Below are 72,089 nucleotides of genomic sequence, written 5' to 3'. Positions count from 1 at the left end.
CCAAGAAATGGATCTAATGAACTTAACAGCAGTTTTCAAAAATGAAACTTGAAATTCACAACTTAAGTTACAAATAGGAATATGTTGATATTTGAAGACATTGGTGGCTCATTTTCCACAATAAATACAATTTTAAAAGGCCAGGAAAATGAAAGACTTGAAACCTACTAATTATAACATATTGATGGGACACTCTAATCAGTAATAATATGTCACAGTATTCTCCAAGTTCACAGAAGGAAAAAATTCTCCATGTGGTAAGAGGCCATGAACAGCAATGCATATGTTCTTTGACTACAGTGGAATAACTTATAATAGTCTGGGAATTCACAACTATGCCACAAACAAAATACTCTGAAATACAAGTGATTCAAAAATAAATGAGGCAAATTATAAAATAATTTGAAGTAAGTGAACCACCCACTAAAACTCATGAGATTCAGTTACAGCATGGTTGGAGGGAGTTATGGTTATAATGCTTATTACATAAAGATCTCATATTAATAACTCATACATGCACCTTGCTAAACTAACAAAAGAGGAATGAACCAAAAATCAGATGAGCTGAAAGAAGAACTAAGGAGGATTAGGGCAAAAAATGAAACACAGAATATAATGTTAATAGCAAGGATTTGTAAAGCCAAGAGTTAATTTTTTTTGAAAAACCTAGGTAAAATTGATGAACTGTTACTTGGACTAAGAATGATATGTTGGATAGTTTATATAAGACATCCCAAAAAATCTACCAAGGAACTTCTAAAACTCATAAACACTTACAGTAATGTAGCAGGATACAAGATTAACTAAAAAATAAAAATCAGTAGCCCTCCTTTACAGAGATGATAAATGGACTGAGAAAGAAATTAGAGAAACATCACCCTTCACAATAGCTACAAATAGCATAAAACATGTCGGAGTAACTCTAACTAAACAAATGGAAGACCTGTATGACTTTAAATCTTTGAAGAAAGAAATTGAAGAGGACACCAGAAAATGGAAAGATCTCCCATGCTCTTGAGTAGGTAGAATTAACATCGTAAAAATGGCAATCTTACCAAAAGCAATCTATAGATTCAATGTAATGCCCATCAAAATTCCAACAAAACTCTTCACAGACCTTGAAAGAACAGTACTCAACTTCATACAGAAAAGCACAAAACCCAAGATAACCAAAAAAATCCTGTACAGTAAAGGAACTTCTGGAGGCATCACAATCCCCAACTTCAAACTCTACTACAGAGCTACAGTACTGAAAACAGCCTGGTATTTGCATGAAACAGACAGGAAAACCAATGGAACAGAATCAAAGACCCAGATATCAATCCACACACCTACAAGCACCTGATTTTTAACAAAGAAGCAAAAAATATAAAATGGAAAAAAAGAAAGCATATTTAACAAGTGGTGCTGGCATAACTAGGTATAAACATGTAGAAGAATAAAAATAGATCCATATCTATCACCAGGCACAAAACTCAAGTCCAAATGGATTAAAGACCTCAACATAAAGCCAGCCACATTAAACCTCATAGAAGAGGATGTAGGATTCAATGCATTGGCACAGGAGAACACTTCCTAAATATAACCTCAGTAGTACAGACACTGAGAGAAACAATTAATAAATGGGACCTCCTGAAACTGAGACACTTCTGTAAAGCAAAGGACATTGTCAACAAGACAAAACAGCAGCCTACAGAATTGGAAAAGATCTTCATCAACCCCACATTGGACGGCTGATCTCCAAAATATACAAAGAACTCAAGAATTTGGGCATCAAAAGAATAAATAATCCACTACAAAAACTGGCGTACAGACATAAACAGTGAACTCACAACAGAGGAATCTAAAATGGCTGAAAGACACTTAAGAAAATTCTCAGCATCCTTAGCCATCAGAGAAATGCAAATCAAAACAACTCTGAGATTCCATCTTACACCTGTTATATTGTAGGGAGGGCCACTTGTTCATTTCCCTGTACCCCAGTCTCCCAAAATAATCACACAGAACTATATTATTTAAAACACTGCTTGGCCTATTAGTTCTAGCTTTTTATTGGCTAACTCTTACATATTAATTTTACTTATCTCCATTAATCTGTGTATCGTCACGTGGCAGTGGCTTACCGGCAAATTTTTGTCATGTCTGTCTCTGGCAGCTCCATGATTTCTCTTTGACTCTGCCTCCTTTCTCCCAGCATTCAGTTTAGTTTTCCCCATCTATCTAAGTTCTGCCCTATCAACAGGCCGTGGCAGTTTCTTTATTCACAGCATACAGAGGGGAATCTCACATCACTGTTAGAATGGACAAGATAAAAAAAAAACACTGATGACAACTTATACTGGAGAGGTTGGGGGTAAAAAGAATACTCCTGTATTGCTGATGGGAGTACAAAGTGATTCAGCACCTTGGATATTAGTATGGCTATTTCTCAGAAAATTAGGAAATAACCTTCTTCAAGACCCAGTAATAGCACTTTTGGGTATATATCCAAAGGATGCTCAATCGTGCCACAAGGACATGTGCACAACTATGTCCATATCAGCACTGTTTGTCATAGCCAGAACCTGGAAACAACTTAAATGCCCCTCGACCAAAGAATGGAAAATGTGGTACATTTACACAATGGAGTACTACAAAGCAGAAAAAAATAATGACATCTTGAAATTTGCAGGCAAATGGATAGATCTAGAAAATATCATATTGAGTGAGGTAACCCAGATCCAGAAATACAAATATCATATGTACTCACTCATAAGTGACTTTTAAACATAAAGCAAATAAAGCCAACCTAAAACTCACAATCCCAGAGAAGTTAGACAACAGTGAGGACCCTAAGAAAGAGACATACATGGATCTAATCTACATGGAAAGTAGAAAAAGACAAGATCTCCTGAGTAAATTGGGAGCATGGAGACCATGAGAGGGGGTAAAAAGGGAGGAGAGGAAGGAAGGGGAGCAGAGACAAACGTATAACTCAACAAAATCAATAAAACGTTAAAAAAGAAAGAAATGAAGATAACCAAAAGGAAATGTTTACAAATATGCAGCTTCATATTTCCTCTGTGATAGAAGAATTCTAGATTATCAATAAACCTGATAAAAGTGAAAAAAATGATGTGTTGGCCAGTTTTTATGTCAACTTGACATAAGAGATGATGGTTGGAAGGGGAAATTTTAAATGAGAAAATGACTCTATAGGCTTGACTTATAGGCAAGTCTATGGAACACTTTCTTGATTGATGATTGAAATTGGTCCTACCCGACTGTGGGCAATGCCACCCTGTATAGATAGTACTGAGATATATAAGAGAATAAATCAGAGCAAGATAATATGCAATATCCCTCCATGGTCTCTGTTTTAGTTCTTGCTTCCAGGTTCCTGCCTTAAATTCCTGCCCTGACGTCTCCCAGTGATAACCATGACCTGTAAATTTTAAGATGAAATAAACCCTTTCTTACTTAAGGTGCTTTTGGTCATGGTGTTTTAACCACAGAAATAGAAGCCCTAACTAAAACACACCTGAGATGGAGTAAGGGAGAGAGGAAAGAATGCGAAGATTGTAAGAAAAAGAAGAAAGGGATGAAGAGAGAAAGAAAAAGAAAGAAAGAGCACTAGAATTATTAAAATACAGACAGTTAAAAAGAGGGACCTCAATACTAGCCTCCTGGAAATTAAATGCATCGTTAAAGAATACTATTCATAATATGTCAGGCAGTAGATAACCCAGATGAAATGTGTTAATTTCCAGATAAATCTAAGCAACTACAATGGAAAGGTAAATGCACAAATCATAGACCAATAATAAAGTAAAGCAATTTAAAAGATTTTGCTGGGTACAGCCCTATCCTAGATGGCTTAACTGTTGATTCTTACCACAAACATGAAGAATTGTTATTAATATTTCACACATTCTTATAAAGAGATAAAGTACAAAAGGAAGGAACACTTCTTAATTTTGAGGAGAGTATTATTTACACTAATGCCAGTCAGACAGAAACATCGTGAGAAACCCCTGCAATTTATTGTCCTTATGAGTGTACACTCACGTTGTCTGTAATGATATTTCACACATCTGTGGACCTTGTGCCTGACAGTGATCTCATAAGACTGCATCACAGAGCAACGCTGCGAATGTCTTCAATTTGTGTAAGTATATGCTTTGATGTTTACACAACTACAGGGTTGCCTAATGACACAACCACTTAACAATGCCTTTATCCAAAGAACTCCTATAACAAGGTACAATCATCCTCCACAAAATATTACCAGTTTAGAACTAATGACATATCAAAAAATCATGCATGATGGCCAAATGGGATTCATCTAAGGAAGGCAAGGATGGTTTCAAATCTGAAAAAAGCAGTGATAACTTGTAAAGGCATTACGTAGTAGTATATTTTTTATATAAGGTTAACAAAGCATATCATTACATTTAAAATGCTGGTGCTAGAAAATTTCACATTACACATGTAGTTTACCTTGTGGTTTATGTTATGTATCTATTGGACTATGATGGTCTAGATGTATCTTACTTTGAGGATCCTCGTTCTTCCTGCATGAAGCAGTTTTCATACTTCTTTTCCACTGTTACTATGGAAAGACTAATCATGATGAACCTGCCCAGGTGAACTGACAGCACCCTGTAGGTGACAATATCATCACTGAAAAGCATGTGTCTTTATAGGTAAATTTTCCCTACTTACAACATGTATCTTCCTTACATGAATCAAGCACTCTCTGGATGTATTTAACTTTCAGAATTGTTTTTCTTCATTTTTGAATGCTGGAGGAATTTAGCGTTCTTTTGAATCCTTCATTTGGATTTATTCTTCTACCTCTTGCAGTTAGGCACATAGGCAACCTGCGACCAAGGCTGTCACCCATTTGCTTATTGTTTAGTGATTTTTATTTTCATTCTTCAGTTCCCTACCGCTGTTTTCATCCAGTTGGCTACCAAGTCCATACTTTTCCATACACTGCACGGCAGTTTAACGCCTGAGTTGTTTTCACTGGTTTGCCTATGTGAACATTTAGACTATGTCAAACACGATAGCCCATTCTCTACTTAAATGTTCATAATCATCCCCAGTTCAAAGTTGAGATTGTCACTCCCCTCACTGACGACAACCCTGAGGTTCTCAGTTTACTGCCAAAGAACAAGTAATCAAGGGTGCTGCACTAGAGAAGTAACCCCGGCCCCATCTCCTACTGGGCCTACCGCAGAACTGCCAAGTGTGCACCGCAGAAACATCGCAGTGCTCCTAGATATACTTTATGCCATTGAAAAAATATTTCACATATTTTGATATGTAAGTTTGCTGTTATCCTTCTATATTGAAAGCAAGTCATTTCCTATTGCTATGGGTTGGAGTCTTCAAATTTAGAATGACTCAGACATCTAAATGAAGCTTGGTGTCACAGAGAAACCTTCATAAATTTCTGACGGTCCTACTAGAATTTCACAAGAGAAGAGACAGTAAAATGGAGCTGGCAGCAGCGAGGATGCCCACTCTCCAGGACAAGGTCCAACATCACTGCTCTTTGCTCAGAATATTTTCTCCCCACGAGTCTAATCAATCTTTGTACAAATGCCAGGTAGAGGCACCCTGCTAAACACACTCGATGGTTTTCTTTTTAACTGAGCATTCACAGATTCCAAACTGAAGTTAAATTTCCACATTCTAGGTTCCCTCAAATATTAAAATCAAGTCTGATAGATGCGATACTTTTCATCCACACAGAGTCTAAATATTGAGCATTTAGTAAAAATGAACCCTCGTTTTTCTTTGCATAGAATAATTTAACAATTGATGGAGAGTGCTTTTGCAGAATGTAGGGAGAAACAGGAACTACGTGAAGTTTATCTCATGCATGCTACCAGGGTTCATTCTTCGAATCAGACAAGAGAGAAATAGAAAAGCACATTTGATGAACATCTCTGAGTTGTTGCACGATGCACATTTCAAAATAAAATGCCTTATCTTAAAAGTCACCAGTACCAGCTATTCTGAAGTCACTGTGACGTCTTGAAGGATTATTCTTTCTACCTTTATTTTATAGTAGAAATAACTGTTATTTTATTTTCTTTCAAGATTTTGAAAGCATTTGCTATTTTACAATTATAATCGCCTAGTATTTATGGGTACATAGTGATGTCATTGTGTTAGTTAATCATTGTCACATTGATTGGATTTAGAGTTATCTAGGAGAGAGGGCACACCTTTGTTTTGTGTATATCTGTGAGGTCATTTCCAGAAAAGATTTATCGAGGGGGAAAAACCCACCCAATATGGATGATGCCCTCCTGCAAGCTGGGGGCCCAGAATAAAAAGAGAAAGACAGCTGAATGGCAGCATTCCCTCCCTTCATTTCTTATCCACTGTGAACTGAAAGGAACCTCCTTGCCACACACTCATGCCATCATGATACTCTGCCCAAGCACATGAGCCAAATGACCATGGGCTAACCTGTCTGAACACACGAACCAAATTAAGTCCTTCCTGCCTTCAGTTGATTATAGCAGGTGTTTCCATCACACCGAGGAGACTAACAAACACAGTAATACGTACCTAGTGGGATGAGTCAACCAGGATTATTAACACCACAGTCCCCTTGCTCATCATTTCAGGTTTAACTACAACTCTTACACTCGACCATCAGCTCTTCCCTAGCAGCCAGCCTCTTACAACCACCATTCTATTCTCTCCTTTCGTGAGTTCAAGCGGCTTCAATTCCACGTACGATTGAGAACATGTGGTGTCTGATTTTTACTTGCCTTGCTTATCTCACCTAGAATAATCTCTCTTAAAGGCTGGAGAGCATTCTCCTGTGTACATATAGCTATCCACTGTGGATATAGAGCTACATTTTTTCCCTCTTTATCCATTTGTCTTCTGATAAACGCTTGGCATGATTCCCTGACTTAACATTGTAAATAAAGCTACAGTGAATGTTAGGTGTGGCTGGCTCCTCGACATCCTGGGTTCAAGTAGGGTAGAGGGAAATACACTGCCATAGCTCAGTGGAACAGTGCTGCCATACTCTGCACAAGGCCCTAGGCTTGATCCCTAGCACCGCGCGCGCGCGCACACACACACACACACACACACACACACACACACAAAAAAAAAAAAAAAACCCGTCAAATATTGTCTTCAAGGCCAGACCTGTAACTATGGCTTCTTGGGAAAGCAATAACCTTTTTCTTTTCTCCCCCTGAGCTTTAGTTGAAGGACCACTGAAGTGTGCAGGGGACATTTGGGGTACACTAAGCCGAGTCTATGCAAACATCCACAAGCAACCTTCTTTGTTGCTGATCTCTGGTTTTTATGCTGTAGAACAGGAAGGTTATTTGCTTCATCTATTCAAAGGATGTTGCTGAAAGAAAAGGAAATAAAGATGAGGATAACTTTTACTTTAGGTTGGGATTGTGATATCTCTGGGTGTATTCAGCCTTCCTGACAACTTCTGCTTTACTCCGTATTCTGTATTCACCGTGGACTCCACCCCTGACCAGCCAAGCAGGATGGTGTTGCATCAAGCATATTCCAACTTATTAGGCTAGTTTCAGTCTAGAATCTCACTGCTTATGACTCTGTGTATATAATTATGGGTGTAAATTATCATAATTCTTATCAATGACAACATTCATATACAGCCTCTGTGACTGCAAACAAGAACAACGCGTGTTTTCAGTTCTATGCCTGAGTATGATTTCTGGGCCTAGACCACTTGCTATACAGTGGGTACTTGACTAAACTAAGATAATAGTTTCTGAGTACAAAATATGAACCAGAAAGAATGTGAAAACAAAGGAAAGCGTGAAATGTGGCACCCACCTAAACTGTTTACGACCCAATCCAGTTGACCAGGCCTTACTTAAAGAGAGACGCTAACAGCAAGCGACCTGCTAGCCATGAAAGAGAATGCAGTCAGGATCAGGAGGACTGTGCAGGGGTTCAAGGCGTGTTTCCTGGGTGTGAGAATCAGAGCTGAATGGTAAATCTCCTTTCAAAGATCTTGTACTGTTTGGGAGCTACACCTTCCCATCTGGGAAAGATGCTACACGCTTTCTTCTGTTGATGAGCTTACATTTGGATATTGCAAAAATTAGAACAAAACATTGGATCTGCAAGTAAACAATTTCTATTAATCTTTGATTATTTTCCTTGCTTGCATGGCCTGTCCTAGATTCTGTTTTCCTTCGTCAGACAAATGTTAGCCTCCACAATGGCACATCATGCTGCAAGTGTGCTTTGCCTTCCCTTCCCGCCTTCCCTTCTCATCTTGCTCTCTTCCTTTCATCCCTCCTTCATTAGCATTCATTAGGCAAGTTCTGGTCAGCAAGGACTTGTCATTCAGATACTGTGACGAGTGAGGGGAAATGCAGCCATCATCACTGTCCACGTGACAGACGTTAGAAAAAAGTAATTGGAATAGTACACTTCATCTTTGCCCAAAGCGGGGAGAAAAAGAATTGTTACATGATGTGAGAACATAGAAAAGGGATACAAGAAGTACCACTGAGATGCAAGAAGTACGAAGGCATCTGGGCCAGCCCAGGAAGGTAAGACAGTGATTGCTAGGTAACAGAAGCGAGAGGTGTTTCAGGAAGTACCAACATGTGCGGAAGTGGAGCTGTGGAAAGACACGTTGGACTCAAAGATGGACAATGACGGGGGACGGGGGGAATAAGAGTGAAGACACACATTACAAAGAAATTCTGAAGGCACCACTCCACAGATTTGAACCTGGTACTGGGGAGAATCACCAGGTCAAAGAAGTATATATTGTTTAGAGCCCTGGATAGGTGGTTGCCAAAGAGGACAATTTGGCAGGAATATGGTGATTTTTCTAGAGTACTAAAGAGAAATGATTAAGGAGAAGAAATGGCAGGAAAAGCTACCAGGACAGGATAGAGGAAAGACGTGAAGGCAAAGGGTAAAGGTGAACAGAGAGAGACCAGGTCTGAGAAACAGATCTGCAGCAGAACTGACCTTAGGGCAGGAGAGGAGGTGGGGGAGGAAGGGATGAGACACGTTGCCAACTTGTGAAATAGGTGGTGTGAAGATCACACCCAGTCCAGGAGCCAAAGAGGAGAAGCAAGTTTGAGGGAAGATGTTAGAGTAGGCATGGGCACACATTGCCTTGTTATGTCTCAGAACACATACGTCACAGTAAACTAAATTAAAATAGGAGGGTGAAAATGTGACTTTTTAATCTCAAGGTTAGGCAGATGTGGAAAGTATTAGCACGTGAGCAATACTTCAAAGCATGGGCATTGATGGGAGCACTTAGAAAGGAAGGAGTCAAGGAATTCCTACCTGAACAGATGCCCAGAGCAAAAGGCTGACACAGTTGAAATTAGAGCAAGGGTTAAAACGCAGGATGAGATGGGGAACTAAAGAAGGAGAGAGCAAGTTTGGAGACTGTATCAATCGAGCAGAAGTTGTCTGTGGTCGGTCTGAATCTTAATTGACACCCCAATGCTGAAATAATCAGCCCCACCTGAAGACTTGCCTTTGTCTCACTCTGGCGGGGCTGTTAGACACCCTTATAATGAAAGAGAAGCAGCTGGAAGGCAGGGTACTGAGTTGGCCTATGATATTCTTCCTCAACTGGCTTGCTGTTTCTGGCATCCAGTTTCAACTCCTCTGTTCAAGCGTCTCAATATTCCTAGTTCTGGAGACTGAATAAGAAATCTAATTTTTTCTTGAGCCTACTGATGCCTAGAACTAACTATCTAGGTCTGCTTTTGGTCCTGGGTTAGCATTAGTGTGGGAAGCTCCTGCTAGCGAATGAGCAGATATATATTCCACGGTCTACTTACTGCTGTTATTTCCTGCGTGGTCATTCATCAATACAAAAGACCCTTCATTCCGTGCATGTACTTGACAACTGTATATCAGGCCCTGTTTTATAAAATAAGAATGTTGTAAAAATACAACTGATAATGTATTTTCCCAGTGTGCTTCAGGTCTGATTGGAAGGTCAGAAATGTATGTTAGGAAGAAGTTGGTCAGGTGGGAAAAAAAAATCACACAGAACAGGGGCAACAGGGAGCCTGAAGAAGAGGAGTGGATATTTTACTGGGGGCAGGGGTGGGCAGCAAAGGTAGTGATGAGCAAATGAACTTGAGCAGTAGAAAGAATTCTCTAGATGGACAAAAAGGATTGAATAAATATAGATTACAAAGGGGCTGATTAAATCGCCTTGCGCAAATGGGATGGGTAGTTCAATAATGGTCATTTGCTTGCTGGAGATCGGAGAAAACTAGTAGCTAACTATCTGAAACACAGTATGAGATGCCCCAGTGCGTCTCAGCAGACCTAATCTGGTTGCTGAAGCTTTGGAAGATTCCTGGTGAGTTGTTAGTCTTCTGTGCTTGTGGAAAGGCCGAAAAATCTAGGTTCCAGAGTCAGTGAGAGAGACACAGCTGTGGCAGGAACAGAGCAGATGCACGCACAAGCAAGGCATCTAGGACGCTGCAAGAAGGTTCTGCCTACTGTGGGAAAGGGTCTTTCCCTTAAGTTACTCTTTCTAGGAAATACTTGCATAGGCCTGTCTAGAGGTCTGTCTCTTAGTTGATTCTAGGTCCAATCAAGTTGACAACCAAGATTAGTCACCAGGAGCAGAGACCTAAAGCAAGCAAGAGACACGGAACAATGTGATGGACCGAACCTATTGGTGTTCGGAGGACAGATTGCAGACAGTGGAGGCGGAAAAGGCAGTGAGCTGAGCTGGCTTGGCTGGAATGTTTAGAATAAATCACTCTATTCTGGGGCAAGAGGAGATAAAGGCAATCAGGAAGAACCTTTGGTTATTGAAACTGTTCCTTTATTCTGAAAAAGTATAGTTAATAAATGGGATTGCTATGTCTTCCATTTTGAAAAGGGCATTGTGACTATTATGTTTAGAATGGATTATAGAATTAGGAATATTACACGCTGGAGCTCTCTACATCGCATTCTTCTGACTGGAGACTTAGAAAATGTGAATAGCCATCCAGGGGAGAGAGAGTGTTGGCCTGGACCAGATTGTATGTGGTTGGGATGTTGAGAAGTGACTGGATTCTGACTATGACTTTAAAGTAGGAGAAGCAAATTGTTCTGACAGCTTGGAGATGCTACAAATATGGATGTCAAGGTTGACTTCAAGGCTTTTGACCTAAGCAAACGGGACAACAATTTGAGATGTCTTTCAGACATTCACTTAGATATTCAAATAGGTACTTGTTCTGGTCAGTTAAAGCAAAAGGGGAGCCGTAATTTAAAGAGAAAGAATCAAAAGTTAAGCAGCTTGGGATTTGTTTTTCAAAGATGGGAAGCGGTGATCGGTATATTTTTGTGCACCTGGAAGTAGTTCCAAGCAAGGAGAGAGAGATAATGAGAAAAGCAAGGGAGAATTATTGAACTAGGACATGAATAGGTGGGGAGAGATGAGCCAATACTGCCCTTAGGCTGGTAAACAGGCATGGTAGTAAGGGAGGAAAGTCGGGTGTTCCTCTGCTGACTGTCTTCCTTTCTCAGGGAAACAAGCCATCAGGCTAGCAGTGGAAGGTGAGACTAGGTGAGAAGGCGCGAGCAGAGGGTTTGAAGACAGAGCAGAAAGTCTGATGAGGTACTTCAGGACTCTGGCTTTTAGATTCTGTCTCGAGATATATGTATGGATCTTAAGATTTGTGATTTGAGATCATTTAGGTAAATTTAAGCTAAAAAGGGAGTTCTTCACACCTGCCAAGATTAAGAATTGCTTAATAAAATCTTTTCACTCCATGAACATATGTGGGTTTGAGTGCATATGAAGTGGAAGCAAAAATATACTTTTCAGCGCTTGCCCAGGATGGTGGGAGGGGATGAATGAACTGCTTATTTTGACTTACATACATTTGAGATACCAAGAAGTGAAAGTCACATTTAGCTAACAGAGAATGAAGTCATATACACCCATAAGACAATGGTCCCTTATAGCATCAAGTCTTTCTAGTCTGAATCTATCCCCTTAATTAATGATCATAAAGTAAACATATTTTCAGATGAAAACAAGAACATAATATATACTCATATTATCTGGGGTTGGACCCTGCCAGAAGACCACAGCCCCCCCACCTCGACCCCACCTTCCAACACCCATTCCAGCAAATCCTTCTAGATCACAACACAGACTCATGCAGTCTGAGTTTGGAACCTGCTGTAAGACCACAAGCCCTTCCCACCACCACCATCACCCACCTACACATTACAGGAAACCTTTCTCTCTGAACATTTTTACACATGAGAAGTTTAGCAACTTGAAAGCCTTAGATGTCAGAAGGGAACTTTCCCTGCTATGAAAAACGGGGCCTTTGCAACACTCTCCAAGGTGTCAATGAGTGGAGGACGTGGCCTATAGGATTTAGAATTTGTTGTCCTGAAAATGAAATTTGACCTCATGAATAATAACAAAGGTGATGGTCCTTGCCCATTCCGTGGACTTTTGCCCTTTAAAACACCACCCCCACCCCTCGCCCACACTTAGCACTGAGAAGCCTTGTGTTTGAACCCTGGTGTTGAGGGCACTGTGCAGAATTAGTAAGCACTCTCTCTGCTCTTAGAGGATCCATGATGTTTTCTTTGAAGACAAATACAGTTTTACTTTAGGGGAAAAAAATCTGCTTTTAAGACTTCTTTGGCTTTAGTTGTCTACTTTATCCCTGTAAAATATATTAATAATATCTAAAATCTTTCAACAGATGAGTTAGAAATAGACTGGGGGGGGGGGTCGACAGACTTGTCTGAGACTTACCTTGACCCCTCAGCAATCCTCCTGCCCCCTTCTTCTAAACGCTGGGATTACAAGGCACGAGCTTCACTGACATTTTATTAATATACTTTTAATTCTAATGTATGCCGGTTTTTTCATATTGTAATGCAAAGGAAGTACTTCTCCAGATTCATATTTGCCTTGGTTGTTAAATAGGGCCTTGAGATTAACCTCGAATAACTTTCTGTTTACCGGGTTAATTTCAGAAGCATTTGTGAATTCTACAAAATATGTTTTTAGAAAAGTTAATTTATTAGTATATCACACGTAAACATTATAAATAAAGTATCTTCTTCCTGCAATGTTGCTTGTCATCTGCTTATTTGATTTACATACATTTAAGACAAGATGAGGGAGCCAATTTAACTGACAGCGAATGAGGATTCAGAATTACGTTTCTCTGCACCCCTAAGAGGATGGTAAACTATAGCATTAGTCCCCTCTGAAGCAACATTCTGTATACTCTTGAGGTTAGACCGTGTTTCTGGAATTCATTCAGTAGTTTCACTTTCTAAACATCAAGAACACTTAAAATTGAAAACCAAGAACATACAACTCTTATTTTATTTCGTTGTGTGGATCCGTTATTACTGAACTACAGTTAAGTATGCTTTTCTCTATGTGAAAGGTTCCTGTGGGAAGGAATTACACAGGATTAAGTCCCCTTCAGCGCTACTCGGAGCTCTGCACGGAAAGCTCTTTTCAATTTTGCAAGCCTCAACAAGTCCGCTGCTGAGTCACAACCTCCTTTCCCCCCTGATGTGAGAAATCTTTCTCCCTTGGAAATTAATAAAGCTTCGGAAATGTTCTGATTCGAGTCTCCCGGGGGAAGGAGGGAGAGACGCCAGAATGAACTTGTAGAGGAGGAGTCCGGCACACCCGGATCACAGTGACAACGCACCCAAGGCGTGCTGCAGCAGGGCTGGGAACCTACTCAGCGCAGGCGTGTGCGAATAACCAAGCACAGCCAGGGCAGCGCCAGACTTTGTTCCCCTTTCTGCAGTGAATACGTTTGCTACACAGTGCGCTGGTGCTTCGAGGTTTACTCCCTGGAAAAAATTAAAAGCCTTTCCGCGGCGGCAGTGGTCAGTGACAGTCAGTGACACCTCGCGTGGGGGTGCACCAGAACACAGAGCGCGGGACCTTCCCAGCAGATTCCTGCAGCCCAGCGCCCTAGCTCTAGGAGCAGCTCCGCGAAAGCGGTCCCTCACGTGACCCCAGAGGCTGGGAGAGGGCGGGACCTGAGGTGGGGGGCGCGTGCAACCGGGGCAGGAGGGGCGGTTGCCCAGGAACCGTCCGCAACGCCCGCGCGTGCTCGCCTCCGTGCGCACGCTCGCGCGCGCCCGCCTCTTCCAACCTCCACCGGCCTCTTCTCCATTCCGCCCTTGGCAAGCTCCGGGCCCGAGAGACGCGCTGCGCGCGCCCGCCGCCTGACAGCCTTCGGGACGCATGCTAATGAGGGGCGGGGCGAGGCCGGCGGCGGCGCGCTCCCGCGTGACGGGGCGCGCGGCGGGTGGGCGGGGCGATTGTGAGGTGGCTGCTGACGCACGTTCCGGGGTTCTTAAGCGGCGAGGGCGGCGGCGGCCGAGGCAGCGGCGGTGCCGGAGCCGGTTCCGGGAGGTGGCGGTGGCCTCCGTGAGGGGCGGCGGGGCCCAAGTCGGTGTGCCCCGGCTCAGTCACAGTGTCCCTTTCCCACTGACCCCCCCCCCACTCCTTCCACCACGGCCGCGCCGCCACGGCTCCCGGGTCTTCCTAGGCGGGGCAGGGGACCGGGTGCGTCTCCTGCCGCGGCCGCCGGCCTGATAAATGCGGGACTTCGGGTTCGGGGTGCTGCACACTGCCCTGCTGCGCAGCGGCAGCCCCCGGTCCTCGCCCGGCGGCGGCTCGTACCGGCCCTTCGCCGCCGGGCCGTCCGCCACGCCCTTCGGCCCGCTGTCGCCACCGCCGTTGCCTGTCACCGGCTTCTCGGAGGCCGCCTCCCCCTTCGCCATCCCCTCGGGCGGCGGCGCGGCCAGCCCGGCCGCAGCTTCCTCTTCCTCCCCGCTCGTGGCGCATCAGCAGCAGGCCGTGCAGGATGAGCTGCTGCTCGGGCTGACCCAGCAGCCGGTGAGGCCGCTCTCGGGGGCGGCGGCGGCGGAGCAGCTCCCCAGCCACCACCCCGGCGGCGGCACGAACGCGGGTGTGACCCACCTCCTCCCCTCCCAGGACTTCAAACCGAGTCTGCACCACCCCTCCTCCTCCTCCGCCTCCTCCTGCTGCTGCTGCCGCACCTCCTCCCCGCAGGACTTCAGTAAGCGGCAGCAGCAGCAGCTGAGCAGCCAGAAGAGGAAAGAGTTGAGCCCGCCACACCGTCCCCACCCTCCGGACGCGAAGCCACCGCCGCCGCCGCTCCACTGCCCCGGTCGCTTCAGCTCGCCGCCGCCAACGCCGCCGCCGCCGCCCGGACCGCTCCTGCAGTCGGCGCCCCTCGCCCAGCGCCCGCAGCCGTTCAGCCTCCCGCACACGCAGCACCTCCCTCCGCAGGACTTCGCCCCGCGGCAGCGCCCGGCCGAGCTGCCCCCGCTCCCGCAGCTCCCACCCTCGCCGCCCGCAGCCCCGCGGCGCCGCCACGGAGGCGCGGGAAGCCCTCGCCAGACCCCGGGCGCGGGCGAGGGCAGCGCCACCGAGCCCCCCAATGCGGGCTTGCCCCCCTCGACGCCGCCGGTGAACCCCGCGCCGGGCTCCATGGAGTCGCCCAACCACCCACTGCTCAACAGTCCCAGCACCCTCCTGCCCGGCGCGGCGCTCGGCACCAGCGCCTTCAGCAGCCTGCAGAGCCCGGACCTGCCGCACCCGGGCGGCAGCGGCGGGGGCGGGGGACCCCCTGGAGGGGGAGGCGGCTCCGCGTCTCCGCCACCGCTGCCCGGTTTCGGCACCCCCTGGTCGGTGCAGACCGCATCACCGCCGCCGCCCCAGCCTCCGCCGGCGTCCCAGCAGCAGCCACCCCAGCAGCCGCCGCAGCCGTCCCAGCAGCCGCCGCAGCCACAGCCTCCGGGCTCCTCGGCCGCCACCCCGGGCGGCGGTGGCGGCGGCGGCGCGGGCGGCTCTCTGAGCGCCATGCCGCCGCCCAGCCCGGACTCGGAGAACGGCTTCTACCCCGGGCTGCCGTCGTCCATCAACCCGGCCTTCTTCCCGAGTTTCTCGCCGGTGTCGCCGCACGGCTGCGCGGGGCTCAGCGTGCCGGCCGGCGGCGGCGGCGGCGGTGGTGGCTTTGGCGGCCCGTTCTCGGCGCCCGCGGTGCCCGCGCCGCCCGCCATGAATTTACCTCAACAGCAGCCGCCGCCGGCGGGGCCGCAGCAGCCGCAGAGCCGGAGGTCGCCCGTCAGCCCGCAGCTGCAGCAGCAGCACCAGGCGGCCGCAGCCGCTTTCCTGCAGCAGAGGAACTCGTACAACCACCACCAGGTACGGTCCGGCGGGAGGCGGTGGGGCAGAAGCCCGCCGCCCCCTCGAGCGGCCAGCGCTGGGGCATGGCGGCGGACCCGGGGCCAGGACAGTGAGCTCGGGTGGGCAAACGGAGAGAGGTTGACTGGGGCAACTCCGTCCCAGGCATGCCCGGAGCGGACCGGAGCCGAGGCTGGTCCCTTCTGGAGTTTGTTCGGTGCAGCACTGGGAAAGCCCAGGCGGCACCTGCAGCCGCACCCCGGGACTGTCACCGGCAGGGAGGAACTGTCAGGCGGCGCGCGGCTCTCGGCCGCGGGGCTAGGGGTGCCCTAGGTGTCTGCTCTTTTTAGTATTTGTTTCTTCTTGTGGGTTTGAAGACCAAGGCACCCTTGGAACTAGGATTAACGTGTTTCCTCCTAGACGTCTCCACATGGGCTGGTGTACCGGGATCATGGGGGTTTGTGGCTTTAGGAAATGACACCCAGGCAGGCTCTTCGCGCTAGTCCGTGCTCTAGACTCAGGGTTTTTTCTGTTATTGCTCTCCCCCCGACCCCACCCAGGGCAGATTTTGGGTGGCCACTGAATTCGTTGATGTTGAGAGTTTTGTTGCTGTTTAATGGAATTAGCATTTATTATGGAGATCATTCGAAGTTCAATGTCAAGATAGAGGATTGTCATGGAACCAAAATTTGACTTTAACCGGTTCTTACTTCTCAAACTTCTGTTGACCAAAGTTTTCAAAAGTGAATGCTGTTTAAATTAACCAGAGTATCAGCTAACAGTTAATCGAAATTAACCCAAGTAGAAGTTAACAGTTTTGTCGAATCACTATTTTCTCCCCAAGAAGGGGGGATGTGACCTATAAGGAAGGAAAATACCGACTTTTGAAGTAATACTCCATTTCCCATGGCTTATATGATCTTGAGTAACTGTCTTTAGTGTGTCAGGCTCTTCATTTTTTTAACTGGAAGTTTGCCGCGGAAATTTATACACAATTTTAAATTTCCAAAGTCAAAATAGAACGTTATCAGGATGTGTGTCGTGATTCATATTTTAACTGCAATATGCGCCAATAAACAAAAAGAAATGGGTCTTACCTCGGAGTGTAAGAGGTCACATGGCTTTCACATGGAATTTTAGGTCATTGGAAAAGAACTTTGAACTGTGAGTCATTTGGTAGGCAAAACAAGGCTACTGCATGGGGTAGCTCTGCTGTGACTCCTTGGTTGTGCTTTGCAGCTGTGTGGAAGGAGACAGAGGCTTTCTATGTTCACGGTTTTCAGCGTTTCAAATCTTGCAGTAACACCCATAGGTACTGGATGTCAAGTTTTTAAATTTTTGTAAAAGAAAAACATTTAATTTTAGGATTACAATATTTACTGAGTTTTAGAAATGACGTGGTTTATGTTTTCACTGCCTAAATCTTAGCAGAAAAAATGTTAGTTTTGGCTTATTAATAGAAATACTAGCAATTCATAGTTTTCTTTTTGAAAAAAGGTGTTATGTCTTGTGAATTTTCCATTTTTTGATGACTTTTCTCGCCATAGGTTCTAGATGGGAATATATTTTGCTTTTGAATGTCAATGAACTTAAGAGACTTACATTAAGATTATCAAGAATAAGCAAAGCCTGTGGTTGTTTATTGTATATCTCAGTGGATCCACCTATAGGCCGCATCAGATAATTGCTTTAACAGTTCACGGATAATTTAACTTAATTAAAGAAATATTGAAAGAAAACAAGAATAAAATACCATAAACGTTGAAGTAACAGTTCAGGAAAATTAATTTCTTCCTGGACCCACCTGTCCTTGAAAGGCATGTTCATTCAGTTCCTGCTGAATGTTACCTCTGTTGGTTTGTTCAGAGGAGCCCAAGCTGTTTGGAAGCCTAAGATCTAAAAATTTTGCTCTCATAGCTGAAATAATTAAGACCATTTAACTAATACTAATTTAACTAGTATTCATAGAATATAGGTTGCTTTCAGGTTCTTCAAAGTTCACTTCAGCTTTGAAGAGTGTTTTAGTAATGTCATGAGACATCACTATTTATTGTAGATAGGGGTGAAAACTTCCCGAACACTAAGTAGATAGGATCTCAACTAGGAACACTTTTCTTGTAAACCCTTAGGAAATACTCTGGCTTAGGAGAAATGTTGGCTTTTGTGTTTCATTTTTTATGATTTTTTTGTTTTATTTCTTATTAAATTCTTAGCTTAGTTCTAAAATTTGAATTTGAATGCTAAGCTCTCCAAGGCCTGTCATTGAAATAGCTGTGTTTTCCTCAGCCTCTTCTGAAACAATCTCCTTGGAGCAACCATCAGAGCAGTGGCTGGGGCACCGCGAGCATGTCCTGGGGAGCACTGCATGGCAGAGATCACCGTAGAAGTGGAAACATGGGAATTCCAGGGACTATGAATCAGATATCTCCACTGAAGAAACCATTTTCTGGTAATGTTATAGCACCACCGAAATTTACTCGCTCTACACCATCACTGACTCCAAAGTCTTGGATTGAAGATAATGTGTTCAGGACAGACAACAATAGTAACACACTCTTACCCTTACAGGTAAGAATGGTATGTAAATGTCCTTATTCCTAATGCCTATCTTTCGAATAGGAAGTGGGGTGGTGGAGGCAGCAATGGCAGTATAGGAAGATTAACAGAATTAAAGATAAACAAAATTTAAGCATATCATTTAATTATTAAAGGGTAAAACACAGAGAAAACAGAGATACAAGAATTTCTCTGTAAACAAGCAATGAATGGAAATAAGCTTCCAAACATTTAAAAAAAAATGTTTCTTCCATTACAGTTTGAAGCCTTTAAGTGGCAATTCCTTAAAAATGTCTAAGTTAGTTGTTTCTTAATAGACAACCAACTTTTGCCTTTCTGAGAATATAAGCTAAAGCATTCTGTTACTAGTTGTACATAGGTTTGTCTGTGGTAAGCTGTTTACATATTAGAATGTTCTTCATACAACTGAGATCGAGCCACAGTAATATTAAGGCCCGTTGAATATAATTCAAATTGCCTTCACTGGGTTCAGTGACTATAAATATATACATATATATGTATGTATGTATAATTTTCCCCACTAACTGTGGCCTAACATTAATGGAGATGGTTTTTTTCCAGGCCTGTTTAATATTTTGTGACTGTAGTAAATGAAGTTTAATTTTCATCAAAACCTTTAAAAGATGAAACAGAAATTTAAGAAAGAAAGAACTTTGATTGTTTTTCGTTTCTATCTCTGTGTTTTGGTTTTTGGTTTTTCTTGGGTGGGATGGGGAAGAGAACTGCTCATTTCTGATGCAAACTTCTATGCTATTGAAGGTGAGATCTAGTTTGCAGTTGCCAGCTTGGGGCTCAGATTCACTCCAAGATAGTTGGTGCACTGCAGCCGGAACATCCAGAATAGACCAGGTAGGCTGCACAGTGTGTGCTTCTCAGGGTCCTGGCCAGGAGTGTAGTGTTTACATTATGAATGCGAGTGATCATTTGCTTTTCAATTATATTAGCATATGCCAAAGATTATTAAAAATAATTTAGTTTTTTAAATATCTCAATTTAAATTCTTAATCCATTTATTTTCAAATTTAAAAGATTTGTATTCATATTTTGAAATCATAAAAAAATTGGTTTTGATTACAATGAATTAATCATGTATCTAAGAGCACCTGACTTTAAACATCAGTCAAACTGAATAGGTACTGTCTTCCTTTCAGAATTATCCGCAATTAAAATACAAACTCATATGTGTGTTTACCATCCAGCTTTACATTTCATGGTTTAAGAAATCTTCCAGTAAATGTTTGTCATGAACTCTGTGCATTTGTTTTGAGATCTGCCTCTGAATAACTCCTGTTTTAATTTAGGGTTTTTTTTTACCTTTATAAAAATAAACTTTTGTGGTGTAGTATTTTTATTCTAAATTTTGTTCTAAAATATCTTCAAGATCTTTGTGATTTAAAAATGCTGTCTATCTTTCTGCAGACTGAATTTGAATGTATACTGGTACGAGGTCATGAGGATTATTATGTGAGGACATAAAAACCTCAGTCCTTTTATATGAGGAGATTTTTTTATAGATCTCAAGTTTGACCTTTGTTTTGAGATTTTGTAAGTTAAGTGAGTGGAGCTATATAATCTATAGCTAAGGCACTTCAAGTAATTTATCAGCTTGAACTGATTTTTTTAAAGATTGTATAGGCAGATTAATAACAGCACATTTTATAAATAACATCCTAATCTGGGGGACTAGCACTAACTTGAATAATCGGTCATTAGCTGTTGTTTTAGAAAAATCCTGAGTATTTATTTATCAAAGTTGTCCTGCCAGGATCTCAACATAGGAATGGTAGTTATCTTGTGTTTAGCTTCTTATCTTGTTAATGTAAGCTTCCCACTCATCCATTTGTATTCTCTTTCTCATTCTGTCCCAGTTCACCTGTATTCTGGTAGCAGTGTCATATTGTTCAGACTGAATCCATGATTGCTTAAAAATAGTTTGGTTGGGGAGAGATAGATGATTGCGGTTATTTTGAAGGTGAAAAGGAAAATATTTTCAGAGAGGAATGATCATAATTATTGAAAGTGTAAGCACAAAAACAGTGGCCCTGTATGACACAGCAGCCTTTGTGTTTGTGGGGTGGGTGGGGCCTAAAGTTGAGTTGAGCTGTAGCCACTAGAGTAGATAAAGGTGAAGGTAAAGGGGCCGTTAAGACGCAGTTCTGGGACTAACAGGACTACAGTGCTTTACTCTTCCTACTTCAACTTCAAAGCCACTCTACCTTTGCCCGTTTAATAACTTAGGATGTTAGGTAGAATTTTTTTTTCCAAAAAAATTTTATATATAAAACTTTTTATATGTTTATATATACTTTCTGGTAAACTGCTGAGTAATTAGTATCTGTGCAGAAGTGTGATGTGACAGTGGATAAAAATAGGTGATAGAAATTGGACTGGACTGGAATTCCAAAACTGGAATCATCATCCTCATTGCATTCTTTCCCACAGGATATGGGTTTTCATCTCTTGGTCATAGCCTCATCAATAAAGAAGGATCTTGATGAACAATGTCATGTAAAGCCTTTGCTGCCCAGGCCTTTTACATTCTCTGCTCTGTTTTGCCATTTCTTTTCCTCTCTGGTCTCACAGTCCTCCAGTCCCCAGGCTAAACTGAGAGACTTAGGACCCATGGGGGAGGGTAGAGTACATATGACCTCTTTGCTGCCTTTAAGTGATCAGATGATCTTTATTATACCTTCTGTTATGTTTCCATCTTTCCATAAAAGCTTGTGGCATTTGGAATCCTAAAAACACAAGGGCAGCCATGTAAACTGGTAGCATAAAATATAGACTATTTGGCAAAATTAAAATAGTTAAAATGCTTAATCATTTAAATAGTTTGAGATTTTATTTTGTGATTTTAGAAATTTTAATATTAGCAATTTTTGTTAACAAGTATATTATTTTAAACCATTTAACTTTAGTTTATGGTTTATATTAACTTCAGTCTAAAATGAAACAAGTCTACAATCTAATAAGTTACAGAACTAACATCTTCATTCAGGATACTTCAGACATGACCTACACCAAGATCTGGACTTGCAATTAAATTCAGCAAATGGGAAAAATATTTTCATAGGTTAATTTATTTCATTTGTGTCAAGTAAAATTTTATAATTTGGTTATTTTTTATTTTCAATATTTTTATGGAAAAATGTCAAATTTAAAACATTTTAAATCACGATGTACATTCCTGACTTTAAAAAGAGCTATCAGGGTTTATGTAATGCATGTGTGTGTATGTATCTGTGTGCAGGTGTGTGTCACATGGAGATGAGGATGGTAGAGGATGGCAGGTGTCATCCTTCAGGACTGCTGTCCACCTCCTCTGAGACAGGACCTTTCATTGGCCTGGAGCTCACCATTAGACAAAGGCAAGGTTTTCTGGCCAATGAGTCTCATGGATCCACCTGTCTCTACCTCAGTAACCCTGAGATCCAAGAACTCTCCACCATGCATGGCTTTTGAGGTCATTGCCCCATGCTTGTGAGGCATGTACCTTACCATTGAACTGCCTGCCCAGCCCCCTAGTAATGTTCCTACTAATCTCTCATAAACTACATGTTCTTTTTTGTTTTTTTCTTTGCCCTTGGGACTAGGATCTTACTTTGTAGCTGAGGCCGATCTCAACTTTGGGATGTCCCTGCTTCTATCTCTTGAGAACTGAAACTATTAGGTGTGTCCAAAATTTATTAATCTGAAAATGCTCTTAGCATTTAGTAAGAAATAATGCTCAAAACTGTTATTGATTTCCTCAAAATAGAATTTTCCATGAGACATTTAAGAAAATCACAGTGTGTTGATTTGTGGATACTTAGATGTTTTAAATCAATTTCAATTTCCTTTTAAGTTAGGTTGTTTACCACTTATGTTTTTATATGTGGCACTTCTGCAGTATGCCCTGAGAAACCTATCAATACATGTTGTCTTCTACTCTCTGGGCAGTTTTCAATGTTTTCAGTGCAGGATATTTGCTTTATATTATGGAAACTACCTTGAACTAGTTGGAGATATGTTTTGTCAGTCAAAGATCCAAACTAATATAAAGTAAAAAATCACATTTCGAAGATATTCTTCAGGAAAATATGTCACTTGACTCTTTCATGGGTCTGTCTCCCTAAGAAGTAGAGTGTGGTAGAAAAGCAAGGCCAGCATGTCATGAGCCTGAACTTCGGGAGTGTAGGATCTCTACACTTACACACAGCTGAAAGTCAAGAAGCACTTTTGTTTGAGTAGTGGGTGCTTTGCCCGGGTATTTAGTGTCTTAGCCTCAGTCCTTTAAGTGTTTTTGAATATTATCTGTCTACCCTTTCATAAGTGCTTATGGCAAACATACGGGTACAGAAAAATAGTCAGATAAGCAGTAGACTTTCAGAGGCTACTATCGTTTTCCATTTCTTCTGTTTTTTTCTTGTTACTGTAGGACTCTTATCTCATTTCCTTAAAACTCCAATTAATTGATCACCAGATGACTTTAATATTTTAGACTACGTTGTATATGAGCTTTTCCTCAGTTTGATTTTTCTGAAATGTCTTAGTAATTTTCAAGCAGCCATGTAATAGTGAAACTAACATGATCTTTTATATTTGTTAGTATGTCAGGACTGTGTGTTCATCTTTATTTCTAAATTGCCTCAAATCTTCCTTATAGTTTTAAACTGATAACAATTTAGATGAGTAAATCTGTTCCTAATATCCTTACTTTAGAAGAGCACATTTGTTTTATAGCACAATATGAATCATTAAATAAAATTTGTTTTAAACTTTGTGTTTAAAAGATAGTTAGGAATTGTAGAATGTTTTCTTCTAAATATTTAGAGTATAGAACATAAAATATTTTAAGTACTTATACTCTTAGAGAATACACAGTACATCATAAGAGTATTAATGTTTAATGTTTGTTTTGAAAGTTTTTTTATTAACCCTAATTGCAATATACTTAAGAACTTGAATATTACAATAGTCTTCCATTGAATAGCTAGAAATTCATCTGATAACAAATCTATTTTAGTATCTTATACTTGTTCCAGTTTAGTCAATTAGCAGATTCTGTAGAGGAGTCTAAGATCGAGTACTTTATAATTACCATCTTAATAGTAGTCTTTACACTCATACAGCTCAACTTACACGTTTTATAGAGATTTTTATGGTACTGATAAAGGGGTATTCATTTTACAGACATTTGCAAGCTAGATGTGTGTGATTAGAAGGACCCTAGCCTTAATTACTTTAGAAGATAGTGGAAGAATCCAGGAACTGCGCACACTGCCGAGCAGAAAGAGAGATGGTAATGGAGGCGTTAGTAAGCACGTAGGTCTTGTTTGCACAAAGGCCATCCTCTTCTCACGGCCACCTTATGCCATTTGCTGTAACAATACTTTAGGTCTATGAGTTCAAGTGCTCTATAGGCGTTGTTAAGTCTGACTTGGTTATTTTCTAGAAGATGGAGGCAGAATAGAAAGAGGTTCCATGGTGTAGAATATCACAACGCTTATACTGTTTATACTGTGCTGGCCCGCAGCTTCACGTCCACCTAACATCTCCTTCGTCAGATGAGTTAAGATGTGGTACCAGTGTGTACTAACCTGCTTTTCACATAATTCTGCAGCATGTCGAGTTTGGGGAGCACTGCTCCTTTTCCCCGATTCTCTCCCGCTCCCCTACCAAGTTCACCTGTTCTAGTGAAGGGCGTTAGAGATAGGAATGTTGTGTGTTCAGGATCTTTCCCTTGAAGGTCAGTGAATTGGACCTCTGTAGGTGGTTGGTGATTAATTGGAGCAAGAGCCTCCTCTCTGGCAGCGTTGCCTCTTTTGGTGTAACTACTCACCCTTCCTAATTCCTTGATAGTGCCTTGTTTAGTCTACAATGCTGATCCTGGCCCCTGGCTTTAAAAAGCATACAACCCTAGTTAGACATCAAAGAAGAAGAAATAAACAAACCTTAGGTTTTTCTTTAGCTCTCGAAAGACCTAGTTCTGAATATTTTCTGGTTGTTGGTTCCTTTGGGAAATCATGAGGGCTATAAACCATTTCTTAATGAAATAATAGATGTAAATGTCTATGGGTGCATATGATCCTAGAGACTGCTGGTATAACTTGAATCATGTGGTTCCAGGTTAATGCTTTACTTGGATTTCTGTGGAAACTGTCAGTTTACTTTTCTGATTCTTTTCTGGTTTCCTGTGCTAATCATTTTGAGAGTTTAGATGACCTATCCCTGCTTCGAATTTGTACATTAATGCAAATAACAAGTGGGTGGGGATGGCTTTGACATATTTTGAGAAAAAACATCAGACTCTTTGGAGGGCATCAATCACAGCTTGTTCATCTAGTTTCCCTTATTAATTGCTTATTCATTGTGTTGTGTTGAGTAGAACATAATATAAATTCTTAGACATTAAAGAACTAAATGTCTTCTATAAAGCAAGGGGATTGTGTTGTCAGCAAAAAAAGCTGCTGTCAACACAGAAGGAAGTTCTCAGAGGTGGGGAAGGGGATGTGATCTGAAGTACCTCCCTGCTCCTCTCTGCTGCAGCCTTCATTTGGAGTGGAGTTTGGACACGGAGGATTACAAAAAGTGGAAGCACTTTGGAGACTGGGATTTGAATGTAAATATTTGAGGCATTCATACCTTTTCTAATATTAGTATCCTACATTTAATTTTTGTGTATAAAATGCTTACATATTCACTGTTTTGCAATTCTGATGATTAAGTCAAGTTTTAAGTGTGTGATAGATGTTTAAAGTGTGGTGCAACTGTTAAATTCATCTCAAGATGCTCATTTCCAAGTGCCAATATCTGTCTTTCTATATATGTGAGAGAAACATGAAGGAACTGAAAATGTTTTCTGTGTGTAATATATGTAAAAATGATCAGAGATTATTTCACTGCATTCAGCTAATACTCCAATAAAAATACATTAATTTTTATATATTTTAGAAATGAATGTGCTAAAAATATTGTCCCTTAATAAGAGACATTGTAGTTGACATGATAATTAAATATCAGTATTTTCTTGGGATACAAGTTAAGTAGTAATATATTGCTCAAATGTCCTGCTTTATATAAGAAAGATTATATGTTTTTAACTTTTACTTTAAAATTACATAGATCTTATATCTTTTCTTTTTCTGTCTTCCAGGATCGAAGTAGGATGTATGATAGCTTGAATATGCACTCTCTGGAAAATTCCCTTATTGATATCATGAGAGCAGAGCATGATCCTCTCAAAGGTATGTGGCAATTTACAGCATCAGTTTCATACATATATTGGTTTGTCTGCTTATGAAAAAATAGTACTTATATAAACTAACTTTCTGATATGTAAAGAAATATCATTAACATTATTTCATATGCATTATTTTCTGTCTCACGTTGTCCTTTATAGTAGTGTCTTTTATATTGCAATCTTATCACCTTGAGGAAACAGGAGTACTAGTTACCTAATGCATATAACAGGTCATCCAAACTAGCCACTCAAAACATCAGTAGTTATTGCCACACCATGTGAATATCATAGGATTTCTGTTGCTATGGTAAATCACAGTAACCAAGAGCAAAGGTTTGGGGAGAAAAGGGTTTCAGCTTAGAGCTTTTAGTCCTTTGGGGAGGAAAGTCAGGACAAGAGCACAAGACAGGGACCTGGAGGCATGAACAGCCCCAGAGACCTTGGAGTGACACTGCATACTTGCTTCTCGTCACTCGCTCAGCCTACTTTTTTATACCATCCAAGGGTGGCACTGCAGATAATGGGCCGGGCTCTCCCATATCTATCATCAGTTTTATGAATACGTTTTCTCGATTGACTCCCTCTTTCCAAGCGACTCTACTTTTTGTCAAGCTGACAAATCAGTAGCCAGCACAGTTAATGTATTGAGAATTCACTAGAATAATAATTGCTATTTCTAGCTCAGTACTTCTCATTGAGTTGGAATCATGGAATTCTTTATAAATTCTCCAGTTTTTATCCTACAAATGTAATGTTTTTTGAGACAGAGTTTCTCTGTGTAACAGCCTTAGCTATCCTTGAACTAGCTCTTTAGATCAGGCTAGCAAAAATCCACCAACCTCTGCCTCCTGAGTTCTTCCACTGCCTGGCAAATGTAATTCTTTTAGGAAATTTTGTCCTAAAAACTACAAAAACTTTTTTGTTAACAGCTAAATTGATAACAATAATCAGAGTCCTTCTCAGCTTCTGGGTTTTATACATAGGGTTTTTTTTGTCTCCCTAATCCTCACATCTTAAGGAACATGTTATTTTTGCTGATGTACACTGGTGGCTATTCCTCAAACTAATATGGTTATGTCTTTGGTTCTTCTGTTTTCTTGTGGGTGTTGTTGATCTTTTGCCTCTATTGTAAGGTTCTCTGTTTGAGGTCTTGTTCTTTTTCACAGTGAGTACTGTTTACCTTGAATCTTCCCTTTCAGAATAAAATCCACACGGGGGTGTAGTGGCATATGACTGTATACTAGCACTCATGAGACTGGGTAGCAAGACTATCTCAAAAGTAAACACACACATATAAGAAAGAAGAGAATTGTTAATAATTTACTACGAAGAATTTTTGTGCTGAATTCTGTCTTCTCTTGGAAGAAAACTCCTAGGAATTGTAAAGTAAAATCAAACTAGTTCACTGTTACCAATGAATACGAAAAGCTTTCCTTAAGATGCTGGAGGAAATGTTTGTTACCAACACTATTCATCATCTGCTTTCGAGCCTAGGCAGTTTACAGTGTAAGTAGAAGAGCATCTAGAGGGGGACCTAAAAGTAAATGAAGCAACAGAATGATGCTAAGAATAATAAGTTAAAAAATTATAAGAAATTTATATCTTTTGATAGAAAAAAAATTGACTTTGGCCCTGAAAGAGAAAGGAAAACCTAAGCCTTCAGCGACTTGTATGGATCCCCATGTTGGCCAGTTTCTAACTGGAACGTTTCATTTTCCACATGTTTTATGACAGAAAAAGAAAAAGAAAACTGAACATTTGGGAGAAATCTCCATGTAGTGTAAAGAAATAGGGATACCTCTACTGCCATGGTGTTAACAGCTATCAGCACTGTTACCTGAGCATTCCAACACTAGATTTTCTTCTATTTCTTGCTGGCTCATTACACCACTTCCTGCTATATCATGATACATTTTCTTCCTCCACACATTCTGATCATTACACTCTACTGGGAGTGGGGATGCTGGACCTCTATCCAATCTGTCTTAGCAAGGTGATTGCAAATTGAATGAGCCTGCCAGGGTTAACCAAGGCATATGTTGTCTTCCCATCTTTCCTTTTCTTCCTTCAGGAAAGCAGTTTGTCTTCTCTTCTTATCTCAGAAAAATTTTCCCCCTGTTTAATAAACAAACCACCAATATGTTTCTCATAGGAGCAAGATGAAGCTTATTTTATCCTCTTAAAATGTCTTCTTCAACCATTGTTTGCTTCATCTTCCTCATGAGATCTACATGACAGGAGAGGGAGAGTGCAAAATTTTAAAATGAGCTCCCTGGTCTCTTTCTGTTGTCAAAAGAGATTGTATTACTTATATATTGCTGCAAAATAACTCAGAGTTTAGCTTAAAACATTTACCTTATATAATTTGTCAGGCTTAGAACTGGGTAGCAACTTGGTTATTTCTGGTAAGGGTTTCATGAGGTAGCAGTCAAGAAGTTGGTTGATCCTACAGCCTGAAACCTTGATTAGGCTAAAGAATTTCTTCCCATACGGTTGGAGAGTTCCAGCGTCACTGCCAGTTGCCCTGTCTGCCTACCCCTGCTGCCCAGAGTCAATGGCACAGATCAGTGCAAATACCCCTGTGCCTAGAGCCTAGCCTCAAAAGCATCACACCACTGTTTCCACAATATGGCTCAAGATATGTAAATATGAAGAGACAAGGGTTGGAGGGGACCATTCTGAAGGTTAATTGTTTCAGGAGTCAAGGGCAGATCTATAAGTTTACATTTACTTCCACTCATAAGATTAAAGCAAAAGATAAACTTTTCACAGTGGGTGTCAGCAGGGAGGAAACAGTCAAGTAGATGTATAGAATGTGAAAAGAGTAAATGATTACTGATCTGGCTAAGAACTAAGTGACTTCACTCATAGAAGCCACCTCTCCTCCCACTGTAATCTAAAATTCTTTGCTCTAGTTACTCACCTTTTCCAGCACCAACCTCTGTGTTTTAAGAAGGAGGTTTTTATGGTCTTGTATAGCAAATGCAAAGCTCTCAACTTGTTGGAGATGGACAGATAGCAAGTGGTTGCCAGACACGGAACTTTGTACCATGTGCCAACTCTGAACCCTTTGCTCACTGTGCGCTGTGAGGATATACACTGAGGAAAGCCAAGTTCTTTATCCCTGTGGAAGGTGTAACCTGCTGAGGAAAGACAGAAGGATCATATACCAAAACTTTACATGTATCTACAGAAGCTAGAACTACTGTAGAGGAGAAAATGTTTAGAAATATGGTAAATAGAAAGTTATTCCTAATTTATATATGGAATAAAGGAAATTCTGATATTAAGCTGGAGTAGAAAACTGATGAAGAATTACTGGGAGGAGGTGCCATTGCATGAGAAAGCAAACTTGAGATTGTCACTTCTGAAGAACTGAAAGACTGGTCCCAGTTTGTTGTTTAGTGCCACATGGCACTGTTGGGTATACCCCGCTCATTCAGTATTTTAAGGCATGGTCTGTCATCAGAAACACTAGCACACTGGGTGTGCTTTTCTCAGTCTGAATACCTCTGATGGAGTCGCTGTGTCCTTCTGCAGTGTGGTCTCTCTGTGTCCACTCTGCCTCTGACGGAGTTTCTGTGTCCATTCTGCAGTGTGTTCTCTCTGTGAACACTTTCTAATGGCTGTCTTGATTCTAGGCACACTCTGCTTTCCTTTCAAAAGAGGAATAAGTGTGGAATTTGAAGTAGCTAAAGAAAATCATGCTTTGCCAAGTACAGTTTCATAATTTTGCAATTTTATATTTGCATATGTACTTAAAATAATCTGTGATCTTTTTATGTTTGTATGAGTTGGTTCATTCTTTCCCTTTAAACAAAAGAACAAGACAGATCATTGTTAAGCCGCCCTCCCTCCTACCCACAACAATTTGTGAAAAAGAGTCTTACTGTGTAAGATTTAAACACTGCGCCCTCCCTCGAACTGTAAGGACAAAAAAAATTGAATTTCAGCTCATAAAAATTGACCTAGAGACTATAGGGAGAAATACAGTTTGTGTAACAGTTCTTGAGATGATCAGTCTCAGCTGGTCATAATGATTTTTCCAGTGTTCCCTGAATAGTTCAAGAAGGTCCAGAAACAAGGGCTTAGAATGGGATTTTATGCCAATAAACATTTTGAAGTGCGTGCTTTTTCAAAGGCTTTAAGAACCTGAGTCTTTATTACCTAGTATCAGCTTTATTCCTCACTGATAAACTCCTGTGTTTATGACTCCTAGAAGCAAGAAGTCCTGCTGACATTAGGGTACCTGCCCCGAGAGATAAGAGCCGCTTGACAATGTCTTGTTCTCAGTATTTCACTGTGGTCTGGGAAGCACACCTTGGTGTCTTCCACTTGTTTTTGTGAGATCTTGTGAGTCTAACTTTGTAGCCCTCTTTGAAGAACCAAAAGGTAGCCATGTATCTCTCTGGTGCTTTTAAAATTGAACAGCCATTTACTGGCCTTCCTGTTTTCAATTCTACCTCTCCTCCACCTTCAGGGTTAGCCAGAGCTGCTTGGTGCTGATTCTCACTAGGAGTCTGCTTGTTTCCAGATGACGTTCCCGTGCACAGAGTGGCTTGGGGTTGTGCCTTCTATGAGTTATGTTTTAGTCAGTGACACTTTTAAAGTTTCAGCTTCCAGAAACTTGCTAATGTGGTTCTCCTGCGATCCATTCCATTCATCTTTGCCCTAGTGAAATATTTCTCCGTCAACAGAGGCCATGCTAGGTGATTCAAAAAGCTAAAGAAGTAAATAAAAGTATTAGTTCCTCCACATTTAACTGGAAAATTCTGTGGTCCCTAGATCACTTGTACTCCCTGAGTGAAGAGGCCCCTGCATCCCTGCCCAGGGTAGATTAAATTGTATAAAAGACTCTGAGAATCAGATTCCTTTCAGAGTATCTCATTTATTTGAGCTTTATCAACTTCTTAGTTTAGGTATCTTTCAAAGGATACTATGTCATGGGAACAGTGACCATATACCTGTTTGTACTTTGCTGTAATAGCTATGAAAATGCCGAGCAAATAGAGGCATAGGAGCTATTGTTTATATAAGTAAACATTTTGCATTTTAATTCTTATTCTTCACAAATATTTGTTCAGAATGTCTAGAATCATCATGTATGGTATCTGTGCATGTATAACAGCATGCCTCACTACAACTAGCTGTTAAATTAAAATCTTGTGCATTTTCATCTGTATTTATTTCCATGGGCTATACTAAATGTTTAGTTTTGTGACTGAAGAATACATACACACATACATATACATACATGCACCTTGACTTATAATTTGAAAATACTATCATTCAAAAATGTATTTAACACACGTAATCTATCAAGTGTGCGCAGAGCATTTACCACAGTATTTAATAAAGTGTGTAAGACTGAGGGATGTAGCTCAGGGGTCCCATATTACCTAGTATGCCCAAGGTCCTGGACTCATCCCTATGATGGCAGAAAAATGAACTATTGACTATCCATTCTTAAATACTATACTAAAAGCAAAACCTGGAGTGACAATATGGTAGCTTTTTCCACCATTATAAATCATGGATGGTCCTCATTGCCAACTATACCAGTTTATCGTTGCCACTTGAAATATTTGTTCTCCCATTTGTTAATTTTAGTAGCTATTAGAATATTTTTATTTCAACAAATTTATAGTGGAAAGTTTAAACCCATAAGATCAACTTGACTTTAATATTTTCATATTTATTTTAATGTAGTAACTATAATCCATTATTTTACTAGATAGCCAATTTAGTGTTTTCTTCTTTCTCTTAGTTATACTTTGCTTGAAACAAAGTTATATTACATGATTCTTGGTGTTGCTTTGTGTATTTCATAGTATAAAGTGATAATAGGATAAAGAAATAAAGCATAGTATAATTAGACAAAAATGATATGGTAGGCTCTTGATTTAAGAGTGAGCAGTTGAATTCAGAGGACACTAACTTTATAAGCTAGATGTCAAGAGTGGTTGTGTTGCTTTCATGGAGTTCACTCTTTCCATCTAAGGGTCTTTTCTACATTTTATGACCTTATTCCTAGGGCTTTAGGGGGTATTTGTGAAGCTTTGAGAGGGGGGTCAAAAATGACTGTCATGTACACTGTAGCTGATTAAAAATTGGAATTATTCAATGTTGCTACTGACTACATTTAAGTGGATTTTCAGAACTATATGTCAGATCTTTAGACATACAAGTAAAGGTGAAATGTAGGTTGCAAAAAGATATTGGATAAACAGTGAGAGTAATGCTTTATTGAAAGCACCTAAGAAAGAATGACAGTTGTCTTCAGTTAAAAACTCATAGCTGTGGATGTTAATACACCATACAGTGATCATACATCAAGCTTATTTTTCCTCACAACCAGCATGCTCAGCCATATTCAACCTTATGTTTGGACACCAGTAGCTTATTATTAATGATTACTACCAAGTATCAACTGCTAATAAGTATTAGAACTTGGTAGTTCTTGAGTTGGTGCTTTTAACCATTGCACCTTTTTGAGCGTTTCTAATCTAGGTTCTTTATGAATATTATATGTGTTGTCATTTAGTTTTCTCTTTAAAAAAATGTTGACAAAATGCATCACGTTATACTTTAGCAATTTTCTCATTATTGATGAGTAACATTCATGAAAATATTTTAAATTACTTAATATTGTCATTTTTACAGTTATTTATTTGCATTTGTGCGTAAGTGTGCACACATAGCGCAGTACACATTTGGAAGACAGAACAAGTTGTAAGAGTTAGTTCCATCCTTCTCCCACAATGGTCACAGGGCTCACCTCAGGCCTTCAGGCTGACAGCAAGTACCTTTACCCACTAAGCCATCCCACTAACCCCATGTTAATGTTAAAATAGAATTGCCTAAAAGTAGCACATGTTAATATGGATATATTAAAATCTTGGTGAAACGATCATTCCACAAACTTGCTTACAATTATAATGAACGACTTGCCTCAAGACTTTGTGTACTTAGATCCTTTGGGTTATCAGGAAAGTCAGCTTCAAGGAGATGGAGGTTCTTTTTGTTGAGTGGAGCATGTAAAGTGTGGTGGTTTGAATAAGAGTGATGACCCCCGCAGGCTCATATATAATGCTTTGTCATCAGTTGATAAACTGGGAAGGATGAGGAGGTGTTACCTTGCTGGGGCAGGTGTTGCCTTAGAGGAGTTGTATCACTGGGAGTGGAGTGTAAGCTTTCAAAAGCCCGCACCAGGCCTAGTGCCTCATCTCTTCCTGCTCATCAAGATGTAGCTCCGAACTACTTCTCCAGCATCGTGCATAGGCCTCCATGTTCCCCCCAAGATGATAATGAACCAACCTTCTGAAAAGTGTAAACAAGATTGCAATTAAATGCTTTCTTTTATAAGAGGTGCCTTGGTCATGGTGTCTCTTCACAACAATAGAACAGCGACCATGACAGATGTCTACATTCCTTTTCACTTTTCTGTTATCTGGAAAATCCTGTTTCTGCCTCCTGACCTAAAACTTCCTTAGTTTACGCATCTATCTGCATCTCAGCAAGCAGAAGAAAATCAGTCTTTCCTTTTTAAAGCTTATTTTCCAAAAATTGTACATACTACTTTTATCTTCTGGCTAGATCTTATACAGTGTGACAAAAACTGAGAAGTGGAGTTTTTTATGCTTTGGGCCTTTTTTTTTCCCCCTGTAAAAGAAATTGGGGTTCTCTTGTTGATAGGTAGTCTTTAGTGTCAGTTTATGTACCACCAGCCTTTTAGACTTAAAGCCAGGAATTACTTTCATAGCCGTGTGTTCTTTTATGCATTTTTTTTCTGTTGCAGTTTAAGTATTGTAAACCTTCTATACATTCTTTTTCTTATCCTGTTATCAATAGGATCTGTAATAAAGCAATAGAAGAGAATCAAGCCAGTCAGGTTCCCATTCTGGCAGTCATTCCTACCAGTGATGAAGTGACTTAACCTTTCTTGTGATAAAGTATATTCACATTAAAATGAAAAAATAAAGAATTTTTTTCTTTATTCAAAGGATTATTACTAGGAATAATTTGAATTTGATTTATTCAAATTCAAAGGATTGTTACTAAGAGTAAATAATTGACAGTTGAATCTATAAAAGCCCTTTGTATATAATAAGCCCACAGATGTTGGTCATCATTACTTTCAGGTGGCAGATTCATTAGCAAAGTTGTTTTGATATAAGTAAAGGATTAATTGTGAAAGTTAACTTATTAATTAATATTAACATTTTCACTGTAGTAGATGATAAGTAATTGGGTCGCCTGAGTCTAAATTTGCTCATTTATTTGTGGAATGTTAGAATATATATTCAAATATACACTCATTCACCAATTCATTTTCTTCTGTTGCCTTTTAAAGTCCATTCAAATGCCAAAATGTAGAAGAACTGTTTTCAAAGGGAATAGTGAAACTATTAGAGAATAAATTTGTATCGACATAAAGTTACCTGTCTTTAAGCAAGACCTCAGGACAAAGGCTCTGCTTACTTAATGTAACATTCTAGTATGTAGGCCTCCATTCCTGAGTTTAGCTAAGTGCTTCTTTGTGTTTTGTGAGATACTGTACATACATAATTCTTAAAGCAGTGGGCAGGCATTACTGAAGTTTTGTGTTTGTGTCTCTGACTACACCACAGGGAAGGCTTGTCTTATTTCTCTTTTTACCTTCTGTGTTCTACGTTCTATCAGGAGAGAACTGTTGTACTCAACAGCAATATGGTTGCCATTTGAAATAATTTACTATTTTAAATATCATGTCAGAAAATCAGCAATTTTTGATGGCTTCACATTATTCTCTAAATTTGGTCTGCTGCAACAAAATGAAAAGTCCTAATTACCAAAATAAGCTGTGACTTTTTGAAAGTTTTGTGACATGCTGCTAAAATGCCGCTTAAAAGTTGTGTTTCCTAGGTCTCTCAAGTTTGTACCTTCCCTGTGTGTGTTCCTTATTCTCTCTCCTCACAACAGTAGACATAATTGTATGTTTCTGGATTATGGAAGCTCTATTGAACAGCTCATTTAGTTAATTCATGAAGCCTAGGAGTAAAAAGAGGTCATAAATTGTCCTTCTAATGGACAATTGCTTACTTTTCTAAATCACAGTGTGCCAGAGATCATATTATGCATGTTTATATGTGAATCTCTACTTCATTCATCTCTGTGTGTGTATGCTTATCCTTCTGATGGCAGTGAATTTCATGTAGGGTTATTGTCCTTTTAAAGAGAAACTATGCCAATTGTGACTAGAATGCAATCCCAGTATTACATTTGAATGTATTCTTAAAACTGAAGTATCAGAGTTAGATGAATGCATTTCTGTCTTTCAGTGAGCTTCAATAATGGTCATCCTTGCTGTTGGCAGTAGCCAAACTAACACCCTGGTGTGAAAATAGTGGCTGAGCTACAGTGTTTTCTGCATAATCTTTGTCACATGTATAATACTGTTGTCACCAAACTTTTTAGATGCAAAGTCTTCAAGAAGAGCAACTTAGAGCAGCCAATTTGTTACTATTCTCACCAGCCTTAGTATTGTCACTTTTTCTTCATAAATAATTTTTAAACTCTAAGTGAGGTACACTTATAATGATATTAGTAATAATAATAGCCTAGAATATCTTCTTTTAATTTCTGTATTTGAAAATGACAGTATAAATCCACATTGACATTATAAAAACTACATTGAATTAAATTTTTTAAAAATGAAAAGGCTTGTTCTAATTTTACATTTAAAATTTTAGTAATTGTTGAATTCAAAACTAAATCTATTTCCTCGAAGTGTTATTTTTGTCAAAAGTCTAGAGAAAAATTCCAACTGTTTGACTTCACTTTAAAAACTCATTTATCATGTTTTCAGAACCGTAGCACCCATGATGCCTGTACAGTAGATAGAAACAAACGAGTTTTCATTCGCTCTCATCACCGTGATCCTACAGCATGGGAACTAAGATGAACTTTCCCACTTTGTTTTCAGGTTTCAGAGATAATATGGTTTGAGTTAAAGATAAACTTCTCAGTTTTAAAAACTATACAGTGCTTAAAACTTTTTTTCTTTACTCTACTTACCCCTACCCTTTTTTCTTGTCAAATAGCTTCATAATCTTTAAATTCTTCTTTCTTTGTCTATTTAAAGGTCGTCTGAGCTATCCACATCCAGGAACTGACAATCTGTTGATGTTAAATGGTAAGTTTTACCACCAATCATTTTATGTTTCCATTTGGTTCATACAAATGAAGATGATTTAATATGTATTCCCCTGAACCTTCCTCCATATAGATAGTTCAGTTGTCTTGTAAAGGTAAAACTGTTCAGGTATGGCTATACTCACCTGTAGCCCCAGCTCTGTGGGATGCTGGGATGAGCATCGTTGACCCATCAAACACTGACTGTCCTGGGTTAACAGAGTGAAGGCACATCTTTTAAAAACATGAAGTAAAGCTGCAAAATTAAGAATCTGCATGTTTTGTCCCTGAAAAAATAGTCATTGAGAAGTGTATTTGTGACAATATAATTCAACCACTCCAAACTCAGGAGCAATCCTTGCTGGGATGATGGAGTTCTATTTCAAGTTGTTACCTAAGACAAGAAACTTAGTTCTTAGTTTCCTGTTTCTCACTCTGTAAACTGGAGATAAAGACAACTTCTAAGGACTAAATAAGATAAAGTGTGCAAAGTAAATAGACCCTAGTACTCAGTATAAGCACTTGTGTTTGTTTTAAGGAATATAACAGTGAATTTATAAATGTAGTAATCACACTGATTTAACTTATTCTAACTTTCCAATTAGAAGTTCAACAGTCAGAAAAGGAAAACTTTGATTAAAATGTTTTTTCTTGACATTGGACAAATATAAATATATTTATAGTCACAAGATTAGCATAAACATGATTATGGGAGTGGAAATGAGGGGGAAAGTCCTTTTAAGGAGGATTTTGAATTGCAATCAAGGAGAAGCAAAGAAAAGGGATACCTATAAATAATATATGCTCAAAATTGCATCATTACGTTGGCTTGGGTCCTTTTCACTTAAAGCTTTATTGAAATAGGATGTAATAAAGGTGTGTAAGCAAATCTGAAAGTGGGGTCACTGTGAAGTTAGGCCATGTACACAATGACGGAAAAGACAGAAGGGTAGAAAGGAAGCCTGTCGCCTGAGGAATGTCAGAAGAGACAGGATTTGGGAATGAGAAAATATTGAAGCACAGTGATAGGGGAGGTGATGGGTTGATCACAACCTGAGTATAATGCCTTGGATTGCCAGACATATGGCAGCCGGGTCTAACCTAGTCTAAACATGTAGCAGACTGGTCTAACCTAGTCTAAGCACTGGGACTTTGAGTAGAGCAATGGTGTTGGAAATGTTATTCAAGGACCTCTTCTAGTCCTTGGTTCTCAGTCTATGACTAACATGGTGGTTGAAACTGAATGTCATTACAAAATAGCTTCTTGTTAATGTTCTGTCCATTTGATTTGTGAAATAGAATAGGCTTAGGTAACAGTTAACTATATATGGATTTACTTCCCTTAAATGTTTATGTAGAAAATAAAAATAAATAATTTTTTATTCTAAAGTCTGAAAAAGTCAGTGAAGTTTCCCATTTTTCGTGTGTCAGAATACATTTGAAAGGAGTACCCCGCAAAATGTGTGAGTTGCATTACTCACAGCTCATCTTACGTTGTTGACTGAAGAGGAGCCCAGGTGATTATGATAGAATACCAGTCATGTAAGCAAGGAACTTAGAAAGGCACAATGGTTTTGCAGTTTATGATGTTGTTGTTATGCTAGGTTATTAATCAGTTGCTTTTGTAAACTGCCTGAAGTTCTATAAATATTGACTAAATTATGCTTCTTCATAAATAAGATATGAAAATATTTTATTTCAGGCAAGTTACATCTAGTAGAAAATGTATTTATTTTATTATTTCTTAAATATGAGCACTCTTAATTGTCTGCATTTGGCAAAGAAAGACAACTTGGGGGTTTTAAACTTTTTTAGCAAGGGATTAGGGAAGGAAAAAGAAGCTAATGACTCTAGGGCATCAACAAATATTCAGGTCAGGACAAGAGCTTTGCTCCAATGAGAAGCATGACCTTTTTTATTCACTGGGGACAAACAGTTAAGAGGTAAAAGAAGATTCACTTAATTGGGTACATCCAAGGGGTGAGGTAAAGAAGTCTTAAAGAGTGAGGCATCAAGGATACTAAGGAGACTGAACAAAGGCAGATAACAGCACTTGATAAGGAGAAATGCAGCTTAGATACGTTTAGCCTGTTATGTTCCCTGGAAACCAAAGAACTGAGTGATGATAATACAAGGTTCTTCCCACATTAAGTAGTTTTTAAATATTACTGACTGATGGTGGAGCATCACTATAGGGTAGTCTGTTAAGTAAGTTGCTTCACCATTACTTATTTTTGTTGTAAGCATAACTAATACTGTTCACTTTAAAGATCAGTTTTGATTACTACATTTTACATCACTGTGCTATGTGAGGTGTGTGGGTAGCATCACAGACTCTAAAGCTTGCTTGCCTTTCTGTACAACCTAGAACAACATGCCTAACTTGACCCTGACTTTATTTCTTAATACCTAAACCAGAGCACACTGCTCGCCACAGGGGACTGTTGAGAGGAGTGAGTGATTCATGCACGTATTTAGAGCAGCTTCTGTGAGTAAGTATTAGCTGGAGAGAGTGAGTAGTGGAAATCAAAGATCATCAGGAGTTAAAGTCGGGTCTTTCAAACAGATGAGGAGCTAGCTGGGCGAGTGCTTCAGATAGCATGACAGGAAGAGACCACATACGTGATGTTTTCAGCTATTGCATATGATGAGCAGAAAACTTGTTTTGTTATTGCAGGAAACCAATAGGAAAGACACTGCATTAGAAATTGTAAGGGAAAAGTTTGGGTCCCTTATTTTCTGCAGTGTAGGATCCTTCTTCCATGGAGTACACAGAATAAATTTCAGTGATACAGACATATTATTATTAAACAAATGCATGACTGTTGCAATTAAGAGCGTTTTTGAGAAAATACATATAGCTGACATAAATAAATGATTGCAGTGATATTAGGCCTAAATATCTTTAATTAAGCATAGTTATGATATAAGTAATAGTAACATAATGCCAGTAAGATATGCTAACATTAGAAAGGCCTTATAATTCCTCCTTACGAGTTGTAGTTAAAGCTTTCAGATAAAGGTTTAAATAAATCTGGGGGTAGGAAGTCAACCAGGATGGTGATCACATGGCCTCTGCTGAACTTATGACTCTAAGCTTCTGCTACTCAGATGCCCCTTAACATGAGATACAGCTACACATCCACACCCGTTTAGCTCATGGAGTTGTATGGACTAAAATTTTTAACAGAAAATGCCATATAAGGTGAAGCATGGTGCCATTAATTGTGGTACTCAGGCGATAGAGAGTAGCAGATCTGTCAGCTGGAGACCAACCTGGTCTACATAACAACTTCTATCTAACCAGGACTGCATAGTGAGACCTTGCCTCAAAAGAAAAAAAAAACAGAATATACATGTAACCACAGAGGGGCTCCTGTTTCTAAATAAACCGTATTCCTCCGGTAAGTTTGGAATCAAGTGGACTTGATGTAGAGACTGCAGTTATTGGTCATTGTAAGTCACGGTTACTGTAAGTCTCTGTTATGTGCCCACAGTTAGTGTTCATCGGCCTTTTAAGAAAGTCACATTATATGCAGGTATAGACTGTTTAAAAGCCCAATTTTAAATAGTTAGAACAATAGTTTGTTTACATATCTGAGTGTATAAACCTAGCACATATAGTATCAGGAGAAAAAAATCTGTGCCAGAAATCTGTGTGTTTTCTGCAGTATAATGAATAATATATGTCAAGTATTTGTCTCTATTTGGATTGAATTGCATTTTCCTCACTTTTCCCAAAGAAAATAACATATTTTTATTAGTACCCTCTCACAAGATGGGAACCAACAGAGCAAAGTATCAGGTGAGGGAAAAGGTATTAGCAAGCTAGTTTGAACTTTAAATTTGCATTTGTTATCATATATACAACTACCTATGTGATCAGAGTTTGTTTTATTTTTGGAGTGAATGAATTATAGGTATCTTTTAATTAAGGAAATGTACCCAAGGTTGGCATGATGGTGCATACCCATCATCCTAGCACTTGGGAGGTGGAGGTAGGAGAATCCTTCCTCAACTGTGTAGTGAATTTGAAGCCAGCGTGGGCTAGATGAGACCCTATTATTATTGATCCTATACTTCTAAAGACAGATGCTCCAAATCTGCTGTATCAGTTTATGGAGCTAGGAAACCAGGGAGGATAAAGGGAATGGATGAAGATGTAGGGTTTTGAAAAGGACTGTTATTTGGGTCATAGGTTTTTGTTTGTTTGTTTGTTTTTGTTTTTTTGGTTTTTTTTCTTATTTTTTAGTTTTGCCTTCTTTATGCTGGAGAAATAATACTCGCTTTTGTTTCTTACAAAAAAGAACATTAAACATATTTCTAGTTGATTTTGTATATTTTCCTATGCTACCTTTTAGCTAAAGTAATTTAGTTAGAGAGTTGAGAACCAGTACTTAAGAACAGACGTCCCTAAACAGAGTATAAAAAATCATTCTGTTTCCTTATTGTCACTGTGGCTAGAACCTGAATTAGATCATTGGTAATCCTTTCTGAATTTTACAGTTACTTGTATAGAAGACATCAAACTACTTCTGAGCCTCCTTTATACGTAGAGAAAGCATCAGTAATATAGGTATATGTTTGTATTAAATATTCCTACATGTCAAAAATAGGCAATTCTTCACTTTTTAATCTGGTACTTTTTTATAAATGATTTTTATAAAAAAAATTTAAAAGAATAAATCATTACCCTTTGCACTTTAAACCATTTTTATTTGGAGGTTCAGACTGTTCAATGAAGACTTTTTTGTTTGTTATTTTGATAGTATTCTTTTTTTCTTTTTACATACCAATCCTAGTTCCCCCTCCCTCCACTCCTCCTGTTTTCCCCACCTTTCCCCCACCCCACCCATCTGCTCAAAAGTGACGGTAAGGCCTCCCCTGGGGAAGTCAACTAAGTTTGTACCACCACCTCATTGAGGGAGACCACCCCCCCCCCCACCTCCAGTACGTAGGCTGAGCAAGGTATCTCTCCATAGAGAATGGGCTCCAGAAAGTCAATTCATGCATTAGGGTTAGGTCCTGGTCCCACTATCAGTTGTCCCATATACTATCCAAGACACACCATTGACCCCTGAATTCAGGGGACCTAGTTGTTAGTCGGGTTTCAGTAATCTCCCAGTAGCTTTTGTCGGCTGATTCTGTGGATTTCCTCATCGTGATCTTGACCTCTTTGTTATTACTGCTCCTCCCTCACTTCGATTGTATTCCTGGAGCTCAGCCCAGTGCTTACTTCTGGATGGATATCTGCATCTTGGCTGGCTCGTTAAAGGCTAGGCTCACAACCAAAGAAGGCTTTTTAAAAACATAATATTCATGTAGACTGTTTTTGGTAGAGTTACTTGACTATTCTGCTGCAGAGTTATGCTGAAACAAACCCCAGAACTCCACATAGAAACCTTATTAGAAATGTGTCTTAGACATATCGTGTTCAGTACAGCGGTAGCAAAATGGTGATTTCCATAGTAGGGTAGAAAATGTTTTGCATAGTTTAACTTCATTTGTAGTCAATTCTCTCTTACTTATTCATCTCCCCACACCATGCATGTGGTGTCAGGGTGTGGGGACTGTGCGTATGCCATATTGTCCCTATGGAAGTCAGGACAAAAGCCAGGAGGTGTTCTCTTCCGGGTTGGGTTCCCAGGATTGAACCCAGGCCTTCTGGCTTACATGGCAAGTGCCTTAACCCATTGATTATCACACTAGACAGACTTCTGGTTTTAGTGATATAGAGACTTCAAATCTGAGAGTTGTCCAGATTCAGAAATTCCTCTGGTATGAGATAATCGGGAAAATTTTCATGCCCAGGAATGGCATGAAACTTAGGTTGCTATAAATATTTACATGTTTTCACTATTTTAGTATTGAGAAGCCCCATCTAGAGTGTGAAAGTTAAGAACATTAGCAGGATTACTGTTGCATTACTAGGTTGGGAATTATTTTCCACATTCTGACTTCATCACAATTTATAGTTTGATTTCAAACTTGTTGAAAATAGTTTCATTTGTTTTATGAATCTTTGATTTCTGAATCATTGTTGAAATTCTCCAAAGTAAACTTAACTTTGATTAATATTATTGGCCCATCCCAAGGAAAAGCAAAGAAACCCAGCTCCTGAGATTTTGCTGTGCAACATCTATGCTATGTTGTGGGGCCCGTTGACCACTTGAAGGCTTAATATAACTGTTAAGAATTAAGGAATTTCATTCTCCTTTACCTAATAGCTCTGTTTAAATTATGTTTTTCAACATGATCTTCTACATTTAGTTTCTCATTAGGATGAAACTATTTTAAAAGCCTGTTTACATCTTAAGAATTGATAATAAAATTCTTTAAGTGTTGTCTACCTTTACCCTCACAGTAAAATGACACATATGTTAAGTAAGATGTGCAGACTTTGAGTCCATTTGCACTGAATAACAGATTGAGTATACTCCATAGTGACAGAGATAAAGCTGGTTAGCTTCCTTAAAAGAATGGTAGATGCCTTCTGCTTATTGACTTATTTCTTAGAAATAGAAACGATAATAGCTGACATCCTTTGCCTTCCCTATTCATTATTATAGGAGAATTTAATCCATATTGGCCTACGGTAGCATTTCTTTATAGCAAAGATCAAGATATATTCTTTTAAAATTTATACAACACAGTACATACTTAGTGGGTGAAACACATCTTTTGACCTTTAAGTTTTATACTTTAGAGAGAGGATATTTCTGGCAATTTCTAATAAAAATTGTGAATTGAGGTTTTTTTTCAGTATTGAAATTTTCTTGCTTCCCCAATCTATAAACATAAATTAAGACCTCAGTCTTATAGCATTCATTTTATTTTGTTTATTGTGTGCTTCATATAAATTATCAAGTAAAACACTCATTGTATGCACTGATTGAAGGGAAAAATTTTTCTCAACATTGGTAGTTTCTTATGAAGGAGAAATCATATTCATACACTATCCACAGGGATAATGTAAACTTTCAGTTTCTTTCTACTTCATATTGCTAGTATTTATCATTCTATGAGGGTAGTATTCCTAATTTGCACTAGATTTTTTTTTTACCCAGAGGCAGGCACGTAGTCAGTTGCTCTTATAAATTTGTCAGAAGACTAGAAAGTGTCATTTATGTCATTTGCTGCAGTCTCTTACTGCTTCCCTAAGCATCTTTGAACTCAGCTTTGATTACAGGACTTAGACTCCTATCTCAGTAATCATGACTCCTAACAATCTATATATATCTTCTGGTCCTCCCTCAATCAGGGTGTGGTGCAGCAGGTGGAGTCTACATAGGTGGTGAACAATATGTATCATACAACTTTTTATCAAAATAAAAATGGGAATTTAATTGAAGCTAGTTTCATTCATTGAGAAAGTGATTTGGGAAGCTATTTAACTTAATTGTTAAGGCTTTCTGTAATGATTAGGTGAAACAAGTACTTGTGAGTTTTAAATGTGAATTGGGATAAATTTTACATGTTTGGATGACTCAGATTGCATGTGTACAAAATATTCGTAAAAGGATATATCTGACATATATCACATGTATGTCTGTATTTATGTATAATTGTAATGATAAAATATGCATATTTTAATTGCTGACATTCTCATGTCTTAAAATAGAGTATCTAAATGCCCACATGACTTTTCATATCATGGTATTTGTATGTGTGGGCTTATTTTTAGTTCTAACATTTTACAATTTGTCCTTTGTTTACATGCAGCAAGGAGTTATGGGCGAAGACGAGGTAATTCATTTCTGTTTGCTATAGTTCATCTGTTTCTAATCGGGCTATATTGATCAATGTCATAATTCTGATTTCAGAATTCTTTATGCAATATCTGAAAGCTCCTAGCAGAATCACATATTGTTGTGAGAACTTACCAACTTTTCAAATTCTAACTTTTAACCTACAATGGTGTATTTTCATACTAATGGTCATTAAATAAATTTTGTCCTCCTTAAACTGTCAAAATTTTTAACTCTTATTAAAAATTATATCTATTTCTTCTAAAATAAGGCTGTTTTATCTGCCTAAGAAATAAGTTTTTACTATTAACCAGAGTGACATGTGATGTGATTTTTCTACTGTATAACCAATTTCTTATCAATGATTGTGACTTTTGTTTGACCCAGTTGGAAATGACACCTGTGTAAGTAGATTACTGTCATTGGCAGAAACCACGTAGCCAATGTTTCCGTGACGCTGTGGTCCTGTCAGCAGCCCCTTTGTCTAGCCTGCACAACATTGTCCTTTTTCTACCTTCTTCGTCATAACAGGATTTCCTTGAGCATTCTTTTTGGTGCCAAGGGACGAGACTTTATGGTATGAGGCCACCACTGAACTGCTCAGAACACAGGAACACCTTCTGTGACTGAAACTTTGCCCAAGCCAACATAAAAAGAAGCAAAATCACCTGATAGTTCTATAGTTCATACCTGATAGTTCTATAGTTCTGCACACTGAATAAAAAGCATTTGCTCTCACCTCTAGAATTTTCCTGAAGCCAAGGAAGATAGACCGTAATAGCTGTGACCTTGGTTATATTTTACATGTGTGTGGTAGTGTCCTTATCTGTTGACCAGCGCCTTCCCTAATAACACAAAAACAAAACCAGTTACCACCACTGACAACCAAGGCGAATACTTTATGTTCATAAACAGTAACTCAAATTCCATATTTCAATTTTATTGCTAGAGTCTTGACTCTCCAAATACTTGACTGAATCTCTGGGTTCTTCACTTTTCAAAAAACTGGAAGAGAGTGAGGCTGATTTACTTTCTAAAGGCTGTTCATAGTGAGCTGAGAAGAGAGTGGGAAGGTTACAGTGTTCATACCTATTTTTAGATCTGTGACCTAGCTCACTTCACAATCAAGTGTGGAACTTTGATTATCTTGAAAATAACTATCTACCAATCTGATTTTTCAGTAATTCCTTTCATGTCTGAAACATTGTGTCCATTATCTCTAGTAACTTGTGTTAAGTCAGTTGGGCATACTCTGTATAAATATAATATGCTTAATTTTTAAGGGCAAGGTATCAGAGTCAGTGATTTTCTTATTATAGCTCAGCTCAGTAACTGCAAACTATGACACTAAGAAGGAAAACGGACATTTAATTCCTTGCTGCTCAGATAGAGACCGGTTACCTACCTAGCTGTGTCTCCTTGGGGAGCTGTAAAGAGAGGCGCTCCATTTCAGAGCCACCTAGGCACACCACAGGCAGGTGTAAGACTCCAAGTCCTCCTCTTGTCCTGAGCTGGCAGCCTCTGCACACAGTTGGTGCAGTAGAAAGGGAGCTGCAGCCTTTTTCCTCAGGTTGTGAGCACAGCTGTAACAGATGTGGCTGTCCTCTAGGGGTCGCTGCCACAGTTCAGTTTGAATGGCCAGCTTGAAGTCTAGCTGCTGTGAGATTTTATTTCCTTTTGGTAGTACCTAGCTTGCTAAGTAATAGAAATGTTTTACAAGAAAAAGCTGCATACTAGAAGAACGCGCAGAAAGAAGTAGAGATGCTTCCCTGGCTGTCTTTCTATTTTCTCTTTATTTTCCCCTCATGCTGATACAGTACCAATCTCTAAACCTAGCCAACCAGGAATCCCCTATTATGAACTTGTGCTGTGGATTTGATGGGCTAGTGAAATGGTGTGTGTTCATTTTGGTCTTTCTTTTATGTTAGAATAAATAAAGCCTCTCTGTTCTTGAGGGATGTGTCAAAATGAGTTGGCACGATTGGCCAAAACCAAGTCCTGGCTGGCACCAGCACACTGGGGGTGGGGCAGCATCAAATGTCAGAGGGCAGTCTGGCTTCCAGTGGCCATTTGATTTTAGAAAGAACTGGTTTACTCCTTCCACCTTTGATTGACCTCTCAGTGAAGCATAGGGCAGCACTCTTTTGTTTTAAAGACTTCCCACTTGACTATAGTTAAACTAAATTACTGCCAAATGTCTTTGATATATTTCCAGTTCCTTAATAATGTCAATAAGAACTTTACATCAAGCCGGCTCTAGATATTGATTTATGAAATAAGCCTTAGAGATGATCAAAGTATAATTATACCAGAAGTAATTGAGCAAAACCAAGATTCCTTTCTCTGAATGTCAGGAGCCTTGGGCCATGGGAAGCTCTGCAGCATTAGGAAAGAACAGGGCACATGGAAACTCCTTGACATCAGGAAATTGCTTTTCTTTTGTAGTTACTATTTTGTTCAGTGTTCTTTCCATCCCCTTCTGAGAATGAGCATACTGGTCTGGGGTGGAATATGGTCAGGACTGTGCTAAAAGTGTATAGGACTATTTAAACTCTTTCATTCAGAATTTTCTACTTCTGTCATAATCCCTCCTTTTTATGAGTATTCATTAAATTTATTCATTTATTTTACATCCCAAACCCCTACCGCAATTTCCCCTCTCTTCTCTCCTCCTATTCCCTCACTCCAGTTTCCCCACCCCCAAGTCCACTCCTCGTTGTTTCTGTTCAGAAAGGGGCAGACCTCCCATGGGTGTCAACAAAGCATGGCATATCAAGTTGAGGTAGGACTAAGCTCCTTGCCTTGCTTGGCAAGGCAACCCAGTATAAGAATAGGTTCCTGGAAACCAGCCAAAGAGTTAGGACAATTCCTCTTTCTAATAGAAGAATAAACAGCTATTGTTTTCCAGAAAGAAAAAAAAAACATAGGATAGTTTGAATAGTAGAAATAAAGAACTTACTTTAATTAATTTACTAAGCCTCAGGAAGCATTTTTTTTCTTTAGAAATTAATTCCAAAGTTGGTAGCTTGCATATAGAATGAGAGGATTTGAGAAATAATTTTAGAGGGAGTAAGTTTTGGAAGTTGCTGAGGTTTGGTATGTTCACAGTGTGTAGCCATCTAGATTCAGTGCCACTGTTTATAACTGACAGTTTAATATAGAACATATTGCTTATTTAAAGTTGAACTGAAATGTAAAATGTGTGTATTCATGCCCTACCTTCCCACATCTTTGATAAGTAATTAAAATAGTTAATCAGAGAAATGACAGGAGTCCCTAAAGCATGAGAAACATCCACATAGTATCTGCGAGGAGGGATGCCCGGCCTTGGCCTGAGGGCACAGCCTCTGTGATTCTGCAGTGTTTAGATTTGATGGCAGCACTGGCATTATCTACTATTTTGGTTTGTTTATTTGTCTTGTTTAGTTTGTTTCCTACTTTGGTCACCCTGGAGCTACATGATAGCAGAGTTGAATTGTAGCAGAGTGCACTGCTTGTAAAATGTAATTTACAGCTCCAAAAAGGCTGCTCTGCAAGCTGTGCCCTGCCACACCAGTTTTTTAAAGAAAACAGAATCCCAGTGTACTTAATTGTAAGGCAAGTATACCTAGTGATTAAGCTTTTTAAAGAGATAGACTGCTCGCATAGAATGGATGGTTTTTTTGGTTCTTTATATTCTGTAAGAAAGGGGGCAAACTATTATTGGGGCAAAATATCTTAAAAATAATCATTGTACGTTAAGTAGTAGATTTTTTCCTTCTTGAAAGAAACATACCGGGTAAAAGACTGGTTGCTCGAATTGGCATTGCTCAAAAGTACTGATAACTAAAAAAAAAACTTGCATCACACTAAAGGGTATTTATGCTTCCATCCTAGAAGATAGAAAGAATATTCCGATTCCCATTAATTTTAAATTTCTGTAATTTCATATTTTTAAAATTTCACAACATTCTATAAATAAGATTATGGAACAATCTATAAAAGTCAAAGAATCGTGCTTAGAGTCAGTCTATAATTTGACTGATTTGTACAGATATGATTCCCTCCCTTATCTCCTCATTGATATGTTGAGAAATGTCTATTCTTACATTCTAGAATAAATTCAAAATCTGAAAAATCAAGTAGAACCAAATCTGAGTATGTTGGCAAAGCATCAGCATCAGCTTCCCTGATGTGCGCATGTATGTTACACACACACTGTCCACACAGGTGGATGAGATGGGATCAGGGAGACGGCCATCAACATTAGTAACAATATTATTGAGCATCCAGCTTGCATTTTCCTGACAAGAATGATAAACTTGGAATATATTTTTATATATTTATATTTTAAATCAATGATTTATATATTATTATTCTTTCAAGTGAGTATTAAAATTCATTGTTTTTATGACCTTTTGAGAGAAAGCAATCATTGTTTTCTAAAAATGAAGATTTGTATGAGTGTGACTAGTATGTGAAATATTCTCAGCCACTCTGTTGCGTCCGTTGTTCATCTGAGCTTTAGTTAATGCGTTGTACATTCTGTACATAGTTAGAGCAATACAACACTTAGTTACTGAGTGAATGATAAGGTTTCAGCACATTTACCATGAAGTATATGTACCACGTTATAGTTCGGAAATATCTTAAGTGACTTTGGGTCACCTCTTATTCCTGTTTAGATTCTAACTATTTGTGATCTGTGTTTTTTTCCCAAGAAAAAAATTCTTTTAGAATTTTGTTTATTGTATTTATGGATTGTTAGTTTTGCATAAAAATACCTCAAAATGATACTGTGTGCAAAATATTAGCATGTCTAAGTTCAGTCAGCATTTGGATAGTCATCTTAATTTCCCTAAGATCTAAGCAGTTGCTTCCCTACTCATCTTACTCTTTTTAAAATATAAAATTATTCAGTTAAAGTAAGATAAGTTGAATGATTAATTCACAATTTATTAATGTTTAATGGATGTTGGTGGTGGTCATTTTATTGAGGGAGAAAAAGGAAGGAAGGATGAAGGGAGGGAGGAAAAAAAGGTGGATGGAGGGAGGGAAGAAAGGGAGGGAGGGAGGGAGACAGACAAGATGTGTACTCTTAGTCTGAAAATTCAAATTCTAAGAAATAACAAAGCAAGAACCATTCCTTGCCTAAGTATTTCAGAGAAAGGATATTTGATCTATAATTTTTTGTTGAAGAATTTTTACATTGATCACAAATAAAATATAGACATTTATTTCTTATTGTCCCCTATTTTTGATAACAGAAAATTTTGGAATTTAAACTGTTACTCAAAATAGGTATTCCTATGTTGCTGTGTCAAAAGGCATTTTACAGCAAAGTGAGAGATGTCTGCTGTAGACAGCAGCAGGTGCTGTCTGGTGCATATGATTAGGTTTGTAGAGGCTATTCCAGCCCTCCATACTCAGTCAGTCAGCTTTGTAGAGTCCTTCGCCTGTGTGGCTTTTTGCTCTGGTGACTCCATTTTAGACTGGTTCCTTTATTTTTATGGGCATGTAGCTCTCCCCTTCTTCCCCATCCAATTCTCCACAAGATGCCATAATCCTAATTTTATTTATAACACATCATCATGAGTCACATAGTTCAAGATGGTAACATGTTAATCATATTTTAATTAAGCATTTATTTCTAGATTAAGGTATGTTATTAGAGTGTACACTTGTCTCTTTGTTCTAAAAATATATCCTTGATTTAGTCTTCAAAGAACAGCTTGTCTGCATTGTTACCCTTTTCCCTTCTCTAATACCTTTCTGAAGACTAATCTTCATTTGATAACTGTATTGTACTAAATATGTACAATACAGCATATCACTACATGTGGCAGCCACCCAGCTTCTTAAGATTGGTACCAACAAATGTTAGGCTACCCTCAAACAGTTTTTATTTCTTGAAATTATTGTATCAATTTGCTTACCTTTTCCTTTTTCCCTCCTGACCTCTCTGATGCTTCTGTCATAGTGCTGCTTGGGCTTCTCGCTTTCTTTCTCATCCTTTGTGTAGTGGAAGTTCCATGCCTTCTGTGTTTACCAAGGAGCTGCCCTCCTCATTTCTTCCCCGAGTTTTCATCACTGATATTTCCAATCCTTCCTTGGAAAGCTGTTTACTTGAAAAACAGTTCCCTTTTTTCTCCACTCTGAAGCATTTGAAGCTTTATATATGGTTCCACCCATGTCCTTTCCTTGTACCTGTATCTGACATTTACTTCTTTGTATTCCGTCAACGTGGGACTTTCTTTGGCTACTTCCTGTCCACTGTTGTTTCTCTTTCATTTCTCATCCTTGTTTTCTTGCCTTCCCTGTAGTCTGGAGCCTCCCCTAATCTCAGCTGCTGCTTTGTCTTCCTCAGTCGTCAGTCTTAGGATGTCACATTCTTGCTGGGTCTTCTGCACCTAGATGTTTGTTTGCTGGGTTTTTTTGTTTGTTTGGTTTTTGGTTTTTTTTCCACCTACTCAATAAAATATTATCTTATAAGGGTAAATTCTGCTAACCTCTAAGGGCTTTTCCTTTATTATGTCTGGCTTGTTTCAGTCATTTGTTACCTAGTACCCTTGGAGATTCAAGAACTTACCATGGTATTCAGTACACTATTGCTTCCGTCTAGTCTACTGCCTTTGAAGCATTTGTAGAATTTCTTAGAGATAGATGCCATCCTTACATGTATAGATCTTGCCTTGCCTATGTGTGCATTTCTTGAGGGCAAGGTACTATATTTTGTTGAGTCATTTTATTTTGTGTGAGCATACAGGGCATCAGCATTAATTAATAAGATTACACAAGACATGCCCTTAAAGGGATGCATTCCTGAAGAGTGGACTCAAATAGGAACTAGAATCCTAAGATGCTGTTCTTTACCTCCCACATGTGCATAAGTCCCCTCTGCATGGTCATATGATCGTCATATGTGATAAATTACCTCAAGACCTATAGACACATAGGACTTTCTGCTTACGATAGCATCTTAAGTGTTTTCTTGTAGTTTTTTTGTTGTTGTTGGTTATTTTGTTTCTTTCAGAATGTCCTCTTGCCTATTTAACTTACACTGTTCACTTTTTACCACTAGTTTCTAAAGAATGTAGTTACACATTCCGGCCTGTTTCCTATATAGTAGGCTCTTTCTGCTATCCATAAACATTTGAAATGAGCCAGCAAATTTATTGTTTCTTTTGTGCCGTAGCTATTGTCATGTGACTCTATTTCTTTTGCTTTTGTTGCTGGGGATGGACTTGGAGTCTCATCTGTGCTAGACAAGCCTCGCCCCTGACCACTTCCTCAACTCAGCTCTGTTTATCTTTGGGCCTTACTCGAGTCTCTTCTCTAGAACCTTGCTGCTCTGCTGTCTGTATTCCCAGTCATGTCGATGACACGTCAGCTTAGTATCTAACCCCGGACATTTGGCATCTGTTTGCTTGCCTTTGTTTTGTCATTTTAAATGTAAGAGATTGAGTTTATAGTTGTCCTTATATTTTAGGTCGATCGTCCCTGTTTCCAATAGACGATAGCTTGTTGGACGATGGTCACAGTGATCAAGTTGGTGTTTTAAATTCACCCACATGTTATTCAGCTCATCAAAATGGAGAACGAATAGAACGCTTCTCTCGAAAAGTTTTTGTTGGTGGACTTCCTCCAGATATTGATGAAGGTAAGTTCATCCTGCCTTAAAAACAAAATGTAGTAAAAAGTAATTTTTGAGTTCAGTTATTTGAACAAGGACTTTTAAGTTCTAGTGATTTTTAGCATATGCATCATCACTGTGAGCATTTTTATGAAGGTCTCTGTGTTCTAGCCCATATCCTAATGTTTAATGCAGAACACACATGCCAATATCTGTGTGACTGTAACACACACATGGATTCCTATGCTCACATACACAGTGCAATAGATGGAACCAGCTATAAATCTCTATCTGTAGTGTGCAAAAATCAAAGATTAAATTTCTTGAAATTTATCAATATACTTAAAGATAGAGAAATACAGTATGAAATTCAATAAGGAAGTAGAAATACAACATAAAATAGGAAATTAGTACTATGCAAATGTTAGTTAATATGTAATAATACAGAAAAATAACTTAAAGGTTAAAAAATATTTAAACTATGCTTATAATGTCATGAGAAATCTACCCATTCGTTAATAGCCTACAGAGAAGATATTGCTACATTTGGAGAATATTTTCAGTTATTATTCATATATTTGCAAATATGTCTGCATATTCATCAGCTTAACATAGACTATATCATTGAAATTGAACAATACAGTATTTGAATGTCAATAAAATTGCCTGGGTTATATTAGAGGTGGTATGACATTATAGCTAGTCTTGTTTCAGTAGACTTTATCCTAGCATGAACATGATTTTACTTGTGAACACGAATAGCTGTTTTAATTAACTTGATAATAATGGCATGTTTCAGCTCAGCGCTAGTCTGATTGGCTATACTACAAAGTTGTTAGTACTCAGGTGATGTACGAAATAATAGGACTCACATTGAATACCATAGTCTAGCTAGTGTGCTGCTTAAAAATGAATTTATTTTGACACAATAGTGAAGTTTTATTAAGTGTTTTAGTAAAGATCTATTTTTCTTTTTACATTAGAGTTAATCTTAAGGTATTTGACACTTTAAACATCAAGTCTTCCAGGTACTTAGAAATACGGGGTTTCTTGGGATGAATCATTAGAACTAACTTGTGATGCACACTCTGTACTTTTCTAAGATGAGATCACTGCCAGCTTCAGAAGATTTGGACCTTTGGTAGTCGATTGGCCCCATAAAGCAGAAAGCAAATCCTATTTTCCACCAAAAGGTAAGAGGTTTATTACTAATATTTGTGAAGTTGTAGGAGAGCAAAAGAAATAATATCAACTACTTATTTGAGGACTTCTTTTAGAATTGAACATAAGTACCTTTCTATAAATACTAGAGATTTATGGACTGCGGAGATGACTTACCCAGCAAAGGCTCTCGCACACAAGCCTAAGTTCGACCCTAGATCCCATGTAAAGGGAGGAGGAGAGAACTGGCTCCTGAAAGTGTTTTTCTGACCTCCATACAGATAATGAATAAAAGCCGTTTTAAAATTAATCTTTGTAGAGACCGTCAGTCTGAGTGGAGTGAGGCAGAGCGATTTTAAGAACTGCTCCAGTTTTACTTGAAGCTGTTAAGGAGTCATAAGATTTGATAACTTTCCTCAAAATTTTCTAATGATTTGATAAATTCAAATGAGTATATGTTTGAATATGTCTCTGCCTAAAGCATTAGTCTAAAGTTACACGGATTCAAACTTACTTTCCATTCTGTGAGAGCAAGAAGCACATGAAGTGATTCGTTCACATTTATAAAATAAAACCGTTTACATAATTTACAAGGAATACACAAACAGGTGATAATGTGGCACAGCATTGGGAAAGTAACTTTTTGAGCATTTTGAACTCACTGTCCAGTATTTATAAAAGAGTAAACTGCCAGAGGAAGAAGGAGCAAAACGTTTGTCCATGAGACTTCAGTTACTCGGGAAATAGGCCACCATCCTAATGAAATTTAAAAAAAAAAAAAATCCTGTATGGTGAAGGAATCAACCAAGTGAAGAGATGGCCTACTGCTAGAGGATGGAAGGAAAATCTTCACAGCTTTGTGGCATGAGATTAATATCTTAAATAAATATACAGAGAACTCAACAGACCAACAAGAAAGCACATGACCAAACCAAAAATGAAGTAAATAGATTTCTTTAAAAAAAAAAAAGTACAAATGAACAATAAGTCACTTACAAAGCATTCAACAGTTCAATCATCAGAGAAATGCAAATTAAAACTACTTTGAGATTTCTTCTCACTCTCATAAAGAACGACTATCATCAAGAAAGCAAGCAAATGCTTGTAGGGTGTGGGAAAGAAGAGCCCACTCATTGGTGACAGAACACATCCCGGGAAGCCACCAAGTAAATCAGTGCAGAGATTTCCCAAAATACAGAAAATAGAGTTATCATTTGATCCAGTTGTGCTACAGCCTGCTATGCATCCAGAGAGGACTTTGTATAAACCTCACAGACAGCTTGCACATTCTTGTTTACTGCTGCTCTGTTTATGAGAGGTGAGAAAGGGAATTAGTCTGGCTCCCTCTCACCTGGCGAAGAGATAATGAAAATGACATTTAAATACACAGTAGACTTTTATTCAATCATAAAGAAAAGTTAAATTAATAAAATTTTGGAAAAATATGTGGAAGTAAAAAATATATTAAGTGAGGTTACTCAGCAAGAAAGACAATGTCACTGTCTCTTTCATATGTAGATCTAGTTTTTAATTTTTAGCGTATCTATTTTTATGTGGAAATGAATGTGCATAGCAGTCAGAAAACTAGAAAGGGGCCATGAGACAGGAAAGGAAAAGAGGCTGCGGGGGGCTAAGGGAAAGGATGGTAGAGTGCATGTGGGGCGAAAGGAGCACTGGCGGAAGGGCTTGAGTGGGGTGAGAGCAGAGAGAGGAGTAAGGACTTTGGAGGCATAGCGGTCAGCAATGCCCAAATGTGTATGAATTGCCCTAAGGAAACCTGCTTCTTAGTCAACTAGCTAAAAATAATTTTTAAAAGGGTAAATGTGAGAAATAAATGTAGTTGCTTGGATCACTTACTGCTAGGATAATTCTGTGGCTCATCGATACACAGAAGTCCCTGCCATGCTTATGCTCCTGTACAAGTCATGTGATCAAGGATACGTTTCCTGGGGAAAGGAGGTTATGTTCCCAACAATGGGAAGAAAGGGTAAAGAAGCACTGATATTATTGCCATTCAGAAATACAAATGGCAAATTATCCATAGTGAGTAAAGAGGGATACATTGAAGAACTTTTAGTTTAATATCCTTAAAACAGGTCTGGAAAAATAGTCTCATGGCTGAGAGGATTAACAGGTCTGGATAAGGCACCTGTAAGCTCCCACCCATACCCACCTGGATTGCTCCAGCCACCCTTCTGCAGCTACGTGCTGTGTTCTCTCACTTGTTGCTGTGGTCTGGACACAGCAGTCTCTGAAAGCACAACAAATTCCTAAAATTTCACTGCTGGGGTAAAGGCAAACCTGTGTCTGTCCCACGTGATCTCACATCTCTCTCACTGCTGCTGTTATTTCTCGTCCTCTTCCAAGTCCCACAGTACTGTCTGCTCCAGGACCTCTCTATACAGTGTTCTCTTGTCATGAAGTTTTCGTGCCTCTGTCCTGCAATATTGCCATGTGTGTGTGTCTGTCTGTCTGTCTGTCTGTCTGTCTGTCTCTGTGTGTGTCTGTGTGTGTGTGTGTGTGTGTGTGTGTGTGTGTGTGTGTGTGAGAAAGAGAGAGAGAGGAGAGGGAGAGAGGAGAAAGACAAAGAGGGAGAAGAGGAGAGGAGAGAGATGGGATATTATGTTCTCTGTGGAAAGCAGAATGATTCAAACCTATTTGATTGGCTTTATGTATCTTAACAGTACTTATATTGAGGTAAAGTCACTTAACTTGACATGCATCATTTTTTATGGTTATTCCAGGCTATGCATTCCTCCTCTTTCAAGAAGAGAGCTCAGTTCAGGCGCTCATTGATGCTTGCATTGAAGAAGATGGAAAGCTCTACTTGTGTGTTTCCAGCCCTACGATCAAGGACAAGCCTGTAAGTAAACAGCACATTAACTGTGGCCTATAAAAGCAGGTGTTCAAACACGATTTTAAAATTACTGTTTTAAAAATTAAGACTGCACTAAAAGTATTAAACAGTAAAATGAATAATTTTCTCCACAGGTTCAAATCCGTCCTTGGAATTTAAGTGATAGTGATTTCGTCATGGACGGTTCTCAACCTTTGGATCCCAGAAAAACAATTTTTGTTGGAGGTGTTCCTAGGCCATTAAGGGCTGGTAAGTAGACTTCCTAAGTCATACAAACTTGTCTTCTCTTTTTGTTGATTTTGGTATATAAGGAACTATGAGCTTTTCTACGTTTGAGTTATTAACTGAACATAGTATTTTTTTTTATTATTAAAAAATTTCTGCCTCTTCTCTACCTCCCATTTCTCTTCCCCTCCCCCCTCCTCCTCCCTCTCCAGTCCAAAGAGCACTCAGGGTTCCCTGCCCTGTGGGAAGTCCAAGATCCTCCCCCCTCCATTCAGGTTCAGGAAGGTGCTCAACCAAACAGACTAGGCTCCCACAAAGGCAGTACATGCAGTAGGATCAAAACTCAGTGCGATTGTCCTTGGCTTCTCAGTCAGCCCTCATTGTCCGCTGGCCTTGGTGAGCTCCTATTAGATCAGCCCCACCATCTCAGTGGGTGGGCACACCCTTTGCGGTCCTGACTTCCTTGCTCATGTTCTCCCTCCTTCTGCTCCTCATTTGGGCCTTGGGAGTTCATTCCAGTGCTCCAATGTGGGTCTCTGTCTCTGTCTCCATCCACCGCCAGATGAAGGTTCTATGGTGATATACAAGATACTCATCAGTGTGACTATAGGATAGGGCCACTTCAGCTTCCTCTCCTCAGCTGCCCAAGGAACTTAGTATTTTAAATGAGTGAATTGCAAAGTTCTGTTTCTCAGTAACTAGTAACCAAAACTCGGAAGGCTGTCAAGTGGGGCCTAATTATACGTGTGAGTATTTACTGAATGTGCATGCTATGTTGTGTCACACCCTCTGAAAGAGCTAGTGAAAAGAGCTTGCAGTCTCTGAAAGCAGCCTCCTCATGTCAGGGAGATACAAATTAACGTTACACATGTGAACTCTTTAAGAATGTGATAACCGCTGCAAAAGAAGATGATTTGGGAGTAGGAATGCATGTGTGTGTGTGTTTATATATTCATATATTTGTAAATATATGAATGCAGTATGTCCATATTTAGAATATACTATGGTGTGGGTGTGATATCTTAAAAATATTTAAGCTGTTTTAAAAAACTGAAGAGAGTTTGGACAATAGGAGCGTTGTGAAGAGTGTGTTTCAGACAATGACAGAGTGGACAGCATCTTTGGAAGCCAAGTGCAGAGGAGCAGAGGATATCCATGGAGGGACTGTATAAAGTGTAGACTGGATGACCTAGGGTGCATAGAGTTATGGAAGAGATACAAAAAGATGTTGGGAAAAAAATCAACAAAAGTTAGATCATGCAAGTCTAATAGACTAATTGATGTTGATCCTTAAAACAAGAGGATTTTTTAAGCCAAAGAGATACATAATCACATGGGCCTGTTTTGGGGAAGATCAGATAAGCTGATGATTCATCAAGAAGAGTTCGAGTAAATAAATAATGGTAGGCCAGGTTCGGGCCTCTTGCATGGGATTGCTAGTGAGGGTAGAGAAGGAACAGTTGGTCTGATATTTGAATACTTAGGCAGAAAATGCTTCTGGGTGGTTGGTGATGGATTGTAAATAGCTATGAGAAATGGCAAAGGAGATTGGGATTTTGGTTATGAATATAAGTTCGTGGCCCCATTCAGAAATCTGAAGTGGAAATTTCAACTAAACAATGTGGTATCTAGTATAGTGTTTAAAAAAGTTATTTCTGGTGTTTTGGAAATAAATTGGAGAGAAAGGATTGAAGACAAACAGTTAAGCTGGTTTCCATTAACCAAATGGATTTTAAAGCAGACCTGACTGATGGAAGTAGGCCATTGGATTCTCACTATGTTATGAAAAGCAAGTCTATGAGGTTATCTGTATAGTGAAAATGAAAGATGAAGGCAGAAACTCTGTTGCTTACCCAGTTGAGTCAATGAAAACTCATCAGATCATGTTTCATTAGGTAGAGGAAGAATGTGCTCATGTGTGGGTTTTTAGAATGCTATGTATTGCAGCATCACAAGAAATTGTCTGGTGGATGGTTGCTTTGTGAGTACGGAATTCAGATACAACTTCAGATCCACGGGTGGTATTTAAATATGTGACATAGAATGGGATCACCCAAACCCAAGTGTAGACAAAGGTACAAAGACTAACGTTGCTCTGACATTGAAAAGTGAGGCTAAGAAGTCATCAGTGAAGTGAATTATCAGCAAAATCAAATGCCTTGCAATTCATATTCAAAAAATATTTTTTGGCGAAGTAATAGATTAGCTATGATCAGTGCTGTTAGCAAGAATGATCTTGAAAAGATCAATTAAAGTGGAGTCACAGGGTGATAATCTAATCGTTAAGGGTTGTATGGATAGGTGTGAGGCCAATCTGGCTACAAAATCTGTTACCCATTGGTCACCAGGGTGATTGAGCTGATCTGGCCTCCCTCACCATACTGTGTTTCCCTTTCAACCCGCATGCTCTGTCAGAGAGGACACTATTCTCTTGTAGGAAGAGGGGATTGTCCTTAAGAAAGGAAAAGACCCATGCTTGTTGAAATGAGTTTGAGAAGAAAGCTGAGCTGTGGAAGAGAGGAGGAGGTGCCAAAGCAGTGTCCTTCCCTAAAGACCGTGTATGAGATGGATAGGCAGGTGAAACTGTTGCATTTTAAGAAAAGATTATTAGACAGTGCATGTAGTGGTAATGTGTGTAACTCTACGTCAGAAGTGGTTTGGGGTTGTTGTTTTGTTTGTTTAGGGTTAAGATGTAACTCAGTTGTCGAATGCCTGCCAGCCTGTGAAAGCTCTGGCTCCCAGGCTTTCTCTTGACAGCTGCTTTGTGTTAGTGTTCTCTTAACTTACTGTTGACTTACTGTCTTCTCACCTTCAACCTGAGTGTCTTTTCTTTTGAAGTGGAACTTGCTATGATCATGGACCGGCTGTATGGTGGTGTGTGTTACGCAGGAATTGATACGGATCCAGAACTAAAATACCCAAAAGGTGCTGGGCGAGTTGCTTTCTCCAATCAGCAGAGCTATATTGCTGCCATCAGTGCTCGATTTGTTCAGCTTCAGCATGGTGATATTGATAAACGCGTAAGTTACATATCGGGAAGTCATCTGTGTCTCACTTAATAGGTGCTTTTTACCGTAAGGAGTTGATAACATGGCTCAGACACTTTTATCTTCCTTTATCTCCTAGCACTATATCCTTGAAATACAAATTTCTTCATGTATTTTAAACTTGAAGCATTACATAAGAGCCATAAGTATAGATGTGATTTTAAAGCCATGTCAAAGTCCCAGCTATCCGTCTAGCTGTAGAGCAGTTTATATGAGCTTGTACTCAAAACAGAGTGCCTGGGACCAAGCCCATGTCTGCCATTGGCTCTGTAATCTCAGGCAAATGGCCCTTTCTGCCACTTTTCCTGACTTAAAGTGTGGGAAAGAGTGCTAGTTAGTCTCTAGGTTGTTTTGAGGACTTAATGAACTTCATGTGCACAGACACTTGGAGAAGAAGTTGGCCCACAGGAAGTGATAGTTAAGAGCTAGTTTTCATTTATAAACACTAAAATTCAGAAACTATATATTTCTGTAAGTCATTTGACCTAAAATTGAAAACACTGGTCTATTAGTAGCATAGATTGGGTCTATATATAGAAGTCTTGTGAATGACAGCTGAAAGCCATCCTGTTGAATACTTGTGAGCTCTGATTGCCATCTAAAATAGGAGAAAAGCTGCTCATTTACGTATTAGTTTCACACCGAAATCTGTGAATTGTACATAAGTAACTATTCTAACACAGTGATACCAGCCAGCCAGCCAGAGACAACAACCTAGGGTGTTCCTCAGTTACAAGAAGGCAAGGCTGCCGCAGCAAAGCAGCCAGCACTGATCCACAGGGTAGCGATTCCCAGGTCTAACACCTTCCATGTGTTCAGTCTTCCCAACTCCAGCAGAGTCTACATTCTCATTTACAGATGTGGAAACAGGTCAAGAGAGTCCCCTCAAACCCGACATCATCTGCTCAATCATTCCTTCACAGTGGGGCTTTATTTCTTATGAGTATAATGAGGTCTGGACATGCCCTGGATCAGATTAGCCACAGTTCTGGCCTGTTTGCAGCAGCTACTGCAAGCAAGGTGCAGCTCTGGCCTGCAGAGAGAAGGCTGCTGCAGTCCTACTGGCTATTGAGTTTCACCAGCCTACAGATGATACTAGAATGAGAGGAAAATCTGGGAAGAAATTTGTCTTCCATGATAATCCCTTATGAATTTTGCTCACAATTTGAAAATACTAATGCTAGCATACAGGTGTTTCAAAGATACAAAAGTGAGACTAGAATATCTTCGATCTTCAGTTTTTAAAAGTGTTTTTCTCTCTTTGGAAAATAGGATTAAATAGCTCTTCGTGACCTCTGAAGGGAACATGTTGAAATAAGTGAATTAGTGTTTAACCACTTAAGCTCACAGCCAATTATGAACATGGAACTCGATACACAAACGTAGTCAGCACAGAAGCAAACTGGCTTTCATTTGCCCTCCAGTGGGGGAAAGCGGTTTCCCTAAGACACTGCTACTTTTCTCTAAAACACTATAAACATTTAAAATCATTCCAATTTCTTTTTTCTGAAGCAGACACCAGTGAGATTTTTTTACCTCTTCTCTTTGTAGGTGGAGGTAAAGCCATATGTGCTGGATGACCAGATGTGTGACGAATGCCAGGGCGCACGCTGTGGTGGAAAATTTGCCCCCTTTTTTTGTGCCAATGTCACTTGCCTGCAGTATTACTGTGAGTTTTGTTGGGCAAATATCCACTCTCGTGCAGGACGTGAGTTCCATAAGCCATTGGTGAAGGAAGGTGCTGATCGCCCACGTCAGATCCACTTCCGCTGGAATTAAGTCGAGCAAACTGGCCTCCGTCTACCAAGGAAAGAAAGGGTGCATGTGGCTTACTGTGCTGAAGATACTGACCTGCAGAAGAGATAAGTGCATTCTTCTGCTTCTCACCCAGCTCTCAATACATGCATCGTTATCAGCAGCCAAACACTACAAGCCTCTTGTTTTTCACCAAAACCCTACATCTCAGGCTTACTAATTTTTGTGATATTTTCATGTTAAAATAAAATGTTTTTTTGTATTTTCTCCAAGTTATTTTTATATGTAAAGTTAAAATTAGATATGAGAATGTTTTGCGTAGGGGCAACACAGTCTGCTGCTATATAGTGGGTGAAGCGTGCACTTATTTCTTAACATGGGTTTTTAACTTCAAGATCTGCCCCAGTACTTTACCAAAGGTAGCAAAATAATAGTGAAGATGGAATATGTCTGCTACAAATGCTTATTTTTATTGTTGCTGTTTTCAGTGTGTACATAAACTAAAAATTAGGGTTGATTTTGTTGCTCTCCATTTTGACTTGCAAGAAATAATACCTCAAGATAATCTGATTTATTAGCTATTTTTAAACATTTTTAATCACAAGCTGTATTAGCTTTGCTGCTATATAGGTGTTATGTGTAAATGTCACCTATTAATACGGGATTGAAAACGTTAGAGACACACTGCATTGCGGATGAAATGCAGGCAGCACAATATGGCCGAAACTGCCATAGTTTAGAATGTGAAACAATGCATGTTTACTTAACCTGTGTCCACCATATGCATGCACTAGGACATTAACTAATGAGGTGAGGTATTGCAAATGTTCAAAAAGCTCTCTTGAATCTAGGTAGCATGGACAAATTATAAAATTTGTTTCTTTACAAAAAAGCAAACTTGCATGCATTATTGTGACTTCAAGTTAAAAATGTTGTCCTACATGTGTACAATATGCAAATTAGTTTTAGATTAGAGAGTGCAGCCATTTTGTGATCTGGTCAGTAGTGGAATTCGATTTTATGCAGACTGGATGTAATATTTGTAATCCCTGTGCAATTTTGTGATGTGCGGTTCTAATTCATGTGCAGTGATATAGTATAGATAAAAGATTGAATAAAAGAAAAACACAGGAATTTTAAAGAAAGTTGATTTTAGCCCCTTTGATAGTTCATGGTTAAGATATCCTTTAAAAACCAAAGATGGCCAGCACACTGCTAACCAGTCACCGAATGTGAGACCCATGAGAAGCCCATACTTAAAAAGAGGGTTTTATAGAAGAACACAGAACTCTAGTGAAGTCAAAATGGAGATGGGAAAATATAACAGATGGCTAGTTGCATAAAATTTACCTTTAAGACAATGGTGAAATCTGGCTTAAATTTGCTTATATGTTTGACCTATGTATATGGGGTCTTCTGTCTAAACTGGGGTCACTGTTGCATGGAGCATTGTTATTCTTAATGGTTAAGAATTGCTTTTTTAAAACTTTGATGAAGGAATTTCAGTAATGACTTTGCTTGCAGTTTTTTTTTCTTTTTTCTTTATTGAGGGAGTTGCGTGGAAACATGCACAGTTCTGACCTAGAACATGGTTCGTGGTGGTTTTCCTCTTTAGAGCATCCTAGCCGCAGCTAGCCCTGTGTTGATAATGTAGGAGTTACTCTGCAGTGGAAGCAAAGCACCCCACAATGGTAAATGTTTTCGGTTTTGTTTTTGTTTTTATTTTAATGCAGAACTAAGATTTTTGACTCTAAAGAGAGAAAATTACAAGGGTATAGCCTGTGCAGCAAACCCTTGGGACAATCCTTCACATGAGCAAAGTGCTGATCTCAACATTGGTTGTCAATGGTATGCTTTTTTGTACTGTAAAAATACGTGGTTCATGTCTAACTCTGCTGTTTTATTGTGGTTGTGGCTCAAGTTTTTAATGTTTGAAGTTGACGCTGTTTTCAGAGGAGCTCTTTACTGGTTTATTCGTCAGTGTCCCTACGTGTTACTCCCATGACCCTCCAGAGTGTCTGGAGCATTCTTTTCTACCCTCGCCCTGCCAGACCTTGATCCATTTTGACATTTGTTATGCACTATTTTTATATCTCTGTGAGAGATTTTTCCAACAGTCAGCTATTTTATGGCACACTTTTTTTGACTGATGACATCTCCTTTGCTATACCTCAATTTTTGGAATTTAGAAAAGAAATCAGTAGTTTTGCAATGTTAATTATTTAGATATTTAATTTCGCAGATTTTTAAACTTTATTTTCATAATTTCTGCTTAATGTTTAAAATTGAAGAGCCTTTTCATGTATTAAATAATGAACTCTAAAATAAATTGTGTGATAATTGGAGACGCCGAAAATCATTTTCCCTTCTTAAAACAGAATCAGCTTTGAAATGAAGGGAAACGAAATGGTGCCCTTTCCCACCAGGGTGACCGCGACAGAAATGCTGGTTTGTGTCACCTTCGTTTCTGTTAGGACAGAGCTTACTGGTCTAATATTTTGTTACCCCCGCCTCACCCCTACCTCTAATTTGTTTCTTTTTCTGTTTGGGGATTATTTTCCTTTTATGTACTACATTCTTATTTTCTAACTGTTGAACACTGTATTAGAGTTTTTTTAATTTACAGATCATATTTATTTTACTATTTTTGTAGAAAATTATTAATTTTGATTGTATTTTTGTATTTCAAAGCTTCTTCATTTGTGTTCCCTAAATGTTCATATTGCTGCCCAAAAGTATGAATGACTGTGGAGGAAAAAGTACTTTAAAAGTCCACCCTTTTTGTTAAGAAGGAGACATTTAGCATTTATATATTTGTGTATGGAAAACACTTGATATTTTATCCCTGTTGCATCTGGCTGCACGAGCCTCTCCTCACAGATGCCGCAAAACTTGAATATAACACACTTTGGAAGGCTGACTAACCTCGATTCTGTGTTGTGATGTGCAATACTGTTTCTAATGTTTGTATAAAGATACAGTGTAAACCTTTTTAATGCAAATTTATTTTTTTCATTGCATATTTTGCAGACTTTATCCACAGTGTCATTTTTTACTGTCAGAAAAGATGCCCCTTTTGTCATTGCAACTATTTTTTAAACCCAGAAATCTTTGTACTGATGTAAATGATTGTAGTTATTTTGGATAGTGTTTTGCTAACAAAAGGAGAGACTTTTTTCATGCATATTTCTATTTTGTTTTTTTGGGTTTTATTTTATTTTAATAGTAGTAAAATACTTGGAATAATTTTTCATATTCTTGTCATTAATATTATTTTGTATTTTTATGTGAAAATATATAATTTTATGACACTAATTGCTAAAGTTTATTTTATGTTGAATTATTTTTGGAGCTGAAATCTTTGTAATATTAAAGCAACTAGTTTCTAATTCCCAGTTTCTGTATAGAATCGCACAAGTGGTTTATGGAGTGTTTGGATTGTAACTATAAATGGTTCTTTGATATGCAAATTAATATTTTCAGTTGATTTTATTTTATATTCCTAATGGGGTGTTAAAGCCGTTTTTTATTTTTTTCTAAATAAAAAGAGAACCCATGCTTTTATGGACACTAGGTAAAACGCCTTCAGCTTAAAATTTTTGTTAAATAATTTAGTTTATTTTATTGTTATCTTCCAGGTGTCTAAATCTCCAGTCTGTCTGTTGTACTGGTAATTTAACTCTGTAATGGAATAGTTTGCTGCCAACTATTTATATTAAGTAATTTTTAAATATTTGTAATATTGTTGACTGACTAATAAACTATTAAGTTATTGGCATAGCTGTGGAACCTTATTTTATAGTTTGCACCTTACACACCATCAGGGACAGTGAAATGGTAGTTTGCTCAGAGGCCACTCCACAGTGTCGCATACAGCTGGGAGGACCCCCAGGGACTAAATATGCAGAATTCCTCCCTCTGTATTTAAGCCTGGAAGCCCCTTTGCATTACTGCCCCTTCCTGCACCTGGCCCTCACACACCTCAGAGATCTCTCACAGCGCCCTCAGAAGTGCCACCTTATCTGACTTGACTCAGTACTCAAGGCTGCCTAGATAGTGCAAAGGTTAAGAATACTGATGTTCTTCCAGAGGACTCCAGTTTGGTTCCCAAAATCAAGTTGGGCAGCTAACAACTGCCTGTAATTCCAGGTCCACAGGAGCTGGGGCACTGGCATGCACATGTATTTAAAACCAGACCTGTAAATAAATCTTTAAAAACGAAGTTAATTAATGGAAAGCAGGCCTAATGATGCTGCTTTAGTGAGTCACTGTGTGTACACCCACTTGTCACTTTCTCCCTGTTCTCTGTACGTCCTGTGGTTTCTTCGTGCACTGGGTAGAGGAGGAACAAGGAAGAGATGCATAGACTGAGCAACCTGAGGCCTGGGTCCCTTATCCTAAAGTTGAAGTTCCATCATGAAGCCAAAATGTGGTTCTGGGAAGAGAGAAAGGAAGAATCTATTGCTTTTGCTAGAAAACGGATCATAGTGAACCTTTTTTTTTTTTTTTTTTTTTGGTCTGTGAGTATACAGCTCCCAGAGAGAATAATAGGCATTTCAAAACATAATTTTATATTTTCAGGGCGTCAACAGCCTGCCTCTTTCTCGAGGCTCAGGAGGCATCATGGAAGAGGGGGCAACAAGACTGTAAATGGATGGACAGGTGGCTCAGTGATTTATATATAGCACTTGCTGCTCTTCCAGAGAACCCAAGTTTTGTTCTCAGCACTCATAAGAAACACAGGCCTCCTAACTGTCTCCCTGTAGCTATAATTCTAGAGGATTCTGTGCTGTCTGGCCTCTGCAGGTGCCTGAACACATGTGGAATACATGGACACACACGAATAAAAATGAAAATATATTTTAGAAATCTGTAAGAGCCAGAGGTTTGAGAGGACTGGGGTCCAACTGCCTTTTGGAGAGAGGACTGTTGAACTCATGAACCCATAGAGGCTGCTGCTGAAGGCACAAGCCCTGTACAAGATCAAGCCAGTGAGATTTCCAGTGGGAGGGGGAGGGGCCATGGACACAGTTTCCCACCCAGCATATGGTCCCTGGTAGGTTGTCCATACTCCATACTACATGGCTACATCATGTACATAGAGGCAGAACTGGCTGGACTCAGTGGGCTACAAAAAGAAAAAAAAGAAAGAAAAGAAAAGAAAAGAAAAAGGGAATGGAGGGTGATCCAGGACAAGTTGGAGGAGAGTGTAGGGATGAATATGATCCAAAATACATTGTGTACATGCATGGATATTCAAAAATAATAGTTATATTTAAAAATAAAATTGGACTGGAGTACTGGCTCAATGGTTAAGAGCACTGGCTGCTTTTCTAGAAGACCCATATTCATTCCAAGCATGGCTACTCATAACCATGTGTAATTCTGGCCTCGGTATCCCTCATCCTCTTCTGGCCTCTAAAGGCACCAGGCATGCAGTAAATGCACAGACATACATGCAGACAAAATGTCCATACATATGTTTTTTTAAGATGTAAAAGTTAACATTTTCCCATATGCTACTATATGATCAATCCCTCTAAATGGGTTAGTCAACATTATGGCCCCTATATCATCACCACCATCACCCATAGCCTACACCATTGCCCATAGCCTCCCAAATAAAACATGGATTTGCACTTAGTTCTATCTCAACACAGGCTACTGATTTTTCTATTTGAAATCTTATAAAATCCAAAGATTCTCATCTATTCTGACGTATTTTAAATTATAGCAAGTGTTACATTGTCTTGGTTTCTCTGATGCCGGCACATCATCTAACTTGCTAGGCTCCTCTTTCACTTAACAAAAGAATTGTTTGGTCTTTTTGAGACAGTTTCCTCAAATCAGGCTGGCTTAGAAATCAGCCTCCAAGGAGCTTCAATTACAAGTGTGAGCCACGGCTCTCAGCTACAAAAGAATTCGTTTTGAATACAACCTAAGTACTGGACACTTACAAAGCAGGATCCTTGCCACCATTCCCCTTTATAGCCCTCCGTAGAAGTGAAAATTCAGTTTAGTCAAACACAAAGGAATACACTATAGAAGATAAAACAAGCTAGAAAATAGGGTTGGGGGGAGAGAGAACTGCTTCTTGAAACAATTTGACTTCATTAAATTCATGTTGAAGAATATGTCTTAAATTTTTGCATTATTTTAAAAAATGTAGTTGGGCCCAAGATGGTTCAGTGGGTAGAGTACCAGCTGTGTGAACATAAACACCTAAGCTCCACGTACAGACCAGCCATGATGGCAGGCCTCTGTAACCCCAGCACCCACGTACAGACCAGCCATGATGGCAGGCCTCTGTAACCCCAGCACCCATGTACAGACCAGCCATGATGGCAGGCCTCTGTAACCCCAGCACCCACGTACAGACCAACCATGATGGCAGGCATCTGTAACCATAGTTCTGTGGGAAGTGGAATGGAAATAGGGAGGATCCCTGGAGCATATTGGTCAAACAGTCTAGTCAGTTGTGAGTTCCATGTTCACTTGGAGATCTATCAAAAAATTAGCTGGAGACACCTGAGACTAATCCCTGACTTGCACATATGCATGAACACAACATATACATGGTGGGGGGGGGGATGAGAAGTTTAACACCAAACAAACCTTTCTAAAATAACTATATGGGGCTTGAGAGATGACTTAGCAGTTAAAAACACTCCTCACTGTTCCAGAGGACCAGAGTTCAGTTCCCAGCTCTCAGGTCAGGTATAAGTGCCTCCTATAACTCCAGGGATAATATAAGACCTTCTTCCTACATATTCATTCTCTCTCTCTCTCTCTCTCTCTCTCTCTCTCTCTCTCTCTCTCTGTGTGTGTGTGTGTGTGTGTGTGTGTGTGTGTGTGTTACACAAGTAAAAATGTTTTTAAAAGAAAAAAGTGTATTTCAAGGCCAGAAAGAAGGGATATATTTAGAAAATAAAGATGGTGCTAGGTATCAGTCATGGGCAATGATGGCCATCTAATATATTATTACAGAGTAAAATTTCTATTCCAGTTCGGTGAGAACTTTAGTCATTTAGGTTCTGCCTCTTTCACATTGTTGCATAGTTTACTTCCTCATCACTAAGGACCAAACTTACCTCATTCCTTATTTTTTAGTTCAAGATACTGTTTTTAGTTTGTGTGTGTGTGTGTGTGTGTGTGTGTGTGTGTGTGTGTGTGTGTGTGTGTTGTATGTGGTATGGGGAGTACACATGTTGTCACTGCACTTTTGCTTATGTGGGTTCCTGAGGTCAAACAAAGGTCATCATGACTGTGCAGTCAGCTGAGCTGTCTCCCAGCCCCTCAGTTATGACTGACTTCTAAAATCAGCATGTTTTCCTCTCAGATGCACCAGGCACGCACACGCTCAGGCCAAGCGCTCATCTCGTGACCAACCCGACGCATTTCTCTCCACTCACATCCACTTTTTTATCTCTTGCTAGTGAAGTGTAGTTTAAGGAAGATGGAAAAGCAAATGCTTGCTCCGATAGTAAGACAAGAGAGAGGGGATGCTCTCAGAAGAAATTTGAAACCCAGGTCTCAGATTTCCTTTGGGACCTGAATTCCAGATCTCCAAGACTTCTTTCTTTTTTAGAATTGTGTGATATTACTCAACATCAATTCACACTGTATTTTAAAACTCTTGCCAGGAAATGGGAGCTTCTTCCAAGTGAGTACCCAGTTCCTATTCTATGAGTTTACGATGACAGCAGCCTAGTCACAGTACACAAAGGGAAGCTACTTGTGTCTGTCAATGGAAAATCAGCAAAACACTTGGGATATTAACTGTGCAAGGAATATTACTCCGCTCAGAAGGACATTCTGACACTTTTTATAACACAGGTGAACATTGAAGACATTGCCCTAAGAAGAATAACTCAGTTGCGCAAAACCAACTAAGTAGTCCATAATACAATGTACCAAAAGTAGTGACTTTTACAGACACAACACAATGGAGCTTTCCAAAGTCTGGGGAGTTTTTGTTTGGTTCAGACCTTGGGATGGAAGAGAAGTGGTGATAGATGGGGCAAGGATCATATAAAACTCTGAATGTGTATAATGGATGTAGCATTCACAGAACTTTAAAGACGGAGGGGGCCCCTTGAGAGATGCTCACCTATTCAAAGCACTGATACTCTTCCTGAGGCTAGAGTTGGGTTCCCTTCACACTTATCAGGAAGCTCACCACAGCACCGGGGGATCCAACAACCTCTTCTGGCCTCCAGCCTTCCCCCCCCCTTTACCCCATGCATGCACATATACAGATACAAATATATACATGTAAACTTAAACGCTAAAATGGAGATAGTAAATTTTATATAGTTTGCACAATTAAAAAATAATAATACTGCCAGATGGTGGTGGTGCACACCTTTAATCCCAGAGGCAGAGGCAGGCAGATCTCTGTGAGTTTAAGGCCAGCCTGGTCTATAGAGCTAGTTTTAGGACTAACTACAAAGAAACCTTGTCTCAAGAAAAAAAAAAATAGAAATAGTTCACCTGTAGTGGGAGACTGTTTGTTCATTCCCAGCCACCCAGACCCCAAATAATAACACAGAAACTCCATTATTTGCAATATTATTTGGCATATTAGCTCATACTTCTTATTGGCTAGCTCTTATATCTTAAATTAATCCATTTCTGTTTATCTGTGTATCGCCACGTAGTTGTGGCCTTACCAGGTAAGGCTGACTGGTTTCTCTCTGACTCTGTCTTCTCTCTCTCTCTCTCTCTCTCTCTCTCTCTATATATATATATATATATATATATATATATATATATATATATACACACACACACACACACACACACACATCTTCCAGCCTGGCTATATTTTGTTAAGCCATTGGCCGAAAGTAGATTTTTATTAACCAATGGCAATAAACATATCCATAGCATACAAAGGGGAATTGAAATGAACAAGCAGCCTCTGATACCCTTCAGAGTTGTCTTGTGTGCAAAATATCCCTGCCCTCTTATGAAGTAATCTTTAATTTTCCCACCTAACTACAATTTTATCATGCACATATCAATTCCAAAATAGTAATATTTCAATGTTTAATTTTAAGAATGCAAGACTGTATTTACTCATGGACCTGCTTTTGTACATGTTTTGTAAGATGCATCAGTGTTCCCACTGGGGAAACCCACCCCCCAAACACACCAGAACCCAGAAGGACACCTATTAAATCCTAAGGCTTCCTGTCTGTCCATGTGAGCATCTTGAACACGGTGTGGTGGAAATGTGTGCCCGAGGTTTGAAGCAGTACTTCCCCCATTGCTCTGGGGAGCCATCATTTAGGATTACTCTAGCAGACTGACTTCACACACTATGTACAATTTTTTGGCAGCATTGCATGTTGCTGGTACCTTCACATCCTAGAATTAGAATGGCATACTGAGAGAATTAAACCACACCCAAACTATAGCATGGCACATGGAATCTCTATACTTTCTTCTCAATGATTGCTTAAATCTCTTTACATAAATACTTAAATTAAAATAAAAGTCAACCACACCCTAAATACTACTTCTGTTCTTAGCTTACATTTTCTTTCTTCTGGTTTATAATTTTTCCATTTTCTTTCCTTGTGGATATAGCAAGATATTGCATCTCCCTTTATTGTCTGAAAATTTTCATGCATAGCACTTAAAATTCTCTTCAGAATATGTATGATACACACACCCATATGTAGTGAGGGGGCCGGCTTGTTGGGGTTTCCGTCCCGCCTGGTACCCCACAACCAGCAAATCCCAAAAAGAAAATCACACACAGGACTCCATAAGTTTATAAACTGATTGGCCCATTAGGTCAGGCTTCTTGTTAACTCTTATAACATATATTACCCCATTATCCTTATCTATGTTAGCCACATGGGCTCAGTACCTTTCTCAGTGTGACAGCTTAGTGTTGCCTCTTAGGTGGTCTGTGCAGGAATGGCAGAGGAACCTCCTTGCTTCCCAGAATTCTCCTGTTCTCATTGCATCACCTCTACTTCCTGTCTGGTTTTCCCACCTATACTGCCTGCCTGGCCAATCAGCGTTTTATTAAAATATGATTGACAGAATACAGATAATTCTCCCGCATCACCCATATATCTGCAATAAGTGCTTCCATCGTTGTGTTTGTAGACAGGCCTTTCTGGTGATTGTTTCGATAACGTGTTTGCGATTTTTGCTTTCACAGTCTTCTAAGTGGAGATCACTAATGTTTTTTCAGTCCTAGGAGGCTTGATCTTCTGAGGCTGTTGCCTATCAGATTGATACTCACTGAGATATTTATTTTGCCAGCCCAGACTAGGTTCTCTTTGACTACTTGGGTCTCTTATTGGAACCAGAAGTTAGCTGGCTCCAGTCCCAGTTTTAGAAGCCACTGGGTGCAAGCTGTAGCCTCAGGCAGAACGATATAAATAAACTTTAGTGACCTTGCAAGGAGGAACCCAAGAAAATCAACACATAGCATAAGCATCTTCTACACCAACTCATCTATCCTGACTTGCCATAGCTTGACAACAATCCTATGCCGGTCTTTACCTGTTTCGTGATAAGAGTATTGCCACTATCCATGATTTCCCCTCCTTGCTCCCATACCCTCCACAGGCCTTCTCGGATGCCTGTGGCAGCCCACTCAGCCTCCATCTAAGAGGAATACAAGATATATGGACCCTTAAAGCCGCCTTCACACAATGAGGACAATAGGCAACGGTCAAACACTCTTTCCTTCACTTCCTGCAGGAAAATGCTCAGGCAAAGTCCCGTTCTCCTCTGAAAAGCCTAGATTTGCATTCCTAATTTTTACTGTCACTTCAGGACAAAGACCTGGCACAAGAATGCTTTTGCTGGGCACTCTTGTTTAAAGCATGGCCTGGCATCAGCAGAACCAGGAAGAAGGCAGGAAGAAAGATTGCATTGCAATTCATAGTCATGTCTTTGATAGAGCAGAACAAAGGAGGGTTGAGAAGAAATCTAGTGCCAAATATTTAGAATATTGCCCCAAAGTCTGTGACTGCCTCTCTGAGGTCTAGTCTGGATGACATCCTCTTCCGAGAAAAGAAAAGTTTGCACCCGTCACACTTCTATTCTTCACCAGTGACCCATCGAGTCTGGTAGGAAAAAAACACCAGTGATATATCTAGTGAATCCTTAAGTTCCAAGCAACATGAAGTTATTGGATTTAGCACGAGAAATTTGCCCAATCACAAAGCAACACAAGGAAGGTCACCAGTTCAAGGTGGTACTGATGAGAGCTTTGCAGCATTGTGGAGACTTTCATGGTGGCCTTTTATGAACGCTCTGATCGGAAGTCACAAAGTCAGTTTTTTCTGGGAAAGTCGCAACAAATCCTTTCACGAGGTTGCCTGCAAGGCAGCACTGAAATGCACCTAGATGTTGCACGAGAAATGTGTCTGCTAACTAAAGGTAGCGGTACTAACAGGGAAGATTTTTGAACCACAGGGAATCTCCACCGCAAAGTGAAAGAGAGTCAGAAGTTTCCAA

General features: G+C 39.4%; 1 protein-coding gene across 8 annotated transcripts; it reads left to right on the top strand.

Annotated features, from left to right (window-relative positions):
• The first annotated feature begins 14,418 nt into the window (after positions 1–14,418).
• Cpeb2 (cytoplasmic polyadenylation element binding protein 2) lies at positions 14,419–64,379 on the top strand. Of its 8 annotated transcripts, none has more exons than XM_085691934.2 (12): positions 14,419–16,243; positions 18,509–18,799; positions 19,559–19,648; positions 25,935–26,025; positions 36,145–36,195; positions 43,917–43,940; positions 51,411–51,581; positions 52,658–52,747; positions 55,460–55,578; positions 55,707–55,821; positions 58,636–58,817; positions 60,396–64,379. In XM_085691934.2, the coding sequence occupies exons 1-12, from the start codon at positions 14,609–14,611 to the stop codon at positions 60,621–60,623; spliced, it is 3,087 nt and encodes a 1,028-aa protein (XP_085548060.1). In that variant the 5' UTR covers positions 14,419–14,608; the 3' UTR covers positions 60,624–64,379. The 8 variants fall into 8 exon arrangements, with proteins under 8 accessions (XP_085548060.1, XP_048317632.2, XP_085548062.1 ...); XM_048461673.3 differs by having other exon boundaries at positions 14,420–16,243; positions 18,509–18,790; XM_048461675.3 differs by lacking the exon at positions 19,559–19,648.
• The last annotated feature ends 7,710 nt before the right edge of the window (positions 64,380–72,089 follow it).

This window comes from Myodes glareolus, chromosome 8, assembly GCF_982192425.1.
Source record: "Myodes glareolus chromosome 8, mMyoGla1.1, whole genome shotgun sequence".
NCBI lineage: Eukaryota > Metazoa > Chordata > Mammalia > Rodentia > Cricetidae > Myodes > Myodes glareolus.
Note: the sequence above shows the minus strand (reverse complement) of the source record. Positions and strands in the feature narration are given on the sequence as shown.

What these genes read in the sequence shown, in the direction of transcription:
- Cpeb2 (XM_085691934.2), top strand. Translation starts at nt 14,609, where the DNA reads ATGCGGGACTTCGGGTTCGGGGTGCTGCACACTGCCCTGCTGCGCAGC. An exon ending in CTACGATCAAGGACAAGCCT is followed by an intron (nt 55,579 to 55,706) that starts GTAAGTAAACAG and finishes TTTTCTCCACAG; the next exon opens with GTTCAAATCCGTCCTTGGAA. An exon ending in ATGGTGATATTGATAAACGC is followed by an intron (nt 58,818 to 60,395) that starts GTAAGTTACATA and finishes TTCTCTTTGTAG; the next exon opens with GTGGAGGTAAAGCCATATGT.